Source organism: Fonsecaea monophora (assembly GCF_001642475.1).
Source record: "Fonsecaea monophora strain CBS 269.37 chromosome Unknown Scaff51, whole genome shotgun sequence".
NCBI lineage: Eukaryota > Fungi > Ascomycota > Eurotiomycetes > Chaetothyriales > Herpotrichiellaceae > Fonsecaea > Fonsecaea monophora.
Genome location: NW_019173982.1, coordinates 1 through 66,408, shown reverse-complemented (window position 1 = coordinate 66,408; position 66,408 = coordinate 1). Strand labels below are relative to the sequence as shown.

Below are 66,408 nucleotides of genomic sequence, written 5' to 3'. Positions count from 1 at the left end.
CAAAGATCACGTGAAAGGCAGCCAATGAGAACTGATTGATACCCCCTCCTTTGCCATCGAAGGGTTCGACAACTTTCGTCAATTACTTTTTGACGCAGCACCTCTCGATATTACTTCAGACTCACTCAACAACCTACACACTCTTTTCTTCAACGTCTGATCCTACAATCTACAGCATCCCACGACCGCACAGAACCACACATACCAATTATACGCAGCCGCCATGTCACGAAGAGCTCTCCTTGCCATTCCGCGCGCAATGCGCACCTCGGTCCAAACCTCCGCTGTCCGACCGAGTATCGCCTCCTCATCACCACTCAGATCCGCCGCCGTCTCGCAGCAGCGACGAAGCTATCACGAGAAGGTCCTTGATCATTATTCGAATCCAAGAAATGTTGGCTCGATGGATAAATCTGCGGTGGATGTTGGAACAGGTAGGTCGATTCGAACAAGATTTGTGCACGTTCCGGAGCTCGGCCATTGTGTGGAAAAGAGCGAGCTTCGGTCGAAAACCCATTTCTTCCACAACACAGGCTGACAGATTCGTCACACACAGGCCTCGTCGGAGCGCCCGCTTGCGGCGATGTGATGAAACTGCAGATCAAGGTCGATCCCAACACCCAAACGATCAGCGACGTCAAGTTCAAGACCTTCGGATGCGGTTCGGCGATCGCCTCCTCATCGTACCTCACCGAGCTGGTACGCGGCATGACACTAGAACAGGCAGGAAAGATCCGCAACACAGAGATTGCAAAGGAACTGTGTCTGCCGCCCGTCAAACTACATTGTTCGATGCTCGCGGAGGATGCTATCAAGAGTGCCATTGGCGACTATTACAAGAAAAGTAGGTCCATCTTCCAAAGATGTTTGAGTAATGTGATTAACTGTGTCTTTTCCTAGACCCCAAGGCCAAGGTGACAGACTTGGGTTCCGCCTCGGCGGGCATGCCCAAGATTGAAATTGAGCGAGTCACTGCGACGACCGATACCGGTGCGAGTGCGACGGCTTGAGGAGACTAGGTGAATAGTGGAAAATTCCTGCAGGAGAAGCAGACGAGGGCAGGATCAAACTGTGTCAATAGGCGGATACCCTTCGTTCTTCGCAAACAAACGGCAGGAGTATAGGTCGGTTTGCAAATTGAAAGGCTGATTCAATCCATCTATTAGATTAGTTCCAGGTTTGCCGTTTGGTGTGTACTGCCTCACTCCTCTCAGCGGTTGGATTTGGGCCTTTGCAGGCCTCAGTTGGAGATGAAGCGCAGAGTGGTTCCAGTTCGGATGGTCTGGCTGGGCTTTGGAGTGATGCCAGCCATGAGCCGCGAAGCGATAAGCGACGCTCTGCGCACAGAATATCAAGGGAAGGGTAGGCGAGATAAGCAGCAAGTTTATTGTCTGTCGCTATCATCCCAGGTTTATACGAATATGTACTTACGGACAAAAATATTTCGTATATTGCCATACTGACGTTCTTTTCGTCCTTGATGCTTGATATGAAGTATCCCAGCCCAGTTGGGTGAACTGCCTGAAACCTACTATGTTATCTTGTCAGGTACAGGGCTTCGTGTCGAATTGTCTCTCTACATCTATATATGTGTATGTCTCTTATGGATCTACCGTTCTCCGCACCCCGAAAATACTGTTCTATCCACCATGTCTTTCGTACCTCAACACTCCTCTCGCCCCCCCCCCCCCCCCCCCAGCAGGGCTCTATACTACCACTACCACGGCACCAAATCCCCCGTGTACGTGTAGAACTTTCCCGAGTCCGAGTCTTTTAGGGTGTGCAGGGTCTTGAGCATTCCCTGGTTTTACCAACCGCCGTTAGTGTCGACCGGGAGTGAGAAAAAAGGAGTACCGGGTACGAGATATGTACAAACTCACTGAAATGCTGACGTCGGGTTCGAGAATTGCGCCTTCGCCACCCATTCGTGTCTTGACCCAGCCTGTACAGAATATCCCCAAATTGGTTAGCGTTGTTTGTAGGTTTGTGTAGAGTCTCCCCAGTCGATGTGTAGTATGGACATGGTACTTGTGTGTATGGATATATCCCTCGAAAGGCCAAGCACATACATCCCTCTTTATCAAGGGTGTCGATTTTTTTTAGGAGAGGATAGGGAATGAAGGGGAATAAGGGAGGGAACGTACCGGGATCCATGCAAATGACTTTGATGCCGCGGTACTTCAACTGCTCGCTCTGGTGCACCGTCAACATGTTCAGGGCGGCCTTCGAGATGGAGTACGTAGTGCATTTCGGTCTGTAGATAACACACCACACGCACGTGTGGATATCGTTTGAGTATTTGGTTTTTCTCTCTCTCTCTCTCTCTCTCCAGATCTTGCTTTTTCGGACGAAAACAGGGGCCTCTGAAAGGAGCTGGAAGGGGAGAGGAGGAGGGGAGGTAAGGGAAGCGAAGGGAGACGGGATAGATGGGAGACAAATACACCCACACGGCACAAGTAACCCCAACACAGCACAGAACAGAACAGCAGGGCAGAGGATAAAGAAATGAATCCCCTTACAGTTTCTTCCCACAACTCCCCAACCCACTACTCAAGTTCATCACCGCGCTGCCCTCGCGCAGACACGGCAACAGTACCTTCACCGTCTCCGCCGGCCCCACGACATTGATGTCGATGTGCCTCCGCAGACTCTCGGCCGTCATGTCCAGACTGGTCTCCTCGGGGGTGGCGTTGATGCCGGCGTTGTTGACGAGGTAGTCGACGGGATTTCCGGCGAGGGTGTCCCTGACGGCGTCGCCAAAGGCCTGGATCGATGCGAGGTCGCCCGTGTCGCATTCGAGGATGTGGACTTTGCTCTGTGCTGCGCCAGGTCGAGAGGCGAGTTGTTTGAGGTCGTCCAGCTCGCCTTGTAAGCTCCGGACGGCGGCGATGATGGTGTTGTTGTCGTTGTCCGCGGACAGTTGGCGCACGAACTCGAGACCCAGGCCTCTGTTCGCCCCCGTGATGATGTACGTTGGCATCGTTGCAGGGACTCGCAGGGGTGTTGTCGTTTTCCTCGTTTCTTGGATACTAGGTATAGAGGTAGGGTATATCAACAACACCGTCTATCTATTATACGACGTGAGGTACGGGTAAAATACAGTCCTCCCACCACAAAAGACGAATCTAAATGGCCCACAATACCGAGAAGAGAAATGAAATCAATAATATTGGTATCCTAATATGTATGTACCGCCCAATCTCCCCAGCCAGCCCAGCCAGCCAGCGCGGAGATACAGGAATGGAACAAGGGACCGGGACAAAAAAACACCTCATGCACTAATTAGCCTATTACTACATAAGGTACTGGGTACATATCAATTATTACTATGACATACCGGTACATGTTCCCACCTACTGTCTTCAATTCATCCGCCCCATTTACCCTGGCATCCACGGGTGTCTGCCTGGTCGGGGACAAAAAAGAACAGGCATGTACAAACAATATTCGCCGAGGTTGCGGATTGCTGATACATATTACAATGCTAACCTCGGATTGATAAAGACTTGAGCGGGTTCGGATATGTAGTCTCTTGATGGAAGCACTGACCTTATACAGAACTCCACATACATAGAGTGCGACACCATTTAGGAGGAGGAAGACGCTGTTTGATGTGATGGAGACGGCCATTCTAGGCGGCGAGGAAAAAGGGTGGTGCAGCCTCGCTCAGTCCTCAGGCACTTGGCTCCGCAATCTGAAATCGCTCAGACAATCATAGAGGGATATATTATGTGTTACCTGATGAACTACTTTCACGAGACACAAACTGTCGCTCAGAAGTGCTTGCGCATGAGATCCATCTTCCAGGACATGCGACGATCGCTTGCAAACCCAGTCTCTGTCTCAAAGTTGCCGAAGATTTCAACTCGCTCGGGCCCTCGTGGCCGTCTACAGTCTACTGACGTCGAGTCATGGCGAGCGTCAGGACACAGCCCAATCAATGATATGGGAGTCCTGGATCCCAGATGCAATGCTAGATTTCCTCCATCACGTCCTCATCAACGTCGTCATCCGCTGCTCTCCTCCCACTCCCCTTGCCTCCCTTGTCATCCCTCATCTTCTTGAGCTTCTTCAGGAAGTCAATGTATTCTTTGGAGATTTCCAGTCGATGTTCCGTATCTTGAACGTGTTTGAGGAGGACTTGTAGCTCTCGCGTCTGGGCGACAAGTGCCGACTCAACTTGTGCTTCGGGTCGTACGGATGCTGACGTCGGTAGGAACCGTAGAATCTCGGTGCCGCTTTCACTCCTGGTGACCACCGCACTGAGTTCGCCAGTCACGATCAATGTGTCAATATATGCTTTCGTCTCGGCGAGATTCGACGGATCTGGCGACGTCCGTTTGGCGACTTCCGCTATGGAGAGCGCCGCAAACGTTTTGCTGAGTCTCTGGACTGCAAACTTTCGGAATGCCTCAAAGACCTCGACCGCGAGGCCATAGTTTCCGTCATCTTGCCAAATATGATTGCCCGCCTCGATTTCTGCACGCAACAATTCGACGTTGGATCCCTTGAAAACGTCGGCGACAGCTTCGTACGGTCTGGCAAGCGCCCGAATATGCCGGATTGCATTCTGACCAACAGATTTTGGTACTGGGGGAGTGCTGCCGGTCCGCAAGAGACCGACGAACAGCCATTTCTTATAGGCCTCCACCATGATAGCGCTGGCAACGTTCTGAGTTGCAGGTGCTGTGAGGACAACTTCGAGAAAAAACATAGCCTCCTTGTATCTCCTCAACGCCATGTAACACATGCCACCCATCAGATAGTATTCGAGATATGTCCGACTTGTGATTGGTTGACTCAGACCTGTCACCGGACTCAAAAAGGTCCATGGCTGATCCGAATTCGAGCAGAGACATCTATGTATGCGGAAATCGTGCTTGGAGGGAGGAATGTGATAGATTGGAAGGTCGAGGATACGAACGGCTTCGGCATATGCTTGCGACAGCAGACAGAGGCGGAGAAAGGTGCGGTGTGTGGATGTCAGGGTAGATGAGGTGCTGTCGAGTCGGAGAATGACATGGTGCAGCAGTTGGATAGCAGGGACGTAATTAGCGGTCTGCTCTGCACCTACCGCGACACAATCGACAAGCCGCAGTATTTGGGCACCGCAATATCGTGCTTGGATCGGGTCGAATTCGAGGAGAAGCTGAGTGATGTAAGGCCAGAAGGCACCTTCAGGTAGGGCGGTGGATGGCAGTTGTTTTGGCGCCGCTTTTCCACTGGCTACAGATGTTTCGATGCCTGCGACAAGGACATAGGTGTACAGGATGGTGTGTGCAAAGGGTGAGAGTGCCTGTTATCTGGTCAAACTTCATGTCTGGCTTGCTTGCAATGGACATACATCAAGATCATCTTTCGCGGGTGCGATATCCTGCGCAGAAAGCTTGCTCAATTTGTTCACCAGCGCCTTTGCAGCTTTGTCAAAGCGATCTTCTTCTTGCGGCAGAGAGATTGAGACGAGAGCACTGCTCTCCGCCAGGAGTTTGTCCATAGCCAGCGATCGATGCCGGAATCTGGCTGCGCAAGTTCGTTCACGGACCTGCCATGTGCGAGGGTGCAGAGCGGTGTCAACGCGGCCGATTGTGACTTGGTTGTGGAAGATAGAGTTACAGTAACTCTCCCGTGTTTCAGGCTGAGAAATAACGTAGACTGAAACCCGAGTAGACTGTACCAAGTACAGCGCGGAATGAACGAGACAGTAAATGGGGTGCAGGCTGAAGCATGGCTTGCCTTGGTGGGTTGACTTCCCCATATTAAGTGCGGGACGTAGTGACTCTCCATCAGCCTCGTCTAGTCTTGGCATTACAGCCTCGTCGATACCTTTCCAACTGAAGCCTTCGCCAGTGTATGATATCATGACTACAAATACAGAGCTATGCATGCATTGACTAAGGAGGACTGTTGATGCGATAAATCAACCATGTTCTTGACAAACCAAAAGACTGTGGAAACGAAAACACTGGAACTTTTCAATATGCTTCATGCAAGAACCAGTTTCATTGGCATTAGACTGAGAGCTCGTGGGAAATGTGTTCATAGAATTGTGAAAGACTCACGCAGATGACCCCGTTCATTAGTTCATTCATCGTACCATGCTGTTGGGCACTGCTATCCTGAAGCCACGTCTGCAGTCGCGTTCAAGTAGCCCTGCTTGTCACCACCGTGTCGGCGAGCTACTTCCCGATCCAGTCGTAACTTCAACGTCCTCAAAATCCATATCCCAAGCGTCTATCTCTGCCCACTTGCTTTTTCCAACCGGTCTTGGATTGCTCTGACCCTCCCCACCTGCATCTATGGGTACCTCTTCCATTTCGCCCAGGGTATTCGTGTCGTCGCCTCGAACATGACTAGGTTCATTATCTGAATGAGAATAATGGTTTTCCTTGTCTTGCGTGTGGGTCGTTCCTCGACCTTTGCGGAGGGAGCCACCATACTGCTTTGAATGTCCTACCTGAGATTCCGCGTTGATACTCGATGATTTGTTTGTAGAATGCTGTGATGGAGACTTAGTTTCGCGATTCGAAGTAGATGGCCTCAATATAGGTGAAGTGGTAGTGATGAAAAGGTTCGTACTTGATTTTGACCTTGATTTTGACGACATAGCAGTGTTGTCCTGCTTTCTAGCTTTCCCAGATTTCGCTTTGGTCTGCGTTAGGCCTACCCTGGTCGAAGGTCCTTTCCGTCGTGCTTTATAACTCGTCTTTGAGGGGAGGAAATTCGACACGTCCTCCTCGGAAGCGTCGGAATCTGAAGGTTCAATGTCCGCCGGAATATCAAACTGTTCGCGGCGCTGTTTCCGCTCCCGCTGCGTCCTTCGTTTCTTGGTGGGCATCATGTGAGCCTGGAGCTCCGCTGTGGTCATGACCGGTGCGAGGGTCGCAGGATTCTTTGTTCGTTTTCTAGATGCCGAAGGTACTTTGCGTGCAGGAGACGGCGCTGGCGAGGAACTGCTCTGGGGGAGCGCCATGATGTCGTCTTCGTCGCGAACATTTTCGCGCTGCTTTCGTCCTGATTCACGCAGCACGGATAGCGGCACTGCTGGAAGAGAGGGCTCGGGGGTAGCTTCCAATGTATGCATAACTCCTAAGGGTGATGTGGCTGGCCTTTGCGCCGACTCGATCACAGCGGGCTCAAGAGGATCGGGATGGCCAAATTTTCGTTTCCGTGATGAAGACAGCAGTACGGGTGACGCTGAAGCGGGTGTTGTAGGTTTGGTCGATAGTTTTGAAGCACCAAACGGTGTAGACTCGTCATCGGGGAGAAAGTCATCTCCGTCTCCAAGGTCAAAACTCGACGAATCCTGGTCCAAGTCTTGCAGAATGCTAGGCTGCCTTCGCCTGGGTTTCAACGTCCCGAGAATGGAATCTTCTCTGTTCGAAGTCGGCAGTGTGGCCCGCAAAACAGAGCCAGGGGGTTTCGTAGCTGGCGATATAGCCGTGGGAGGTACCTGATTTGTAGCTGTTGTATTTTGGGAGATGCCATTCATGGTGGGAGGTCCAGATACGGGCTGATGTAGCTCTTTGCTGACTGGGACGGATCCTGCCCTTTTTCGCGTGTCCCGTTGATCGGTCCCTATGATCTCTTTTGTCGTCTTGGTCATATTCTTCCTCCTTTGCGCTCGGGTAGGATAGTTTCCCGGCTTGTCACCAGCAGCCACTGCGCCAGAAGCGTAAATCTCCTGCCTTGGGACATTCCTCCCTCTCCTCCCATTGCCTTTGACAACGAGCCTATCGCTATCATCGCTGTCGGTCGGTCGAGGGCCGATTGGTTTGTGCGCCAACTTCTTCTCTAGTTCCAGTTTAGCGGTGCTGTTGTTGATCTGTTTTGCGCCGCGTAGGTTTGGGCCGTTCCGGTAAAGCTGACGGCGGCGGAGAGGAGCGCGAGGCATGGCTTGACGGCGCCGTAAGGGTGAGCTGCAGAGGCAGCGGTATATTGTTGTTGCGCAGGGTTGTCAAACACAGGCCTCAGCCGACAACATTAATATAGAGCGTCGGAGAGTAGGGCGCATCGCACAACAAGGTGGGTGGTGGATATGTTCGTGCGACGCGGTGGTTTTGCGGCAGTGGTGGGCGTGTTGTTGATGAGGTCACTTGGCGGGCTTTGAATCCACTGGGAGCCATCGGGAACAGGAACGCGGCCACGTGATTGAACACTGCGCTTGCCTACAGAACAAACTATTCTACGAGGTACTACCCTGCCTTTCCTACACATATGTATCTTCATGAATCGAGACCTGTCATTCAAAGATGCCTGCTCAAGCACGCAGCTTCTCTTGCCGCCAGATCCCGAATGTGAGTATATGCAATCTGCCTCTGCTAATCTAGTGTCTTATACGAGGGGAACCCAACTCCAAATCGACCCTATACTCGCAGTTCCTCCAGCTTTCCAATGATTTCCCAAAAGAGCCCAGAGGACTCAAAGTCTTGCTCGCTTGCGGACAAACAACGCGTAACTACATGCTCGTACTGCCCACCGCATCGACCTCGAAGTTCACCCACCCAAACGTTCCTCAGTCTGTCAGTCCATATAGTCGGGTTCTCTGCATATTTTGGCTTCCACAGGTCTTTCAAGCGTCTCCAGAGCCCAATTTCCAGGAGCACGCACCCAAGGCTCCACAAGTCGAATGCTTTACAGTATCTTGGTGCAACTGGTGTGGAGTGGTGCAGAAGAGATGGATGCTGGTACAACAGATGCTTAAGGGATTGTGTCTGGCGGATCTCTGAAGACATGCCTTCGTGGTCTTCCGGCCTGGAGTATGTGAATCCGACAATAAAGGGCTGTGTGAGATCTGCGCTTGAGTTATTTCCAGGTAACGTGCCCAGTAAGATGTTGTGCGATGAGAAATCCTTGTGCAACCATTCCGAACAGTGGAAGGCGAACAGAGTGCGGGCTAGAGTAGACGCCAGCTTGAAGCGGTCCTCAAGCGGAGGTAAGGCCGGCTGACCGGAAATCAAGTCATTCAAATTGGCAGGTTGCAGGAGACCTCCGTAAAGAGGGGTTTGAGGAAGCGGGAACGCGAACCCGAATCTGCCACCGTCGACATCGTCGAAGAATCCCAGACACGAGGGGACGCTTAGAGATGTGGCAGAGAACTTTTCAAGCAGCCGACAGAGTCCTTCTGCACGCAGCGCAATGACAAACGCACGAGATCCGGTTGCGCGGGGGTCATAAGGTTTCCACTCTATCAGCACTGGAACTCCTGTGTCAGTTCCTTTGGGTGTGAAGGATGCGTACGACATGGAGCTGCTGGCGAGGTTGTCGCTATGCTCTGATAATCCATCTGGAGTTTGGAACCTGAACCCGGCCTTGGGTAATTTCACAGATGGATTAGCGTTCCAGGTCGTCTCGCAAGAGTTTGCCTTGAGTCCCAGGAGTTTCAATTCCACGGCGTCACTCAGTTGAGGATCTGCCTGCTCTGAGACTTCCTTCAGTATCTCCAGATCACGAGGCCGATCTTTTGCTGGTAGGATCTCTGCATTCAAGGCCTCGGTCAGAAGCGACTGAGACTTTATGGGGACCAGTGAGTACAGGCCATTGTTGAGCTCCCGCAGGTCGGCTACCAGCTCTTCAAATGAGGACTTGTCGCGTGTGGACCAGCTGATCCTCTTCTTCAGGCTCATGCTACCAGTATAATTTGGCTCCGGCGCTGGTTCCTCACTGGCATCCTCTTCGTTGGCCGATTCCGTCCGAAGAAGGTCGGACAAGCCATACTTCTTCTTCAGGCCGGTAGCGTTACCGAGAATGTTTTCAATTTCGGAGAGGATCTTGGCCACTAACTGCGAAATGGCAACCGGCTCCTTGACTAGCTTCAGGTGGACGTTGGGGGTTGATCGGAAGACGCTCAAGTCGTCGACCAGTCCCCAACTCTTTCCCCAGAGCAGAAATCGCGCCTCTTCGATCTCGCACTTGCATTGGATGCGAAGGGCAGTGGTCGACGCATGCCTCATGGAGGTAATGACTTTATAACCTTCGGTGCACAGGCGATACGACGTTAAAATGCTGAGGGCTAGGCTAGCAGGGTCCATGCTAGCAGGCGTGCCGCGATGCGCCTTCAATTAGTGTCCAGATTCAATGTTTGTTTTCCTGCTGCTTGCGGGAGAGCTCTTGCACGGTTCGATGTAATAGCAAAATACTCTACAAAGTCTATCGGGAACGTAGAGTGAAGCGAGTTGCCTCATATGTTCCCAGTTGGGTGCCGGTGGCTGTGAGTAGGATGAATCAGACTGCCTCCGTCTACTTCTGATCAACGCCTCGTCTCGGTACGTATGTCCCTGCACGAATAATCTATTAGTTCCCTATCTGTCAGCCTAGAACACCCCGTGGCTTTTACTAGCGTCGAGGATGACAGGAAACGCCTCGCAGGGCGTCGATTGTGAACAGTCCAGGCCCTTGGCGTGATATGGGACTCACCCACCCATCACCCCAGAACCCCCGCCGCTTTTATACCCTCCCACCTCGTCATTCAGCCTCGTCACTCAGCCTCTTCTCACCTCAGAATATTCAGGTCGTTCAAGTCGACGTCCAAGACCTAATGTGTCTGATTAGAGCTGTAGGTTCCGACGAGAAGTTGCAGCTAATGTAAAATAACACGGACTAGCGTTGGCTGTCCATATCAACTTGGTAGGACTTGGTAGAACGGGAGGTTCCGGGGCGGAGGGCAAAAATGTCTAGATGCTAGGTATAGATAAGATTCTATAGAAGCTTCATACAGCCAACAGTCGTTTCTGTGAGACGTATCTATCTGACTTGGCTGTTGCCCAAATTCATGCGAGATGTTCGTCTAATTCCCTAATTTGCTTCCAGTGGTGAAAGACAGGTTTGAGGTGATGGAGTTGCTGGGTAGACTCTACATCCCTACCTTCCGTGCAATTTCCAAAGGGGGGAAATGGTCCTAGAAGTTAGGGTCCCCTAGACCGCTGGGTCAGGACTGACTGCAGAAAGTCCCAGGTGGCCGCCGCATGAACCTTTGTTACGTGGAGAAAGTCGTCAATTGTCGTGAATTCGTTCGTCTGGGCCACTGTAAATGCTCCGCGTCAGAATCAGAACTGTAACATGACAGGAGTAGGGGGTGATGAGATTTGAGCATCAAAGAGGATCGGGTGCAGACGTACTAGTTTTAGGGCTGCACCCATAGACGTAGGCCGGAATTCCTCGGTAGCGATAGTGCTTGCAGTCGGTGGCTCCTATCGATGGAATGGGTAGAGGAGGCCGTTCAGATTCCGGGCTTACGAGCTGGGCGTTCCTCGCAAGGAGGTCGACCATGGGGTGATCTAGTGGCGAAAAGCTGGAAGGGTTGCTGTGAGCCTCGTGGACCGACAGGTCAATCTTGGCTTCCTTGTACTTGGAAATGATGCTCCTCATGCGCTCGAGCACCGTCTCCCGTGTGAGACCGGCAGGCAGTCGGATGTCGAACTCGGAAACACACATATCCGGGATCATGTTGACCTTGAGCCCACCTTTGATTGTTCCGATGTTGACGGTCGGACGGCCGAGGATGGTGTGTGTGCCGGCTCCCATTATCTCGTTGGCGACCATTTGGACCTCTTGCTTCTCCAGCTGCTCCAATACCTCCCTGGGCATGTCGACTGACATGCTCTCGACGTCCTCGACTACGTCTTTGATGAAGTAGGCTGAAGTGCGGGCAGCACCCTTGCTGATGTTGGTAAAGGCGCCATGAGCACCCTTGGTCTCGACGGTGCACGTCAGGCGCAACGTCCCTTTTTCAGCAAAACGGATGCTACGGCCAGAAGGCTCGGCACTCAGCATCAAATCACCTCCCCAGCGTGGGCGATCCTGCTCGAGCAGCCATCTGGTGCCCCATTTCCCCCCAGTTTCCTCGTCGGACACCGCGCAGAAGGCGACGCTGCCGCGCAGCGTTTCGCGCCGCTGATAAAGGCTGGCATACGCAAGCAGCAGTGATGCCGTACCTGACTTCATGTCGACGACACCCCGGCCGTAGATTTTGCCGTCTTCAATGTCACCAGACCAGGGGTCTCTGGACCATGCACGGGTGTCGTCGCCCACGGGAAATACGTCGATGTGGCCGTTGAGAACGACTCGCGGGCCTTCTCCTCGGCCACCCTGGAAGTCGCTCACGATATTAGGACAATCGGGCTGCGGAGTCAGGGTCTGATAAGGAATCCCTTGAGACTCGAGATACGAAGTGAGCACTGCAGCAGCTGCCGCGGTCGAGCCCGGCGGGTTCGGTGACGGAGCCCGCACGAATTCTTGCAACATGCGAATGTGAGCCTCTTTGTCGGCATCCAAAGCCTGAAGCAGTTGGCTTTTGGCGTCCATGTCGGCCACATGCATCTCTTTCTATTTCTCGATGATTTCTTGGGGTGTGTTTGGTCGACGCGTATGTGTATCGCGGGAAGCTTGCACGTCTCTACATCGTGTATCTACACTCATCTCCGGGGGGGCTAATTCTCACTTTGCCATGAAATGCGCGTAGATGAATATGAGTCACAAAACTATGGCGTCTTCGAGGATCAGGATTGACGGTTGTGAATTTTGGCTCTCGCGGATGCGGGTCAATCCCGCACAGGGCCGGGGGAGATGCAAGGGCGGCATCACCCTTTTGCCGGATCAGGCAGGAACCCTGAGCCTCTTTCCCTAAGACTTGGCGGCAGATTGGTCGTCGAACTAGTCAGTGGAATACGAGAAGTACCGAGTATTATCATCGATTAAGTACGTTCGCCCCCTTTTTCTGCGGCTGAGCAAGATGAAGTCACGCTATCATCCTGGCTTGGATTGGCGGGTTCTTGGTATTGCACGGGATTCGTTATCGCTGTCCGAATCAACTTGTCTGTCTGGCCAAGTCCTGCTCAATTTGGATTGCTTTACTTACAGGAGGGCAAAGAGACTGTCGTCCAACCTTGACTGATTGGCCGGTAAGTCCCCCGCCAGAGACCAGCCTTGACCAAGGACTCGTATATTCCTTAGTCGACAGAAGCCTTTGCTTGGTGCACGTGGCTACTGCACAAGTACAGACCAAGGGCGTGATGTGGCTGAACAAACTATCATCTCCTTATGCATGGCAAAGGGGCTTTCGCAGTACAAGGTACTGCTCTAGACTTCAGCCTCACGTTGAAGACTCCCTGACCAAGTAAGTGACAGCCGGGCTCTTCCTGATGAAAGTGGTTGCTCTATTCTCTTCAAGGCGCAAGCTGGAGACAATCGGCTCTCCTGCTTTCTCTCCATATATGTCCACGCATAAGGCGTAGCATTACCGAGTGAATGCGGAGCTCTAGCTTCCAGCTGTCTATAATTGGACATGGCTTCGCTGACAAGCACCTCGTCTCTTGCTCCCCATCGGTCAGAGCTTCTGCAAGTCAGTGGCTCCAACGTCCCACTTGTCACCGTCAATACTGTTCGAGATGAAGCATCCAGGTCTCCGGACGTCCAGACAGCCGATGCAGTGTCGCTTCCTTTCCTTGTGACTTCCAGATTTTCGATGGGGGACCCTGCCAGAACAGAATATCACCATCTGGACCCTGGCCAGTTTCCCAAGATCCAGTCTGACCTTGGTTACGGGGCATCCTTCATTGTCCACAAAGCAGTCCTTGGAGACGCCAAAGCACAGAGCCTTGACCCAGCACCAGTCGCACTCAAACGTATTCGTCCCTCAGGATTTCAAACCCGCGAAAGCTTTCGATGTGTCGTCACTGACCTGCTTTGTCTGACACATCCACCTGTCCGCCATCATCCCAACGTGGTGGATCTTCTAGGACTGGGCTGGGAGATCTCTCCTTCCGTCGATGATTATCGCCTCTGGCCTTATCTGATTCTAGAATACACTGCAATAGGCAATCTCGCTGAATTTCAAGAAAGTCATGGCCCTCTTCCTTACCGGCAGAAGGAAACACTCTCCCAAGACGTAGCCTCCGGGCTTCTGGCGGTACATGATTCTAATATTGTACACGGCGACATCAAGTCAGAAAACGTCTTAGTCTTTCCAGACCCAAAGAAGAAGTACATCGCGAAGATTAGCGATTTTGGTTTCGCCATACTCGACGTGGACTTTCCGGGCAGCACCGACAAGAAGATACGCATGGGAGCAGAGAGGACGACCGCCCAAGTCTCCAGCGGTACTCGTCCATGGACTGCGCCCGAAGTTGGCAAGACCGTCTCATGGCAAGATGCATTCAAAGCCGATATCTACTCTTGGGGTCTTCTTGTTTGGCGAGTATTCCTCGACGGTCAGAACCCTTTTGTTGCTTCCCAAGATCAATTTGAAGCCCGTTCCCAAACCTCAAAAGCACGAACAGATGGTCACGTCCAGGCGTGGAAGGAACAAAATCTCGTTCTCCCAGTGGCAGTGTCCTTCGCCCGAAGGGTCCAGCCACAGGGTTCTAGCGATCTGGAAAATGCGTTCAATAATAGTCTTACCGCTGAACCACGAAACAGGGACTTGACAAAGGCCCTTCTGCCTTGGACACATGGACAAAGGTATTTCTCCCTGTTGGACTTTTGGATCAAGCAGCTCACTATATATATCAGTGGTCTCTACACAGGCCTCCGCCGCAAAATGCCTCTGAATAGGGTAAGGCTCTATCAGCCGGTTAGTAATCCTCTCTGATGTTAGCCTGAGCCGTACTGACAAGAAAACCTAGATTGCTCTCTATCAGCTTCAGATGTACCATCCTCGCCTCAGACAACAGTTTCTCCGCGATCTTGATGGCCTTGGAAAACTCTCATCTCCCCTCGTTGAGGACGATGCCATGTTTTGCCCGACTAACATTGCCTCCATGACAGTGGCAGAATACCACATTTGCACCAACAACTTGGGCCTTGCCTATAACCATATGGTTCGGGCGGCGAGGAGAGGTTTGACGCACGCCCAGGCTATAGTTGCCCAGCTCGAGCCATACCACGGCGTCTTCGAATCACCGATTGATATTGGCGACTTTCCTACCGAACTCACCATCAAATCAGGCAAGCCTCCTGCGAGGGCCTTGAAATGGGCCTTCTCGGCCGCTTGTCTCGGTTCGTTGTCGGCGCTTCTGGTATTGAGAGACCACAACCCAGACGACTATGAGGCAGCATTGCGCACAGTGAGATCCTCACGCCTGGGTGGCATACAGGCTCTGTCCCTTTGGACTAGTGCAGATCTCCACTCTTCAAAAGCCAACGGCCGGATGATGGCATCCCCCGAGTCCAAGGAGCAGCTCATGTTCGGAATTCACCTAAGGCTCGACGAGTTGGATGAATGGGTCGTGGCGGGGCCCAGAATCGGTCGGAGAATTTCTGCATTACACGTTGCAAGTGCAAAGGGTCTTCCACAGGCGATCCGGAAGTTGATAGAACGTGGTGAGGATGTCAACAGTCAGATGTGCCCCGAGCGCTGCACACCTCTCCTATTGGCCTGCATCAGTGGTTCGTTTGAGGCGGTCCAAGAGCTCATCAAAAACGGCGCAGATCCCACCATTGGCAATGAGGACGAGGAAACTCCGATGCACTGGCTGAGCTCATTTGACGATGACCAGATCCTGCCGGCTGCGAAGGTGTTGTTTTCGGAAAAGAGCCAATTGTCAGCCCTGGCTGTTGGGGCAGCCATTGTAGCTGAGGGCTTCAACACGGATCTTGCCATGACCTCGGGCACACCACTGCATCGAGCTATCGGAAAGCGAAACATCCACGCAGTGCGCGCACTGCTGGATCTAGGAGCCGATCCGCATTTGCGGAACCGTGACGGGGCCACTGCATTGGGCCTGGCGACAAAACTCCATTTGACCGCCATCATGCAGCTTCTACATTCACGGATGAAGCCGTACAAACCAAACCAAGACCATGGCCCGAACTTGCGGTTGTTCAACTTTGCCATCAATGGTGCTACGCCCTTGGCTCTGTTCCAGATCCACGGGGATCACTGGCTGGACAATGCAAAAGAGACATTGGTCTTACTACTCAGTTTTGGTGAGAGTCTGTACGGGTACGGCGGCGAAGACAATTTCATCAAGAATACCATTAGCACTGGCAACTACCAGATGACCAAAGTGCTGCTTGAAAACGGCGCGACGGAGCACATGGAAAAGAATGAACTCCAATTTGGTGGCACCACAGCCCTGCATGTGGCGTTGGAGCTGGGACAGCAGCATATCTTTATGGAACTCCTCAAGCATGGCGCCATGGTCGAGACGCCGCTCTTGCCCGCAAACCTACAAGTCGCAGGGAGCAAAATCCTTGCAGATATGGTGCAACACAAGTCCAACTACCTTCACTTCTGCGCTGAGACAGGATGCCATGTATTCTTCGTAAGGGAATTCATTCGCCGAGGACTCTCCGTCAACCAGCCTGACTGGGAGTGGCACACGCCGCTGTTTCTGGCCCTCAAGGCAGGGAACCTCGACATCGCCTCGGAACTCTTGAAGCACGGTGCTCGACTGGATGAAGTGCGTGATGGGCTCACCTTGCTAGGCCAGCTAGCCGAACAAGGGTATAGTATCCCGCTAGAACGCTTTCAGTGGCTTCTCGAGCAGCAGACGGACAACGAAGGCGCCAAATTGATCGCCAACCAGCGCCTTCGCCAGTCCATCTTTCATCTCCTCGCCCAGGACAAGCGTATGGTTCGACAACCCCTTGCAGCCAGGAGGCTGGTTGCGTTCTTTCTCGAGCAGGTCCGCGATCACCGGTTGCTCGACCTCCAAGATGTGCACCTGAACACGGCATTGCACCTTGCTGTCCAATGCGAAAACTTGGAAATGGTCAGGGCGCTCTTAGATGCCGGCGTCAAGCTGGGCCTTGTGAACCTCGAGGGGAAAACGCCGACGGGCATCGCGCGGGAAGGTCGCGGACCAAAGGCGAGAGATGTGCTCAAACTCCTAGAGCTCCATGGGGCAAACCCCAAAGAGAAGGGGCTAGATCGAGAGGTGGCGGACACGACGTTGATCAGGTCGTTCTGGAAGGAGCTCGGCTTTCAAGAACAACTCGTGGCGTGGCTCGATACCGCGCTCGTGTTGATTCTGCAAGATCTCCGACAGACGTTCCTCGATCTCTTCCGGTCGGACGGGTTCCTCGTCCAAGAGAACCCCTGGAAAAGCATGACCAAGGCCGTCTGGGATTTTGTGAGTATGCATCCCGCCATCTTCGCCAACGAGCAACGGACAAGACAGTTTGAGTACTCAGTCGGGGAAATGCTGCAAGGGTTCGTGGACGCAGTCACTGTCCAAGTCGATGGCGAGGAACTAAAGATCCACCTCGTCAAACCTCTAGATCGACGAGTGCGACGGTTTCCCCCCAACCTGCTCAATGAGCTCATTACCACCATGGCACTGACCCCGGGAGTCGGACAGACCTCTTTTCACGAGAGAAAGGCGACAGCGACAGCGACAGCGCACGCAACTATCAATTCCCCGCCCCCGAGGCAATTTGAGTTACGAACAAGACTCGGCGAAAGAGACGGGCAGTCTAGAGAGTCTCGAGGTGTACAAATGACCGACAGAACCATCAAAATAGGTCCCCAAGACCAACCGCCCACGTCAACAACCACCGGACCTGTCGAACAGCCATCGCGCAAGTGGATTCGCCTCCGCCGGCTAGCTGAGGCCAGATTCATCATCGAGAAACACGATCTGACCAAGGACGGTCTCAACACTGGGGACGACACGGGGATCATGGTCCTCGGCGACGATAGCGATATGATACGGAGGTGCATAGTGGACAGGTTGATGGAGGAGACCATTATCGAACTGATCGACTCTACCGATGAGAATCTGGTTCATCGAGCCACTTCGGTGGCCGGCCTGGAGACTCTGGCATCGGCCCTCGAGGAGTACAAGCGGTCGGGACCCCTTGTGCCACCACCGTCGTCACCAGCAGAACCTAAGAAGACGTCCTCGAGACCAGGACCATCCAAGCCCTTGTCATCATCATCATCATCAACGGCTCCACGCGGCAGCAGCAGCAGTAGCAGCGCGCCATCTCCAGCTCCAGCTCGCATCCCAACCCCCACCCTCAAAGTCAGCATCCGCACCGACCTCTCCGCGGCGGAAAAGGCGCGTCTCGCAACGTTCCTGAAAGCAGGCCGCCCCCACACCATCACGCACGGCGACGAGCTGGCCGCCTTGCTCTTCGACCGCCCGATTCCCCGGGACGTGTGGATCTACGTGTCGGTCCTTGAGAGCGCCGCCATGGCCATGACCTTCCCCTGCCGGACGGACAACAAGGGGAACCCGGTGAAGCCCATGGACGAGGAGACGGCGATGCTGGCGAAGGAGTTTACGCATTTCTTCCGCATTTGAATCAGAATAAGATCGTGCGGGCAGCGCATGGGGGTGGTGTGAGGATGGGCGAGCGAGGTAGATGACTGTTTGTTTATCCTCTGGATGTAGGGGTCGACTGCCTTCGTTTGTTAGAGATATGCATAGTATATGCACATGTACACATTGGCTAACTTGAGAGTAATTGTTAGGAGTAGGACATGTGTTCTTTATAGCAGAGGATATCAGTAATCAGTGACTTCTCCGATACAAGTACATTGGGTGTGTCTAGGTGGGTAGCTACCTTGTACATATACACGCATATACATACTCTACATACTATATTTGATGAGTGACAGGCTCTACAGACTCTATTGGGTGAGTGAGTGAAAGCTCACAAGTCCCGAAACGAGGAAATGGCATTCAAGACGGCCATGTCAAAGACAAAACTGTCGACGGTGCCGTCCTCGCTGACCTGCTTCATCGACCCGCCCTTGTCTGTGCTGTCCAGCCTGCGGACGCGCTTGAATCCGACGGGCAGCTCGTCTCCGTACAGCGACTCGGTCTGGCCGCGGGCCTTGCGGATCTGCCACACGGCCTCGCACTCGTAGATCGTGGCGCGGGGCTCGTGCGCCACCACGATGCCGTGACGCAGGCGCTCCAGGTCGACGAGTTCCGGATCGGCCCCGACGTCGAGGAGCGTGCGCACCACGGGGCTCCGGAACGACTGCGCCGCCAGGTCGAGAGGGGTGCGGCCCTTGTCGTCCTCGGCGTCCACGTCGACCCAGAGCAGGCTGGCAAGGATACGAATAGCCTCGTGCTGGTCGGCCTTGTGGTCGCCGTCTCGCGCACAGCATAAATGCAGTGGCGTCCGGCCCTCGGCGTCAGTGGCGCGAGCGTCCGCACCGGCGAGAACGAGCTCCTTGATCACTTCGACGTTTCGGGCCGCGCACGCATTCATCAGCGGCGTGTCGCGCGCCGCGTTCTTCTGGTCGATCGGAGACCCAGCCTCAAGCAGCAGCTGCACTATCCGTGGGGCGTCCTTGTTGCGAGCAAACGCCGCTTTGTGCAAAGGGAGGTTCTTCTTCTCGTCTTCCGCGCCGACGTCGGCCCCGTGCGCAAGCAGAAGCTCTACAATCTCAGCCGAGAAACACGCCAGATGGAGAGGCCGCCTCCCCTCATGTTCGCAATTCGCGTCAGCGCCAGATACCAAAAGCAAGCGGGAGGTTGGGGCGTCACTCCCTGCCAGAGCCTTGTGCAGACTTTTGTTCACTTCCGACTTGTCCGCACTGTGCTGGTGGCTGCTCATGATGAATTCGACAACAGCAGTGTGCCCGTTCTTAGCAGCCTTCTGCATGGCCTCGGACTGTAGCGCCTGGTCAAAGGAGACTCCGTTGGCCAGCAGAAGTTTGAGAATGTCGAGAAAGCCCTTAGAGGCTGCTGTGAGGATTGGGTTCTCCTTCGAGAGTCTAAACCCGCCGGACGAAGATACGATGGCACCACGCTTTAGCAGTAGTTCAACCACCTCCGTATGTCCCTTGAGGATGGCATGCTCAAGCGACGTCTCCGCTTGGTAACCAACGAGGCGAGTGGCATCATTGGAAACACTGAAGTTGGGGCTCAGATTCAGACCCAGCAACCCTTCAACAGTTCTTGTGTAGCCAAGTCCGCAGCAGAAAAACACTGCCCAGCATTTGAGAGGGAAGTGGTCGCGAGGGCCAGGCACCCTGGCGAGAAAATACTTGATCCTGTCGAACGATCCGTCCTTGCATATCGTTTGCATTAATGCGGCCTTGTACTTGTCCCTCATCTCGACAAATTTGTGGATTCGCGGACTTGCTAGGAGGAGATGGAAGATAGCCTGGTCGGCGAACGCGGCGGCGATGTGTAAGGGCGAGGATTGCCCTGCATCGACAATGGCAGGATCTGCGCCATGTCTTAGCAGTAGGTCCACCACTTCTTTGTGTTGTTTTGTGGTAGCCTCGTGAAGAGGTGTAGTACCCCGTGGACGACCGTGGTCCAGCTCTAAAGAAGCTGCATTGTCAACCTCTGCTCCGTATTCGAGCAACAATTGGACTGCTTCCAGGAAGCCATGTTCTGCAGCTAGGCACAGCGGACTTGCACTCTTCCACTTGTTGTTGTTGGGTTCGGCCCCAGCCTCTAAAAGAGAACGGATTATCTCAGTGTGGCCTGCTTTGCACGCATATTGGAGCGCTGATGAGTAGTCTCTCCAGCCTGGAAGTACGGCATTTACGTGCGCACCACGGGCGAGAAGCATCTTTACCACTTCCACATGGCCTCGATCCGCTGCGGCAGCTAGTGCAGACATGCCGTTGAAGGGAGCGGCAGCTCCATTGACATCGGCACCGTGCGCTAGCAGTATCTCAACAATTTTCAGATGACCGCCCTCTGCGGCTGCTTGAAGTGGAGTTCGTCCGCCTTCTTCAGCTGGTGGTTCGTTGACCTTTGCACCTCGCTCCAGCAAGTGGAAGACGCGATTCTCAGCTCCTTTTCCACATACGTCGGTGAGTACCGATGTTTGAGCAAGCGCGGATTTCATGGCATCTTCATATGCCACTGTTGGCTTGCTGGGAAGTGTAGGGGGAGTCTCGATGGTCGCTGGTGGTATTCTCGTACTTAAGCGGTTTCTCGAAGACTCTGAAGCGTTCCGAACTTCTGTGCCCAAGCTTGAGGATGTCGATTCTCGAATGGTTGCGCGTATTGTATTTGGAGGGAAGAGGCGAACAGTTGATGTATTCTCCTTCCGGCATGCTGGACAGGTCACCAAGGTTCCGTCGCCCGTGCGATTAAGAATGCATGGCCCACAGAATGCGTGATTGCAAACCGGCAGCCTACACGAGATTAGTTCTGAGCCTGAAAAGGAAGATTCAGCACCGTGTAAGCCTCAACCTACAGTGTATCGCAAAGATTCTCCTCGCAGAGCAAGCAAGCCACTTGTCTCCCGCTCTGAACAACGATTCCAGCCTGGATAACACGCGTCTTGTCAATGGAATGGATCACACCAGCTTCCTGGAAGGTGGACACAGGGATTTTGTGGGTAAAATAGCTGGACAGCTCTATCGGCGTGGACGGACACGCGATTGATGTGATATCTTCAAAGGCTAGGTGGTTCAGGATATGGACGGTGACTAGACCAGAGCAGGTCCAATTCCAAGCTTTTGGATTGTCATCAGCGTGGACGTCCATACCTGCTCTTCCACCAGCAATGAGGCCGACATCCCATCTTGACAAAGACGGCCGGCTCTTACCATAGAGGTTAACCTGCTTTGGCAGACTTTCAATCGTTTCTTTGGTCAGAGTGAGGATCCCCGCAGGGCCGTTGAAGCGGAGGCCTTGTTGGACTATCCTACAGATATCAGGGTCTTCCAGAAGGACGTTTCCATTAATCGCGAGCTTGTTATGATCGAAGGCCGGGCTTTCTTGCGGCAATCGAGATTTGATCCGAGCTCTGAAACTTTGCAAATTGTGGAATGGAGATATATGGATGGTGGTGTTTGGTTTTCCAGAAATACCAAAGGATTGCCAGTCAGCTGATAGCCAAAGACTTCCCACCGAGCTGATGTACCAAGTTCCTTTTGGCTGTTGCAAGTCTTCGCCCGCAGTCAGGCTTTTGAGCTCCCAGATATACGTAGGCCGACAGTGGTCTTTGGGGAAGGGGTATAGATCCTCGTTCTTGAAAAGCTCCAGAGAAGCGGTCCTGTAGGCAGTCTCCTTCAGTCTCCGCTGGCAATGCGGACTTCCACCCATCTTGATTGATGTTCCAACATTGAGCCTTAGTTGGTTTGGAGTTGCGTGAATGTCCAAGCCAGGAGACTTTTTATCGCCCATAATGAAGTTGCAGCCATCTGGATACCTTGGTGCCACTTGGAATCGCAAAATTTTCGTAGGAGCTTGCGATGGAGATCTGCTGTTCGATCCCAGTGGCAGGGAGACGAACTGATTGGTCCCACCGGACTGAGATACACAGCCATCGAGACGTTGTTGGAGGGGAAAGACAACATAATCCTGAACAGAATCCTGGACAGAAGTGTTGTTGGCGAATGACTCGGGGCGGCCGGTAACACAATTTATATGTCCCTCAAATGCTCTGATGGCGAAAGTCGCAGGGGCTTCAGGATCCATCCACCCTGAGATTGTTCGGTCGAAATGAACCACAACCGCCTCCCGCTGATAGAGTGGAAACAAGGCCCAGCCCGTTGCGCTCGTGTCTGGCGGTAGTTTTGTTGACAAGCTTGCCACGGGAAGCATTTTGATCTGCCCGAAATCTGTCGACAGTGGGTAAATCTTGCCATCATCAGGTGCTCGCAGAGTTCGGTGAAACTTGATTTCCAGCCCCTTGGCAGCATCACAATCTCTCGCATCTCGGATGAGGATGCTGTCCGAGCAAACGGTAGACGAAATAGGCGAAGCTGCATAGCGGGGTCCAGACACGAATTGATCATAGAAATCGATAAGAGTCTGGTCCGCGTTGATTTTCAGACCTTTCGAGAGCGAATAGCATGGTTCCCCAGTCACGACCTCAACCGGGAGATCGCAGTCGAGACCGGTGATTGGGCCTACGGATGGGGAGCGGGAAGACACGCCTTGAAAGCCACAGATATCGGTATATCCTGTGAGGCAGTCGGTTTCAGCGCCGATCACGTCAGGTTTTCGTCAACGAGTCGGTACATTCACATACCTCGGCGCTTGAGTATCTCAATGAGTTGATAGACTTCTTCACTCTTTCCAATGAGGATTTCTTCACTCGTCAGATCAGCACATCCAGGTTTCTTAAGACCAGAGACGTTGATTCGGACTTGGTCGTCTGTTGAGGGACGGATGTTCTGTCTAGGGCTGATATGTGTCAGAGCCGCGTATGCCTGTGACGATGCGTGAGATTACCTGGCCTGATTGGAGACATCAAGAGCATGATCATCAGCTTGATAAGATTGTAGGGTTCCCTCATTGGAAGCCTGGCTACCATCTATGCCAATTGTTGTTGGCACATTTGGCATCCTCTCCACAACATTGTCACCCGACCGTGGACGTGACCGCCAGTGGAATTTTTCTCGGAGGCGGCCCAAGGAGTATCTGTTCCTCAAGCGACCCTGGCTAGACATTATGAAGAGGGAAATAGAAATGCGCAATACTTTCCACAGGCGAGCTTGGAGAAGACCACACTCGCAGTCTATCGTATCCAGCTCTTACCCAGAACGTGAGCCGTGCTCCGGGAGGAGCGAGCGGAATATCTTTGTTCGACCAGACAAATCGTTATCCATGGCGAGGTTTTTGACAGAGCCAGGCATTGCTCAAGGGGCAATTAGGGGTGCCTAGTTTCTGTTGATGAGGCTGAGAGTAGACACTTGTTGTTCTGTGGCTGCGTCCAGGCCGGCTTGGCCCAGCCCTTTCCAGCCTAATCAATCACCCATTTGCAGTCATGGCTTGCATCGACCACTTACATTTTGGGCTTGGTCACGAGGGGGAAATGAGGTTCGAGTCTGGGCAGGTACGAGAGGCTGTTGCGTGACAGGACGATAAACTGAACGAAGTAGGTGTATCCGTTGTAAGTGTGAGAGGCCATAAACTGGGAGACTGGCTTGTCCAAGGTTAGACCTTACCGCACTCTTGCCCGCTTGACACTGGGTCCATCAACGAAGCAATCGGACACCGCTGTGTTAGCATTTGAGCAAGCCATGGTGCACATATTCAAGAGGGTATGATGTGATGAACATCGAGTACCTCAAAAGGGCGCGGCGATTCAATGGAGACTGAATCATCAGCTAATAGCAGCGTGATACACGTTCTCAGAAGAGGTACAGCCTTGGCGAGTTTGTGCTGTTGTCTTAGAGCAGCAGCACCCCTTTTCCTTGAATTGCAATCCCGCTACTTCTACCTTGACCTCCAGGACCGCTCTCGCTCACTCATCATCGTCACTGTCAGATCGCTTGTATCGCAAGAACCTTTTCGTATCTGGTCGAACAACGGGCCACGTCAAGCCTCTGCTAAGCGAAAGAAAGCACCCGTTATTTCAAAGCACACGCTGAGACCCTGTTGCTGTTATCAACTCAATCATTGGTTATGTCAAGCATGATATATTGGTTGTGATCTAGATGCCATCAGGTGGAACACCAGATTTACGACCGCCATTCTCACCGACCATCAATTCAAAGACTTTTTCAAAGACGTCCGATGTTGAAACTCAACAACCTTTGCCTCCGCACCCTCGGAGAGCTGGAACAGACAGAGATGAAAGGTGAATTTGTAGATCTGACGTCTCGCATCTATGGCGCCGGCTGCCCATCGTCTGCCTTATCACCGTACACTTCTGCTTCCTCACCCTCCAATGCTTGATCTGCTCTGGTTCATGGCGACTTGATAACGTACGAGGTCCTTCCCCCGCCAGCAGTCTCGATTAAGACACCACCATAGCTGCCCCTCCCAGTGAAACACTGATCCAACAGCTTCTGGAAGTCACTGACCACTTCACCACAACTGGGTGGTGTGGCGACCGTATTCAAGGTATTCTGGAAGATGATTGTTCCCGATGGGTCATCGACTGACACTCCCTCTAAGGGGTTGAGCGAGATGGGTGCGTTCGGGTTGGATTGGCAGACAATGCGGTTAAACTCGTTGACGAGGTCGGTGGCTTGTTGGGCGGTGACCAATCCGCTCCCATACTCAAAGCAGGTGATCTGGTCCGTGTCTTCCGAAGACTGGGGCGCTGCCACCGGGTTTGGTAAGGGTGACGCGAGACCCAAAGCTGGGACGAGGAGCAGTGCTGGGAGAAGCTTTTTGAAGAACCACATGGCGGCAGCGAGCTCTCGAGGGGTTTCGAATATGGGAACGAGTGCTGGTATGAGAAAAAGTGAATTGCTTGCCCGCTTGCTAGCTACATCAGAGGTGAGTCCTGCGTCGGGCTCAGTTTATATACTTGATGCCCACCCAGCCCATGCCTATGGTTACCCAATGCGATTGTCAAAGCCAGCCTGCCAGTGGTCTTTCCTCGAAGCCTCACGTCAGCCACTCACAAAACTTCAAAACTTTGGAGGTGCAACTTCATTTTCTACCGGTGGAAAATTAGCGGTTTGTCTGAGATGTCGAATCGAGAACCAATCTGCAGCACACAAAAACCCAGGCTCGTCCACATTGACCAGTGCGGCACACTGTGTTTGATATATTTAGTCTTGGGCTTCGTGATGTTTCAGAGACACAGAGAGCGCAATAAAGCATTACTGCCTCGCAGCCGTGTCTGGAGAACGCCGCGGCTAAAGGCCGAAAGCATGCTGAGTCTACCCATCTTCCATTCGTCATCTGGGAGTACTTGGGACTGCCGCGACGTCCCTTTGAGAGGAGATTCCACACACGTCTCTTGTCCTTTAGAGGCACCAACGTTCCGAAGGTGGTGTTCTACTCGGCAGGTTTTGCTGCTCCTGCCGCTCCTGCTCCCGGTCGACCAAATCTTGATGCGAACCTATTCAGAGCACTCCGTCTTGAATATTCTAATTCGTTGTCGACCTGGAATCAAGGGTGGTGATGAGGCTTCTTACTTGCTATTTACTGCTAGGAAATGCCTTCTGCCCCGGACAGAGTATATGGTTGCATCCCTCACAGGGCCAGCTCCCAACACCAGTTGCACAAGATCCAGGCCGTTGCTGACAGCCACTTGGCCACGACGAAGAGCTTCAAACTTGTTCCAAGCTCGTGTCATCAAGACGGACGAACAGTTGTGGGTGCCTGCGGCCGCATCTCCCGAAATGGAGGCGCCGCGAGGCTTTTGCCATGTTCGGTATCGGGGTTTTCCATCCTATCCCAATTGATTTCTGTGTATGTCGGCGAGCTCTCGTGGTCCCTAGGAGATGGTAACGAGAGAGAGGCGGCTAGGATTCTTTGTTTCCAGTGTTCGAGAACAAACATCTGCATCCAGTTTACTACAGTATTATCGAACTGGCTTCATCGGCCCCAGCACCACACGCAAGGCTGCGTTTGTGCCATCATATGCAGGTATCTACTGAGCATTCTACGCGATCTACAATACCCACTCTATCTAAGCATCCTCTAAACATCTTTCACCTTCAGTCTAATTCCCTTTTGTAGGCCAGAGAAGGTCACCGGCTGCGTGTCTTTTCCTCTCCTCTCTTCCCCACCCAGTTCTCATCCAACCATTTCCAGAGGTTTACAGACACGCAGGCGGCCTCATCGGCCTTTTCACGCCTTGTTACCAGCGTATTCGTTGCTCGGATCCCTTGCGGTCTCATTGGACGCATCGCACGATCTTCTAGCAGGCAGACGCCCGTTTTGAAAGGGAGTGCTTGGCTCTTCCTCTCACAGAAGCATACTATATGCCTGACATACCTAGGTATGTAGATATAGATATAGATATGTAGGTGGTTCCCAATTTCGGGTTTTGCTCTTGTTTTTATTTTCCTCGGGTCTTTTTCGCGAACCTTGTATCGCCGGCATCAGTTTGTTCTCGCTCTTCACCTGGTCCTGAAGAAAAAACGGCACAGCGAATGACGTTTTATGGAGGAGCGGTTTCGACCTGGTGCCTGTCCAAACCGATATCGCCTACAACTAAGAGCGCCACCAGACCACGCACCCACGCATCAACGACAGCGCGATCCCATTTGAGAGAACCAAGACGAAAAAGACAATGTCGTCCACCGGATCGACATCACCACCACTCCGTCGCCACCTCTCGCCCGCGTCAGAGACCCGCACCACGTTGCTCTTGATCGACATCCAACGCGGCCTGAACACCCACAACGGCTACTTTGGCAGTGAGCGGTCGACACCCGATTTTGAGAAGAATGTCTCAGCCCTGCTCGCCGCGGCCAGGGAATATAATTCCAGCGCACAAGTACGAGTACGAGTAAGCAGGTCGCACGGACAGGTGGAAGATCATTCTACTTCACCCCCACCCGTGCATTCGGCCTCAAACGGAGCCCCGAACGTCGAGGAGGGAGCCGATAACGACTCCAAAAGGGAGCCCTACGCGGTGGAAATCGTGCATGTATACCACAAATCGACGAACCCTTTGTCACCGCTGCACGTCTCGGGCACGACGCAGATTGACGGGATAAAGTTCATGCCGTGCGCGGAGCCAGTGACGGCGATGGAGTCGAGCGAATCTGCCACTCTCCCCCGTGAACACGTCCTCCCCAAATCGACAAACACGGCGTTCGGCAACGCCGAGCTGAAAGAGATCCTCGAACGGGGGCGTATCGAGCAGCTCGTCGTGGCTGGGATAGCGACGGACCACTGCGTGACGACGAGCGTGCGGTGGGCAAAGGATTTGGGTGTGGTCAAGAAGAGGCCCGGGCAGGGCGAGCGACGGGAAGATGAAAGAGGTGAAAATGGCACGATCGTCATCCTCAGCGATGCGACCGCCTGTTTCAACAAAGGAGGGTTTGATGCCGAGACTGTGCAAAAGGTCCATCTCGCTAGTCTGGAGGGCGAGTTTGCCACGGTCATGACTACAAACGATGTTCTTGCCCAGCTGTTCGGATAAACACCTCGCTCTGCTGCGGCGACATCTTACACAAGGAGCGTGGTTGCAGGGCGAAGGGGAGTCTGCAGAAACGGAATGGACAAAGGCAGCTGTCATTAATAGTCCACCTGCTGTTGCCCAAGGCGAGGCATACTCGCATATACTATACAGTATTTTAATACAGCCACCACCTGGTGGATCATTTCATATCATCATCTTGACCACTATATCCGGCTGTTGGATCTGCTGTTGTCATGAGGATAGCCTCTGTGCTCATGCGAAACGGCCACTTCTCATAAGCCAACCCGATCTCCACGAACATGTCTGTTGGCAAGACTCTCACTCTCAAGGTGGTCAGATCATACCACCCTCCCTTGGTAGGATCATGAATCCCTGGGATGGTCTTAACAAACTCGTCTAGCCCTTCATGTACCAGAGCCCTCAACGCTTCAGCGACACTCCTGGAGAGGTATAGAGAGAGAGTGGTGACAATATGGCGGAAGCATACCATCTTATCATAAGTGTTGACTTTGAGGATTAAATCTCCTCGTGGAATCACATCCAGCAGAGCCATTTGGCGGTTCGGAGCATCGAATTCGCCATTGTAAACGGTCAAAGGATGAGCTTCCCGACGATTCCAGGCTAGAATAGGTGGTGACATATCCCAAGCTCTACAGTCGTCGATAGCCTTTTCCGCAAAGATTCTGTTCGTCCGGTTCAATGCCTTTAGCTTCTCCTTGATGGTTTCAGCACGCTTCTGAAGCGATAGCTCGGTGTCGGGATCGATGGGTTTGCCCTGGGCATTGGATATCTCACGTTTCCAATCCGATACCAATTTTCTTTCTTGGTTAACCAATTCGACAGCTTTCATATGGGTCTTGTGTGTAGTATTTGCCCGCCGGAGAAGCTCCCCCCATTCTTTCTGAAGGGGTGTCTTCAGGCCCAGTTTGCGAATCGACTGTCCCAAAGCATATTTTCGATACCAATGCGGATACTTCTTCTTTATGTGGCTGTCTAATTCGAGTAGTCTGGGCACCCACTCTGCGTCCGAGGTGAAGTCCGCTTTCCGCAAATTTCGAGGAGTAGGCTCAATACTGAGTAACTCCCGCGGTGGAGGCGCGTCAAGCCTCGACTTTGGCATCTTATACCCCGAATCTTTGGCTCTGGCGTTGATTACCGCTATTTCTTCCAACTCAAGATCAGGCCATTTCCTGTACCTGGTTGACTTTGTTGCTGCTGACGCACCAGCTACCTCGGCAATCTCGGTGGTTGCTTCAAGCATGATGGTCTGCTTGTGGCGCGCGTGCACGGTCCGGGGAATATAAGAATCTTTCTCGTGATCAGGAATCCATGCCAAAACCCGGATCAGACCATAGCGAAAGAAGCCATTATGAGGACTGGCAAGCACCGACAGATAGAGCTCATCAAAGAATTTTCGGCTCAGTGATCCCATATACCCGCCAATGCTGACCTTTGCCCCCGAGAGATTGACCGTCATCAACAAACATCTGTTGTATTCGGTTTGCTTCCCGACAGAAGCAGCTTTTTCGACCTCATTTTGAGTCAATAGTTGTTTTGTTGGGTCAAACACGTCCTCAAGAACGGTCGAATGCCGATATGCTGAGCTCTGGCTCGTCAACAAGGGTTGGAGATGCTCCGCGTATTTTTCCAGATTGGACTCGACAAGGACATGGCGTCTAGGTTGAATGATACGGTGCAAGCTCTTGGACCATATGCCTTGTCCGGGGTTGATATCGATAATGTCGCAAGTGTTTGGAGCAGGAAGGCTGGTACGCAGTCGATCGAGGATATCGTCTGCAGAATGTGAGCAAGGATGCAGGGACCACAGGTGTCACCAGCCTTACCACATAGTTGCTGGCTGGTTATTTCATTACGACCAGAGCCACGGCTCAAAGTCTTCTTGGCAACTGTTGATGCGCAACGTGCGAAGGAGCGTAGGACCATGCGCAAAAGAAAGCGAGTGGGAGCAGGGACCTTAGTGCCCGGAAACAAGGAACGCGATAGAAGAAAAGGTGGGATCGCAGTGAGAGAAACGATGATGGCAACAGCCGCAGATTGAGCAAGATGGGGAAATGGAGACCCTTGGAAGGTCATTGGTGGTCTGGCTGCAGGTCTTTGGGGGTTCATTTTAACTACGAGTACGGGGACTTCGATGGGCAGCGACTTAGGTTCGGCAACCTCTAGGGACCCCTGCCTCCGCCCAGGTGCCTCTCGGCCCCCAATCACGCCACCCCCGCACCGCTAAAAGCTTCCATTCACCCCTCGAGACGACACAGGTCAGTGACAGGGACATTCGAAGAGTTTCGTCATGGCTCCTTGCTCAGCACCGCACTATCTCAACCCCAGAGCCCTTGTCTTCGCCCACAAGCCAGGCTTATATTAAAGCATATTTAGCAGATCTCCAGATCCCCAAGTCAATTATACCGCATTGTTGATTTCCTCCGCCAATTCCCCTGGTATCAGCCTCAACCACCACCATGGAGCCTCAAAACCAAGCACGCCAGGTTGCCGAGCCTCTCGGCGAGCTCTCCCATCAACAGCGTTTCTTCAACTTTTTCCAGCATGAAATAACCGGTACATTGCGTCCTCTACGCTGCCAAAGAGACCGTGGCTGACGAAAGGAACCATGCGACAGCTCTCCAGGATGAAATGGATCGTCTCTCCGAGACTGCGCTCATAGGCGGCGAGCGCTCCGATGCTATGGACCATTGCCTTGCGGGCATCACGCGACTCTCTGGCGAGGTCAAGGACGCCTCAGGATACATTCCTCCTTACGACCAGAGAACATATGGCGAGGCTATCAAGGCACTGCAAGAGAAGCTGGATGAAACACGGAAATCCCACGCTCCCAAACCCAAGTTCTCTTTCAAGTCCAAATCTCCCTCCGCCTTGTCACTCAGCGATGCTGCAGAGCTTGCGGCAGAGAAACGTCGCAATGTACCAGGCTATCTATCGCCTTCCTCGAATCCCTCGTTTGTCAATACCCCTAGCTATGTCAACACCCCTGCCAATGAGAGAGCACAAGACGAACAGGAGTCGATACCTGGGGAACATGATGGAGCTGCCGCACAAGACAAAGACGCCATCACAATCAACACTGAAACGAAAGCACAGTCACCCCCAGCCGACCCTGCCCAAGGGAGTGACCGCCCGTCTCTGTCCACAACAGCAACATCGACCTCAATCTCGAATCAATCCAACACACACATTATCTTGCCCTCTTCGGCCCCAAACACGCAAACACCTTGTTCGCTATCAAAGCTCAGTGGTTGCGTGGTTGATCTATCTATACCGACAACCGCCACAGCACCCTTTGCGAGCATAACTATCACCACTGTCTCCTCATCTCTGATCCTCTGTGGTTCAGTGGCCGGCCCTGCGCACATTACAGGCGTAAAGAACAGCGTGCTTGTACTCAAGTGCCGCCAATTCCGTATGCATGACTGTGAGAACGTGGATGTCTACCTGCACTGCACGAGCCGGCCGATCATCGAGGATTGCAAGGGCATAAGGTTCGCTGTCTTGCCAAAGTTCCACGTACGTCGAGTACTCTGCCGACACTTGGCTCCCTTCCCCCATCCCCGTTGCTAGACTTAGTGCTAACTGAGTTGGGAACAGAGTGACCTGATCTCCGCTTCTCAAGAAGATCCTTCGGCCGTGCCAAACCAATGGAACCAGATCGACGACTTCAAGTGGCTTTCCCACGATAAACCCAGTCCGAATTGGTCATTGCTGCCAGCTGAAGACATTGTACCGGACGAGACCTGGCGAGAGGTTGTCCCAGGTGGACCTGGCTGGAGCGTGAGCGATATCCTCAAGGCGGTGGGCGTGGGCGGCACAGCGGGCAGTACTTGAGATGACAAACATGATGGAGTGGAGAGAAGCGAGGAGTTATGGTGTGGGTATAGATTCATTCGATGGACATGAGAAGACGAAAGGAGATTGGCAGATTGACCAAAGACAAGACAGTTTTGAACGGCCTGATGAGCAACGACGACCTACCTATTTACCTTTCGAAACGAACAGAACAAAACAGCCCCAACACGACGACCTACGATATACGACCTTACAACAGCGCAGAGCTTTTGCAGCTATCAGCACGAACGCATTTCTCCGCCTCCTTCCCTCACTTACCAGAAGCCATCCATCCCTTTCTGCGAAACCACGCAACCCCTTGATCGGTCAATTGCTAGCTACGGCGGGCGCGTAATCAGACATGCAGGCTATTTGGCTCTTGTTGGGACCAAAAGAGAGGGAAGAGGAGAGAAAGCAGATCGCCTAAGATAATTATACAGAAGAAAGAAGAAACAGGAGAATTACCGAACAGACATCGGGTGGGAGGAGATGGACCAGGACAGGAAAAATTGGAACGAGACGAGACAGACGCAGGCGCAGAAGTCATGGGAATGGGGATGCGAGAATGATCTTCTTAACTGAGAGCAGAGCTCGAGTAGAAGGGCAGGAGTAGAGGATAGAGAGCACAGAATGGAAAGAGCACGAGTACTCGGTAGAGTAGATTGATTGTCACACGGTTGTATGGACGTTGAACTACATACTCAGCAGTGCCCAGCGGTACGATATAGTACAGCACCTGGCGTTGGCTCGGGCCCCAAGAACACATATTCCAATCACTACATATACTCGGTACAGATGCACTGACTAATTTTCATGTACTCGATAGGTGGACAAATGAATTGGTTGGTAGTAGTGGTTAATGGCGGTGGTGGTGGTGATAGTGGTACAAAACAAGGCAGGAAAATCTCTATCTACACTTACACACAGCTCGACCCCTCGAGCCATGCCATGACTTCGTGACAACACGGTGTGATCAAAATTTCCCCAAGCGTTTGTTGGTCAGATCCAGGTTCCTCCATCCTTCCCTGCTCATTCCCACGAGATATCCCTTTGGCAAGGTTGTCTCTCTCGTCCACACTTTCCTCCTATGCTTGCCTCCCATCAGACATTACGCTCGCGATAAGATTTTGGGGACGAAACACTCTGAGGTATTTCGGCCTTGCTCATGCAAATATTAGTAGGTGGGTTACCTCTTTGGCACCCTTTCCATCTCGCGCGACCATGCCACAGCCACTTGTCAGGCATCATCAATAGTAATGCAAGCACGGGTCTGCTAGTCTTGAGCAGTCACCTTCTGACTCCCAAATCTCGTCCGTCTCCGACCTCCCCTCAGCCCTCCCCAGAAGCAGGAAACATTCCCTCAGTGCACTCAAACAAACCACCGACGCCAAAGCTATGCCATTGACCACTGGAAACTGGGTCTAGAATCTAAAATAAACAGCAAACGAGAGTAAGAAACTGGATGGTGCTGTTGGGTAAGGATCGTTATCATTTCAATGGTATTGCTGAAATGCAGGAGCGGATGTGGTCAAGGCGGATGTGTTAGGATCGTGGTATTCAGTCATCAGTAGGCGTGTAATTCGAGTATTGATGGTCTTGGGGTTTCCGGCCATTTCAACGTAAGACGAAAGGACCCGTAGCAGAGTGACGGTGTATGCTGGTCTTCAAACAAGTCTTCCCATCTCCGTGCCATTGTGTACAATCCGCATTGCCTCGTATCACAGCGAGAGAACAGCGTCGGCCATTTTCTACTACGCCATAGCAGATGACTTTGATTCTCGATCCGGATTCCGCACCTAGGAAGCATTAGCTGTTTTATCTAGCTGTTATCAGAGTCGAACAGACATACCTGTAATATCCTTCTCGAGAAGTCTCGCTCATCAGCGATGCTGCCAATGCTTTGTCGGCGATGTGAGTAGATTGAGGGATCAAGGCGCTGGTCTGTGGACGACTTGTCTGATTTGCCTGAACTGACGAATGAATTCACGGCCGCATTACGACGGTGCTCTTCTTCAATTTCTCGGTTCCTCCTGCGTCTCAAGAACAAGAGCACACCTCCTATGATGGCAGAGAGACCAACAACGCCGACAACAACCCCAACAGCGATGGCAACTTTGTTGTTGGTGCCGCCGGAGGATGATTTATCAGGACTAGCGGTTGCTGAAGCTGTCACGACGATAGTCTCGCCCGGTTTGGTGACGACTGCGGGTTGGGAGGTTCCCGAGCCACCAGACTGGGTAGGGGTTGAGCTGCTTGAACTGCTGGTACTGTTCGGAGCTGTCTCGACATCTGCAGTCAACCCAGTAAGGTAAATCTGCCAGTACCCAATGCCACCGCACGTCTGCTGAGAATAGCCATTGCAGGGTGAGTCGCATTTGTCCGGGTCAACTTCCAAGTCCAAACCTGGGAGTTCGTCACCACAATAACAGGTCGATCCTCCAGTTATGGCCATCACAGGTTTGTCCAATTGCACACATACTCCTTGGCAATATCCTGATGTTTGAAATGTGTAGTCTCCCTGTGAAGTCAAAGGGTCTGGATGGCTGTAGCAACCTAGGGTTGTGATAGCTTTGGGTGCGGAGGTGGACGTCTGAGCTGATACTGGGGACGTAAACAGAACGAGGACCGAAGTCAGAGCGGCGGCTTGTAGGAGTGACTTCGCCATGGTGTTCGATGTTCTTGGGGTGAGGCAGTTCTGAAAAATGACGCGGCTCAACTCGATAGGGACGTGTGTAGGATGAAGAGATTCGAGATGGTCAGCGGTGAGGTCGAAGTCGTTCAAAGACCGGTCAGGTGGTTGCCCTGTCGTGTAACCAGATCAAATCCAGGTGAAGGCCAGTCACTTGGAAAGGCACAGCCAACACGAATTTCTTTGTTCTCCTTCACAGCAGTGACCCGCACTGCTATTTTTTCTCTCCCGTGCTCTTTTGTTAACCTTCAGCACCCAGGTCTGCGAATATACATCAAAGCGTCGAGCAGGACGGAGGTGTTTACAGCTCTCTCAGGAGGTCTGTCTTGTTCGAATCGCTGGAAGGTAAAGGGGAGCTTGGCTGGGAATGCAAGTTGTGTTTCAGACTTGATACACCGGAGGGCCCCTGAGAAGTCGATCAAAGTAGTAATTGAAGTTGAACGAGCGTGAGAAGGGGTCACAGTTGAGACGCGACGAGGCGTCTAGACGGTGTAGAATGTGCTGTTGCACGCTGCCTCGATGGCGAAGTGATGAGGTTGTTGTGTTGGATGAGAAAGGAATGTGGTGGTCTGGTTCTGCGGTTGGTGCAGGTTGGAGAGAGGAAGAGTCACAAGACTTGGAAGGGAAAGGAATCGAGGTCGATGGAGCACTGACCGGCGACGGGCAATTGTGGTGCCTTACGAGTACGCGACCAGGTGAAAGAGGAGACGTTGCGTGACACTAGGGAGCGGCCTTGGATGTTTCAATTGGGCCTCTAGGCAATATCGAGCTAAATGACAAAAGGGCCTTCGGTAGCACGTAAGGGTATTGGCAGGAGAGAAAATGGGGGGCAAGCAACTGTGGAAGGTGAAGAAAGGCCCTGCGGAAAGAAGAAACAGCGGCAGCAGAAAATGGCTCCCCTCGGAAATTGGTTGTCAAACGCCTATCGACGCATTAGGCATGGTGAAGCCCCCGAGAAACCCCATTACTAGCCCCTTTAGGTGAGAGTGGCTCCCCCGGCTCAGCTTAGCCAGGTACCATCAACTTCCAGGTCCAATCCCCTGCAAGCCACTTGTCAAAGACACCCTCGCCCACGTTATCTTGACTTCTCTGGTAGCTTGGTATCTTCATCTCGAATCTCGACAAAGTGGATTGGAGTCTTGAACGCTTCAAATTCTATTTTGGTCGGCCGAGATGAATTATCTGCTACAATGTGTCTACCATGATAGTGCTTGATATCGAAAGATGAGTATCCCCTTCTCTTCTTTTAAACGAACTTCCATGGATACTGCCGAGGCACCAGGCGACGCACATGTTCCTGCATTGGTGTGGATGGCCTTACATATCAAAGCTGACTCTTATTTGCTCAAATCCGCAGTTAGGACTTCCGGAAGCCCCAGTTCACTCTGTCGCTGAGTGGCGTTCGGGTATGGCGCATTTAATGGCGTGGAGGCTTTCAGGAGGGGCTTTGGACTAAGACCACGACGAGACGCCTCGACTGCTTCAAACTTCTTTGCCAGGAGAGCGCGTCGTATCTCGGTCATCAGCTTTATCCAATTGGCAGCCAATGACAATATTTGTTGAGGTACTGGTGCGCGTCTCTTCCAAGCAGCATCAGAGCGGTGGCGTTTGGTGGCTTGTCCGCGGCTTGATTTCGCTTGATAACTGAGTTCACATACCCATGTCCAAAATGCACAACGATGGTTTGCAGGAGGTGGAAGAAAGTGAAAATGGACATGTGCAAGGCAGAATCTGCCTTGGCTAGGATATGAATCCGGTGGTATCCGTGAAGCCTTTGCGCCATGGCTTGCAATCGAGTTGGTATTTCTGGAACATATAACATGGGCTTCCGGATAATACGTCCTCCAGCCCAAAACTGCACAAAAATCCATTTCTTCATCTCCGTGACAATCATTCAGCGCTCCAGATGGCGTGCATCGATGCCAATATCCGGCCAAGAAGATATGGTCAATTTGGCACCAGCACCTTGCCACCTCGCTCGTGCAGTTGTCGATTGTGATAATCCCATGTTCCATACCTGGCTTGCTCAAATAATAGACCCATCTACGGCCACCTATTTAGGCACAAGTTCGCGAGCCAGGTTGGCCTCCATCCGCAGATGGTAGGGTCACTTATCTCGAAGATCCACCACCTCGAATTCCATCCCTCTTGCCTCCACGACGTGTCCTGGTCGGAGCGCGTCAGTGTAGATATTATCAACATCGTGCGGGTGGAAGATCCCTGGCTGTTCGCAGCTGAGAATGGTCTTCTTGCCAGGAGGATCGGTTAGACGATATACTCCCCAGTCTCCACCGTGGGTTGTGTCTCCTTTGCTCGGAGCACACACAATTGCCACACTCTCTGCTAGCATCATCTGATATCCCGCATGTGTATGCAAGTCTCGACTGCTCATAAAACACGTCTGGGTTGGATGAGTGTGTATCCAGCCAAGTATCATAAGATCCTCCGAGTCCACATAGTCAAAGAGCTGTGATTCATTGGTCATCTCACATGTATCCGATGTTGCCGTTTGCGAAGGAATAATGAGCCGGCTAATGAAAAAGGCGTTGGCGATCAGCGTCCCACCTAGGAAACCACACGTCTCCAAATTAGCCAACGTGTTTTTGTGAGCCAGTCGCAGAAATGTTGTCCGCAGAGTTGGCGGAAGGAACACAGTCCGCAATGGCGTTCCATTTTCGAGGTAGGCTGCAGGAGCAAAAATATGCACTGGTTCGGGTGTTTGTGATCTGGCTGCAGGCTGCTGATCCGTTACTTTTCCCGGACGAGGCGGCACTGCCACCACATTGCTGCCAGGTTTCGGTGGTAACGCTGGAGGTGAGACTGGAATATCTCGTTGTATGCTAGGAGGTAATACACGAGGTAAGGGAGAACTCAGCACTGGTTGATTGTGGTGTGTAGGGATGCTCGGATACTGATAAGTGACGTTGCTGCCGACAGACGCAGGTAGCCGGCTCTCTGTACCCTGCAAAATGGGACCTGACCTCCCTTCGACACGGGCTCGAATTTCCTGCAGACTTCGGGACAGATCTTCCGCATCGTTCCTAGACGTTTGCGTTGCCTGTCGACTTGCAGCTCTCCTAGAGATCTCCTTCTGCAAGAGTCTGACTGCTAGCTCTTTGTTTTCGTGTGCTTGGAGTTGTTGTGTCCTAGGTGCCTGCCCTGGTTGGGGACTTGGAGGGTCAGTGGTGTACTGGTTGTGGGCTTGCGCGCTCCGCCTGGCCTCCCTCTCCTTTATGAGCTTGACGTATCGCTCATACCGCTCGTTGATTCGGGGTTTCAGCAAATCCAGGACCTTGAAGTTGTCATTGACCTCTTTCTCCGCCTGTTTTAGTAATAGTTTATTTGCTTTGTCCCTGGCTTGCGGGTGAGCCGGCAACTGCGACAAAATAAGGTGGGCATGTCGGAAAAGGAGAAGATATGTCGTCTCTTCGTCACCTTCGCGGATATATACCTCTGCCTGTGCAAAAGTCAGTGTTCATTTCCCAGAGATGTCACAAGAAACCACCGACCTCTTTCAGCATCGCTTGAGCAGACCGCAGCCAGTACCGTAGAGGGATTTGGGCGTCATATTCGTAGTCTTGAGCAGCTTTGGTGATTTGCTGGACACTCCGAGGGGGGTGCAGTGAGCCCATGCTCACCCTGAGAGCCGACATTTGTGCAAGTTCATCGACCAGCCTTGGAGGGGTGACGATCCATGTGGGGTATATTCAGAGCCACTTAACCAGGCTTAACACTGTCGGAACTCTGAGCGGACAGTCCGGCAAGCGAATTGCACTCGCCTAGATTCAAGTAGCACAGACGCAAGATTGCGCGATGCAGAAAAGTGGTTGTACATCTCATCGTGTTGAGGGTTGGGCAATTGCGAGTGGGAGTAAGTGACGCCGCAGTCAGGCGTCACTCATTTTAGCAGACCTCCGACAAACTCCGGGAAAGTCTGCCGAGAAACTGTCCAGTGTACAACCCTTCACACCGATATCATTGACGATGCATTGATCTCGGACAGCTATTCGTCCAACCACTTGATCCTCCCTTAAGGGCTTTGTTGTTGAATCACAGCACCTGTCTGGCGTAAATAGCAAGCACCCCAACTGAGACTGGCACCCCATGTACTTTGCAAGTCCCCGCACAAGATTGCCTTCTTCCCTCTGACTCGTCGCTTTATCGCCTCGTTGTATTCCAGGGCTACAGAGGGACGATCCTTATACGCGGTTCAAAGCTACCTCTAGCTGACAAAGCGTGATTGTGAAATCCATTCCACCCCGATCTCTATCGCGAATGCTTGCAAACAGCACACCTTCTACATCATCTATCCATAGCGGCGGCGGGACCACAGCAGGTAGCCTTTCTGGGGTCTCTGACTAGTGGGTGCGTATTGCGGAACCGAGTAAGTCCCTTGTACGGAGTAAAGGATATCAGAAGGTAGGAAGGGTGAAATCAAGGCTATCGTGATGATCATAGAGATCAGGGATGGCCTAATAATTCGTCTATAAAAACGCCAGCTAGGACATCATAACATCAAAGTCAATCCAAAGCAAACAAGCCTCACATTACTAGAATTCAGTTGATTGTCAATATCCACAAAACTATCTGCTGAATATGGCGTCTTCCATTCAGCCTTACAAAATCACCGTCTCTGGTACCCGCATCCAAGAGCTTAATTCCAAGCTCGACAGTGCCACACATCCAGATGAGCTGGACTCTGCAGGGTGGGACATGGGTGTCCCTTTGTCCGACATCCAACGACTCACAAAATACTGGCGCCATGAGTTCAGCTGGCGAAGAGCTGAGGAGAAGCTCAATGAACTACCTCATTTTGTCACCACAATCGCGTGTGAAGGTTACGAGCCTCTGAATATCCATTTCCTGCACAAGAGAAGTTTGGCCAAGGGAGCAATCCCACTGCTCTTCGTGCATGGATGGCCTGGGAATTTCCTAGAGGTCACCAAAATCATTGATGGTCTCTCTACCCCGACCCAAGGTCAAGTATCCTTCCATGTCGTCGCACCCTCGCTGCCCAACTTCGGATTTTCAGAAGGCACGAGAAGACGCGGATTTTCAGTCGAGCAGCATGCAGAGACGTTGCATAAGCTGATGGAGAGGCTTGGATATGATCAATATGTCACCCAAGGTGGTAAGTCGAACCGTATAGAATCTACATAAGCTTAACACCTGGATTTGTGAAAAGCAACAGACATGGGATTGACTGCTAGGCAGGTGATTGGGGTTACTACATCACTCGGGCTATTTCGGCTCTCTACCCAAGCCATTGCAGAGCCACACACTTCAATATGGACGTGGGCACTCGACCTACGCTCTTCACGCATCCACTCCTCTTCGTGACCTCCCTCTTTCGACATCTTTCTAACAGAGAGCAACAAGGTGTATCCCGCACTGAATGGTTTGACAAAGAAGGGTTCGGGTACAACCTGCTCCAATCCACGAAGCCGCAGACGATAGGCTACGCACTGGCTGACAGTCCTGTGGCTTTGCTGGCGTGGATCTACGAGAAACTGCACGACTGGGCAGACGCGTACCCTTGGAGTATGCCTTGCCCGTTTCCCCGATGATTGTCTTACCCTCAATCGCACCCCCTTCCTCTTTTCATTTTACCCCCGAATCCCTTTGATAACGACGGAAATGACTAACGCCCTCATGCTCATTTTCACAGCCGACGAAGAAATCTGCACCTGGCTGAGCATATACTACTTCAGCACCGCCGGCCCCGCCGCCTCGTGCCGGATATACTACGAAATGGGCCGTTCGGGCCCCTGGGGTCATCGCTTCACCCTGGACGAACTCAGGCTTACCAGGCCAACGGGGTCAAGATTGGGATCAGCCATTTCCCGCGAGATATCAATGTGTTGCCGAGTTCGTGGACGAGGACCGTCGGCGAGGTCGTGTTTGAGAAGGAGCATGACAAGGGGGGACACTTCGCGGCGTGGGAACGTCCCGAAGACATTGTGCGCGACGTAAGGGAGATGTTTGGACGGGGCGGTGGTGCTTACGGGGTTGTGGAAGGGAGGGATGGGTATTGAGATGAATCGCCTGGGACTTATTGCAGGTTCAAGTCTTATGGCCATTCTTGTGGTCTACTTCAGCTCCTCAATCCGCGGGGTACCACCCGTCATGCCCTGTGTTCCGCTGGGTCCAGCCTGATTGTCATCGTCATCGCTATCATCTGGCTCATCCTTCGGCATTCGCAAACCCATTAGTCCCATGAGATTGCTACCAGGTCCCGCATTGCCAGCCTGCGCCTTGAGGCTCTCCAAGAGGTTCCTCGCCAGGTTGACGTCGATTTCGTTGTCGATGTCGTCGTCAGAGGATAACTCGTAGACTTCATCTTCGTCACCCTTCTGCTTCCCAGCTTTGAGTGTTGGCTCTGTGATCGCTCTCTGCTTGGTGGTAGATGAGGAGGACCCGAGGTCTAGGGCGCCGTGCCCTCGAAGCTCTGCCTCCATCTCTTTCATGAACGCGTGCAAGTCCGCGCCACTTTCTGCCTCGTCATCATTGATCCCGTCCCAAGCTTGAGCAGAGCCTGTCTCTGTCGCAGGCGGCCTCAGTGCGGATCGATTGGCCGGATCATGAGCCCCTGGGCCAAGTTCTCCCGACATGATCTCCCTCATGACCTCTGGCGGCATGCCCATCATCTCCTGCATCATTTTGCTAAATTCGTCTTCGCCAAAACTGGCCTCTTTATCCTCGCCTTCGTCGTCCTCGGATTCATCATCATCGTCGGGCTCGTCATCATCACTGTCATCACCAAACAACCCCGCGCCGTCTGGGCCGGCTTTGTCGTCATTCAAAAATTCCTCAAATTGTTTAACGATTCTTTGTAGATTCTCTTGCGCCGCCTTGTCACCAAAGCCAGTCTTCTTGCCTGTTCCCCCTGGTTGCCCTTTCCGCCCACCGAGCTCGTCCTCAAGATCATCGAAGCTGATGTCGAGCCACTTTTCATCATCCTCTTGCTGACTCCAAGTTGCTATGTCGGAGTCTGATGGTAGGGCCTCGTCCCCTGAATTCAGATCATCCAGGAGCATTTTCATTTCGCGCACAGCCGGTCGATCTTGGTATTGAGAATCCGAGATCAGTATTTCAAATCCACACGTGACTTTCATCCCTATTTCAGCGCGAACATGCGCCTTTGGATCCGTCCCTGATGGCATCGCATCGACGAAGGCGGCAGGGGGCGGGAACTCTTGAGACTTGACTTGCGCGAATGCCACACGAGGAAATTTGACGCTCACTGTGACCAAGTCTTCGGGGGCGAAGACCAGCTTGCCCTTGTTGTCTTTGTTTTGCAAAGGTTTGAGCGCGATTGGATCCCTGAGGTAGAATGCCTCTACGGCCGGTGCAATGTAGGCCGGCTTCTGATGAAGTAAGTATGCAAGTTTCCGCGGGATCGTTATTAACGCATGATGCATGTTTTCTGAAATTTGAGCGGGATAATTGCGCAGCCGAAAGAATGCCTCCTCTTCCATGCTTATCGAGTGCATCAACCTCCTAGGCTCATTCAAGATGATTTCCCTGGCTTGCGAAAGGGACAACTTCTCCTCTGTCCGCTTCGAACTTCTTGAAGCGCTGGCCGGCTTAATAATTTTCAACTGCCCATCATGGATCCAGACACGGTTCTCGGCGACATCTGGCTCAAGCCACGAGGGTAAAGTCCCAGAGGCTTCGATGAGGAGGAACTCGCCATCGCTGTCTTTGACTTTGACCCATAGATCGTTGAATTTTTTGGTCAGCTCCCTCAGGAGCCAGACTATGACCCATTCGTCTTCTACAGAGTCGCCATATTCGGTCTGTCCACGCAAGAAACTTAATCCTACTCCAGTGTCAGTTGATTCTCGACTTCTCTGTCCCATTCGTACAGACCTCACCATCCTCTTTATTCAGCTCAAGGGAGAACCCTTGGCGCTGCCAGATATAGTCTTTCAGGTGCTGTCGATGGATGTCCGTTGCATACTTCTGTACCTCCCGCAGCCGCAGTCGCAATTCAGAGTCATGGCTTGGGTCTAGTGAGGGCGAGATTATGTACAGGGAATACTCGATGCAGTCATCTGGTAAGGCAGGTCTCGGGATGGGATGAAATGTGGAGCGAAACCAAGCAATCTCTTCCTCTGTGGCAGGCATACCCAAATGGCTTTGCAGGAGAATATGATTAGGCAGGTTGGACAAGGACTGCGTAGATGGCGAGGGGAAACTACTTGTAGGGTGCAGTGCGTAAAGGCTCATGCTTTGCTGCCCGCTGATCCCGCCAATGAGATCATCCCGCAGGTGCCAAGCCCCGCGGCACCGACCATTCCTCTTTTGACTAAACAACAACAAGCAACAACCGCGAGATGCTTTGGGCGTTGTAAAAAGCATCACTGCTCCAAAGACCACAGCAGAGTATGGTTACTTGTTTGCCTTAATATTACACAATTGAAGTCAGAGGTGACTGCCTGTCTTATTGGGTGTTGAATTGTCTCCGCCCGTCATGGCGAACTACATCAACACACCGCAGGCGACCGACGCCTCATATATCACCAATGGGCTGGATCGTCTAGGAGAGATCTCGCCCGAGAAGTCCTTTGCGGCACCCCCAGAAAACCGAGACTTGATCAGCCAGATGAGAAATGCGAAATCTCAGGGCCTCAACCTCCGAACCCCTCGAGCTGGACTACGAGATCCATTGCGCCTGCTACCGAATGGCAACCAAGGTCGATCCGAGTTTACACCTCTCATGCAAAGCGCCACGAAGAAGAACATTGCACGTCGCCTTTCGAGCAAGAAGCCCGGCGTTCAAGCGACTCCTTCCTACCTCAAAGGTGGCTACACACCTGGGGCTCCAAGACTCAGCGATATATCACAGTTTGCGAGCGAACACACTTCAAGTTCGGCTGGAAATGCAATGGACAGCACTCCCATGCCTCAACAGATCAGTAGCAGTGCCCAAAGTACACCGCTTGTACCACTGCCAGGACGAGATGCCGCCGGACTTGTGAATGATGGAAACATGATGACCTTACGCGAGCAAGAAAGCATCATTGACAAGGTTGAGAAGGAGAATTTTGGCCTGAAAATGAAGATACATTTCTTGGAGGAGGCTCTATCGAAGCGCGGCAATGAATTCAACCAAGCTGCGTTGAAGGAGAATACCGATTTGAAGGTCAATAGGATCACCATGCAGCGCGAATTGCACAAGTTCAAGAAGAATATTGCCCAGGCTGAGAAGGATGCGGAGGTCTATCGATTACAGCTCGAAGAATTCAAAGAACGAATCAGACGAAAACAAGTGGACGAAAGTGTCCGTGTCGAGCTCGAAACCCTCCGAACTGAGGTCAAAGCAAAAGACAAGCAGATCAAAGCATTAGAAACCGAGAGAGATTCTGCAAAAGATCAAGGAAAATCAACTGTCGAGAAGCTCAAAGATGAGATTGAAGACCTTCAAGCTGAACTGCGAGAGAAGGATCGGAAGATTGATGAGAGAGATGACCAGATTGATGCTCTCAAGGCAAAGGCAAGCAAGGAATCAAATGATGTCGCTGAAATTGAGGATGAGCTGGAGTCTGCCCGACAAGAAATTGAAGACCTCAAGCAGGACCTCGAACGCGCAAAAGCAGCTGCATCAGAAGCAAAAGAAGTCCAAGAAGAGGCTCTCGAAGAAAAACGCAAAGCCGAAGAAGATCTAGAAGAGCTGCGCGATGAGATGGCCAACAAGTCCTTCACAACCAAAGGACTGAGTCGACAGCTTGAAGAGAAAACGAATAAACTCGAGGACGATTTAGATGACTTGCAGGAACGACACAATGCCTTGCAGGTCGAACTTGCAGAGAAGACAGACTCAGAGCGGCAACTGCGCGAGAAAGTTCGAGAGTTGGAGCGCGAAGGAGGATCAGAACTTCGAAAGTTGCAGCAAGATCTTGAGCAATCTCAGCAACAACGTGATACATTCGAACGCAAACTGAACAGCATGGCTAAACAACTCGAGACTGTCGAGAAAGATTTGCAAGTCAAAGTTGAAGAGAAAGATCTCTTGCAAACACGACATGATGCATTGACCAAGGAATCCGCAGAACTTCAGAAAGACCTCTCCAAGGCGCAGAAATCAATCCGGGACCTCGAACTTGCTCTGGACGAGGAAAGACAACACTCGGCACAGAACGAAAACCTCTTGAGATCGCAGCATAAGCAAGAAGTCGACCTTCTAAACGAACAAATCGACGGGTTGCACCGTGAAGTGCATTCGAAAGAGCGAGACCATGCAGCAGATCTAGAAGAATGGGAGGCACAGAAACGGACGCTTGAAGCCGCGTCGCAGAAGGCAGAAGAGAAAGCCAACGGCCTTCAACGCACGGTGGATAAATTCCAAGATGCGCAAGGAACAATCAATGGCCGTGAAATGAAGCTACAAGCAGCGCTCGAAAGCGAGAAACAGCGACATCATCAAGAAGAAAAAGTGCTTCTCAAACAGATAGAAGAGCTCCAGCAAGATCTCGCCAACAAACGCACAGCATCTGATGAAAACAGACTCGAGCTGAACAACGCCAAAGAAGAGCTGCGTATCTCGATCAGAGACCAAGCGGCGCTGAGAGAAAAGGTGGCTGAATTGGAGGAGGAGATCGAGGTACTCCAGGCAGATATTGAGCAAGAGCACGACTTCGCGGAAAAACAACAGCAGAAATTCTCTAGCCATGCGGATGCACAGATCCAGCAGATGCAAGAAGAGAGGCAGTCCTTGCAGAAGGAGCTTGTAAAACGTAACAGCGACCTACAGGACGCACGCATGGCTCTCAAAAAGGCTGAGGAAGAACGTGACGCTCTCGAGTCCAAACTTCAGAATGCTTCCAAGTCGAACGACGAAACATTCGGCATGGATCAAGAAAAGCGAGAGCTGAAGCGTCTCAAAGTCAAGCTCGAGAAAGACATTGCCCGATTGACAACGGAGCGCGACAATCTCCATGAAGCCAACCAAGCGTTGGAAGATGAGATCAATGCCGAGCTCGAGCGAGCAGGCAATGAAGAGGCTCGTTTGAGTGCGGAAATAGACTCTCTCCGGAACCAGAAGGCTTTCAATGCAGACAACAGGGATCGAGAATTGACTTCTGCAAAGAACAAGGTCGCTCGTTTGGAGACTCGTATCAAAGAGTTGGAGGAGATGCTCGACAACCCTTCGAAGACGGTGGCTTCTCAAGCTGGAGATCTGTCTGGTCTCAGACACGACTTGGTAGAAGCAAGAAACAACGAAACGGCAGCGACCAAAAGAGAAGCAGATCTGAAAGCAAACAACCGCGACTTGAAGATGCAGGTCAACAACCTCGAACGCGAGCTGCATGAGGCCAAACTTGCACAATACAAAGCCAAATCGCCATCAGTCTCGCCGCCTCCATCACACTCGAAGGAAGTTGCCAGGCTCCGACAAGAGCTGGTCGATATTCGAGCCGAAGTTCAGGTGTTGAACTCGGAGAATCGCGTGTTGAAACGTGCCATCCGTCGAGCTTCTACTGATGAAGATCAACTGGTCATGCTACAGACGCAGATCAAATCTCGTACTGCAGAGGTGGAATCATTGAGTGCCAAAATTGCAGAGCAGAATGACCTGGTCAATGAACTGCAGGAGGAACTCAATGATCTTCGGGAGAAGGATGGTGAGGCACAACACCTCTCTTCAAGCATTCGCAAACGTGATAGACAGATCCATGATCTGAAGGCGCAACTCAAACGCCTGCGGGATGAGCAGGAAGGAACCAATGACTTGTCCATGAGACTGTCGAGTCGCGATAATGAAGCGAGGGAGATGAAGCATCAACTCCGACGTCTTCGGGAAGAGCGCAGCGTGGCGAACCAAAAAGCTGAAGCGGTGGAGAACGAGCTCGAGGCGCTGCAGACCAAGTATGAAGGTATCCTTGAGCGTCTCACATCTGGCAAGTCAAGCAGAGATGAGGTTCGAGCAAAGGAAATGAAAGGCCTGATCAAAGAGATTATGTGGTTGAAAGCCAAATGCAGACGGGAAGAGCGCCTGCGAAAGGACCTGGCATGGAGCAAAGCTTTCCTCGAACAGGGCGAGGCTGTGAGAGTCGAGTGGTACGTTCTCTTTTCCAGTCCGGTTTTATTGTCTGGTATACTGACAGATTCGACAGCAATCAGGTTGATCTCCACATTCTGGGAGAAATGGGCGTGTCTCTTGACAAACGCAAGTATGAGGTCAAGCTGAAGCCAGTGCAGAAGCTGCGTGCCGGTGTGTTCGCTGTAATCGCCGCCATTCGCATGAGCAACATGGAAGAACAGTGGAGGGATGCGAAACTGCTCGGTGAAGAGCTCAAGTTGATCCGGACCAAGCAATCGAGGCAGCGTTCGATAAGGCGTGTTTTGGAGGTTTGAGAGATGTACGTGCTACATGGGCTTCTCATGGCGTTATTTAACAGTGTGAGCGTTGTCTGTTTGCATCAGGGGATGAATGGTTGGATGTTGCATTGGTTTGGCGTCTTTCTTCGCGATCACGACGATATGACCCTTTTCTGGTTTGAATGAGGGACTCAACAGAGATGCTTCCCCCTTAATCATCATCATCATCATCCTCCATCCTCCAAGTGGTCTTTCTTTGTCTGGTTCTATCATCTCAATAGCCCATGAAAAGCGGAGAAGAGCGTCGATCCCGCCGTTGATTCTTGTCGTGTTGCATCATCGAACTTGTCTTCTTCCCCTCTATGCCATATTTCAGCCGTGCGGGTGGTGCTAGACTTGACAGGGCTCGTGGCTTAACAGATCTTCAGTCTTGATATCCGTTGTCGACCAAAGAGGCGCTAGGGAACTCGCTTCTTATATATCAATTTCTCAAGACAATTCAGGCTCAACGACCCCCCGCCTGAATTCCCCCCACCATCGATCCCACAATGAACGGGCCAAACTACGACGCGACAGGCGTCGAGTTCTACTCGATCGATGACCTCTCCTTCTCGAGTGGCACAACGCTGCACGATGTCCGGGTGGCGTACCGGAGCTACAACCCAACCTCGACGGCCGGGGTGGTGCTGATCCCGACGTGCTATTCGGGCCTCATCAACACGACCCTGACGTTCACGTCGGCCCCGTACGACGCGCTGGCTCGGTACCACGTGGTGGTGGTGGCGATGCTGGGCAACGGCGAGAGCGCGAGCCCGTCCAACAAGGCCTTCTTCCCGGAGACGGGCGAGCTGCGCTACGAGGACGTGGTGCGGGCGCAGCACGCACTGGTGACGGCGCACTTGGGGGCGTCAGCGCTCGAGGCCGTCGTGGGCTTCTCCATGGGCGGCCAGCAGGCGTACCACTGGGCGGTCATGTACCCGGAATTCGTGAAGCGGATCGTGGTCATCTGCTCGGCGGCGCGGACGTCGCTGCACAACTACGCGTTTCTCGAGGGCCCCATCGCCGCGCTGACCAGCTCCATCGACTACGTCGCCTGGAGGGCCATGAAGGACAAGATGGCCCGCGGCGAGGCCGTCGGCGTCAACCTCAAGGAGGTCGTGCCCAAGCGCGGCCTCAGGGCCTTTGCCCGCGCCTACGGCGCCTGGTTGACTAGCACGGCGTGGTTCCGCGAACGCCGCTTCACCCAGATGGAGGGCCACCCGAGCAGCGTCGAGGAGTGGATGCGCATGCGCGAGGAGGGCTACCTGGGCTGGGACGCCGAGGACCTGCTCGTGCTGGCGCGCATGTGGCAGATTGGCGATGTCGGGACCGTCATTCCGTCAGGAGGAAGCAGCAACAAGCTCCTCAGCGAACTCGGCGGCAAGATCCCCGACGACGACCTCTACCGCGCCGCCCTCGCCAGCATCCAGGCCAAGGTCCTCCTCATGCCCTGCCGCACCGACCAGTACTTCCCGCCCGAGGACTCGGAGATTGAGATGAAACACCTCAAGCACGGCCGTCTGGCCGTCATCGAGAGTGTCTGGGGCCATGTCGCCGGCGGCGGCTTGAATCCTCCAGACACGGAGTTTATGAATGCGCGGATCGCAGAGTTGATGAAGGAAGAGTGACTGAGTGAGTGATGGACTGGTTCATGGCCTTTTGCTCCATCTGTTCCATAGCCCCCACCCCCGCGAGATTTTTCAGAGAACTCGGGGGGCAAGGGAGAACGGAAGAAAGGAGGAGAAGCAGTCTCTATTAAAGTCGGGCTTCCTTGTCTATACACATACATACCTAGTAACATAGTGACCTAGTATGCATGCATGCAACGCGACATTGAACTACCTACGTACATTACATAGACTTTCAATTCTCCCAGGAATGGACATGGTCTTCCTCACACGAAAGCCCAAGGTGCCAACAAGGCAGGCAGGACAGGATAAGGACAGAACAGAACGAAGACCTCTAGATGCACGTATGTAGATCGAACGAAAACAACAATAGAGCTCAGTCTAAATGTCCTTGCATGCATACATGCCTACAAGTGTTTGATCTGTTTGCTTAATATGTCCTATTCGAAACGTCAGGCATACAGGCAGACAGTAATCCCTCAATGCCATGCATCAACCACGACACATTGCCGTCGTCCTTCCCTTAGAAGGGACTGCGGTAGTAGAAGGGAGTCGTCCGTCCACGGGAGGGGGGCGTATCGTCAAGTCCCGATCCCGGATCAAATATCGGGCCCTTTCTCTCCCTCTTGTCATCCAGGAACTCGAAGGCCCGGGTCCCTCAAGATGCTCCGTGGTGGGCGAGAATCTTTCCGGATCCATCGCAGCAAGAAGAAGAACAAAAGCCAATAAGAAAAGGACCAACAACGCATCGTGCTTCTTGTATGCTTTTCCCATCTAGGTCTGGAATTCTGTTATTCCAGACCCAGGAACAAACAACAGTCCCCAGGTGGAGGGAGTGCGCCATGTACATTTTATGTCGTAACCCGCAACAAAAATCCCAAAATCGCCCATATATATTGCATCAAAACATCCTGGCTCCCAAATTCCCACAAGACCACATCGCATAACATCACATCACATGCGCATTATAATAAGAGGCTTCAATCACACACAAAGGAAAAGACATGGCTTGATCCTCCCCGCCCCGTCTTCGTTTCTCTCATCTTCAATCGTAGTTCTGCACCTGCCAACTCAGGATCATCATCCACAGAAACAAAACGGCCAGTATTATGCTCCACGCAAAACTGGCCTTCCAACACGCGCAGATGTTGCTCTGCGTGAGCCACGCCAGCGTCTCTATTGAGACGCCGTGATATTCTTGGTTCTGGACAAAGTTGTTACAATTGCCGTTGACGTTGCCGTCGCCGTACAGTTGAATGGCCGTCTCTATTAGAGTGGTCACCCATAGCACGAAGAGCACGAAGCTGCCCAGGAGGATGATGCCCGGGATGAGTAACCGGCGTGCCGCGAGGATGAGGATGATGATGAGGAAGACAATCGTGAGGGAGCCGCAGATGACGGCAAAGGGGAATAACCTGTTCAGGCCCCAGTCATTCAGGTGTCAGCAGGTGTCCAACGACCATTTGCGCATAGGAGAAGCATACCAAGGAATTCCAACCTGCAATTGATCCTGCACGGCGATGAACCACGCATTGATGCCCAATACTGTAGATGACCCGGCCAACACGATGAATATCCACAGATTCAGTTGTACTTCGGGCCAGATATACCGCCGGCGCGACGACTCGCGCACAATGACTTCTGTCGCCATCTTCTTTCTGGGCGAGATGAGGCGGGGGAGGGCGTGCAAGGGCACCGAGCGCGGGCCACGCTGCGCTTAGAATAGGGCGCGCCCGCCGAAGAGAATTTGTGGTACTGGAGTGGGAGTCGAGAAATCTGAGCAGGGCCGGCGTAGTAGGGCTCAAGCGTGCCGTTCGACGCAAGAGGTTTGCCTTTTCTTCTTCTGATCGTTGGCGGGTTTCAACACGTTTTCAGACGAGGTCCGTCCCCCATGGAGGCCGTGGGCGCGCTCTTAAAAATGTTGCAGGATGTCGCAGGCATATGCTGGTATGTTCGGGTGAGTCAGTTCGAGTAGTTTTTGGGCTGCAAGACGGAGCAGGTACCCGAGCGAGCACAGAAGGACGTGGCTGCAGCGTGTGGTTCATGAAGCATCGTTAAGCAAGCTCGGTGAATGGGGATCGGCCACGACGCGGCGGGCATGTTGGTGTTTGGTGTTTGGTGGATGATGCATGCGGTGGAGACGAGAAACTGCGGGCGGCGGGTGGCTTGGGGCAACCGGACCAGGGCGGGTGGATGAGACTCGGTAAACAAACATGGCATCACACAAAGCACAAGGCCCCAGAGGTATGTAGTAAGATGATGAGATGATGAGATGGCACCCTGGGCTGTACCTATGTTAGGCATATACATTCTCGGTACTGGGTGCTCCGTACTCGGTAATGATCCTGATTCTCCCACGTATCTCTGTAAACACAAGTCTCCCCGTCCCTCATTCTTCATTCTAAACTCTTCAGGCATAATTGTACAGTCATGTGCCCCCCCATAACGCCGGCCCTCTTTCCATAGTAGTCATGCACCATGCGTTTGCAACCCTGACAATAATAACCACCCACCCCTTCGTTGATTCCCAACCATTCGTTCCCTTATGTCGTAGGCGATTAGGCTCAATATGCACGCGTACATACAGCACATGGAGATGGTGATGTGGTGACTTGTCCTTCTCTCACCCAAGTGTCACTCCTGAGAAAAGGCACTTTTGCACTTCTCACATGGTGTGTCACAAAGCCCTGGAACATGCAAACGAGCAGCGCCGATCCTTGAGCCCTCTGAAAGCCTCAGGCAAATCCGAGAATCTGTCAAGTATGGCACTGATCCCCTAGTGATAGCCGTAATATACTCCTCCTAGAATATTTGCAAGCCGGTGAAACCCCAAGTCTTCCTCTGTAATGCTCTAGACTTTCCAAACGGACAGACTCGTGTTGGTTACTCCTCGACGGTGGCATCCTGTTTCACCGTCAGTTAGTATCTCCCAGAAGGAGAGTTGAATTGAAAACCCACCTCATCCGGGTCTCGCACAGATGATGCTCCTCGTCGCCGGACAGAACTTCTCCGATCCACCTCTATGGTCTCCTCGACGATAGTCCCCTCTCGCCTGCTGCTGCTGCGTGGCCCGCGCCGACGAATGACTTCCTCCTCGACCACTCCACGCCGAAGACCAAACACATTCCCGTAATTGAGAGCCGCCCAAATAACATATATGATAAGCAGGAACCCGCCGATTGAGCCCAGCACGATGGCAGCGACGGTCCCTGGTTTTGGTCCAGCGTTGAGGCCGAGGTATGTCGTGGGTATAGCGAGAATCGCCTGCTGCCGTTTTGTCAGAGACGAGGCGCCCGAACCGCCGCCGGGCTCGTAGACCTGAAAACTATCCATGGTGGGTGAGTCGAAGATGGGCGCCAGGGTGAGTTGATCAGTGTCTGTGCAGGCTTTGTATCAAAGAACTTCGCGATGTGTGTGACACAGCACGAGACACTTTGAAACGCAATGGTGTCCCATGGGCACTATGAAAGGTGTTGCTCCTATTGTTTTGAGACTGGGGTGGCCCATGATCGAGTACATGTATCTCCAGAGTAATACGTGGGCTGACGCGACCAGACTAAACACCCACCAACCTCTTCCGTATCAGTTTAGCATGTGTTTCTGGGCGAGGAGCCGACGAATCTCCACCCGGACACAAGTGGGAAAACACCTGGCGTGGATTGATATGCCCCTCATCCTTCGAGCTATTCCGATCTCTACAAAGTTGCTCTGTTGGGCAGTTCTTCCCAGTCGCAACTGGTGGTCGAGCTCTTGAGAAAACACCGTTGGACTACCAACGTTGTGCTGCGTCTATTGGGACTTACCTTTGTAACGGCCCGGAAGTATATCCAATGTGTTGTTGTTGTTGGGGAAAATGGTGTCGCCCCGGTGAGCATCCTTGGATCGGCCGACAAGCGAGGCCAGAAAGCTGAAGCTAAAGTCTCCCCACAGCCTGCGATGATGCCTAGGATGGTGAGCAGGCATGCTAATTTACTCGCCCGGTTGCCGGTTGCTCTAGGCAAATCCGCAGCGCCTAGGGCTGCTGCTAAGCGAGGAACGAGCACCCAGGCTGGGGAGGATCAATATACTGCATGCACTTGTGGCTGCTTAAGCATCCCTACGCTGAAGGATTTAGGTGCCACTGAGAACGAGATATAAGTCTGCGACCAGAAGCATGAAGATGCTCGACCTTATTCGAGGATAACATATGAGATCTCCGTACAAAGATTCCCTCTGCTCAACATTACAACTCATTTTGCTCGTGAAGGCTGCGACGTGCACAATCAGTGCCCCTTCCCCGTCTCTTTCTGGAAAGTATGACCTTGTACACTTCGAGCAGATATAGGGCATCTGAGAGGATTAGAGATTGGCAGCACAATCCATGCAAGAAGATGTCTGGGTGCTGCTGCGGTATGGCTTAGGAGGCTGACACTCTGTCTGCAGACTTGACGCAACTCTGGTGGGATTTCTAAGGCTTCACTGACATGTTGAAGCTGACTGGCGAGCTTATAGCGAGTGATGAACGTAGATAACCAACTCTCTCAATCGTGACGATATATCGAATGATTGTGTTCCTCCGAGTCTGTAGCAGGAGGAAATGTGGGCGCTGGACAAGGCTGAGTGCGTTGCCCCCCGCAACAACCCAAATGGTCGTCTTCGTAGTTACTCGGCCCTCCAAGCACAGCTGAGGACCACGACCTTGTATTTGCACCCGCAGAACCTCATCCTTCAACGTCTATAAATTGCAAAGCTCAAGATGAGCGTGCGTGTTGTCGCCCGTATTCGACCACTTCTGAAAACCGAAATCGAAAGGGACCAGATCGTGAGCAGCCACCCTGGTCCGGATGGGAAGCCGACGATTGTCAAGATTCCCAACCCCAAGAACTTTGCCGAAGAGTACAGTTTCCAGTTCAACAGCGTCTATGAGCAAGATGCAACGCAGCAGGAGATATTCGACGCCGAGGGTAAGCTTCTCGTCTGGTCGCAAAAGCTGGTATTCGCCTGACTGACTTCTGTGGCCGCAGTTGCACCCACAGTAAAACATCTCCTGCTCGGTTACGATGTCACCATCTTCGCCTATGGCTCGACGGGGACGGGAAAGACTCATACAATGCGTGGCGGAAAGTCGCTGGCTGACCGTGGCATGATCCCGAGATTGCTTAGCAGTATCTACAGAAAGAGTCGGGCGATTGAAAAGAGCAGTAGTGGAGAAACCACGGTCGAAGTGTCCATGAGCTACTACGAGATCTACAACGACCGCGTCTTTGATCTTTTCGAGGCTCCCGAGAAGCGAACGGCCACTGGACTGCCCATCAGAGAAGCTGAAGGTGGAAAGACGGTGGTCGTTGGTCTGACCGAAATGCCTTGCGCCTCTTTGAAGGATTTCGAGGTGTTGTACGACAAGGCCAATGCCAATCGAAGTACCGGTGCCACCAAACTCAATGCCCATTCCTCACGGTCCCATGCCATTCTTTGCGTCAAGGTGGCCATCACCACTCCGACGGAAACGAGAATTAGCACAGCTTCTGCCATCGACCTGGCGGGTTCGGAAGACAATCGAAGAACGGGGAATGGAAAGGATAGAATGGTCGAGTCCGCGAGCATCAATAAGTCCTTGTTTGTCCTGGCGCAGTGCGTGGAAGCCATCAGCAAGAAACAGCAACGCATCCCGTATCGCGAATCCAAGATGACCAGGATTCTCTCGCTGGGACAAAACAATGGCTTCACAGTCATGATCCTCAACCTGGCGCCTGTCAAGGCCTACCATCTTGACACGCTCAGCTCCCTGAACTTTGCAAACCGGACCAAGAAGATTGAGGTTCGCGAGGTGGAGAATGAACCCATCTTTAAGGGTCCTCCGCGCCAGGTCCCAGGCGCACCAGTCGGCGGGTCGACGATGCAGCGGCAACCACTTCGCCCTCTAACCAATGTCGTCAATGTAAACCTCACTGCAAATCGGGACACAACCGCGAAAAATGACAAACCACCAAAAGCCTTTGCGGTCTACTCGGACAAAACCAAGACGGCGACTAGTGCCAAACTTATGCCTCAGAAATCGTCTCCACTGAAACGCACGGCCGAGACGTCGTTCCTGGCATCTGCTCGCCCACCCAAAATCGCGCGCCCAACACCCAGCTTCATCCGGCGTGTCCCAGAATCTCAAGCTCTGGGCATGGATAAATCCTCGATCGAGAATCTGGTGGAGAAGAAAGTCTCCGAGATTCTTGCAGCCCGGGCTCTCAACGCACCCGACCCAGCTCCACAAAAGTCCATATCTGAAGAAGTTCAACGACGGCTGGACAGTATTGAGAAGAGGCTGGAAGGGCAAGACGGTGAGAGGGCGGAAGGCTTAAGTTATTTGTTCATGGCCAAGCAGCATCAAGCCCGTGGGGAGTTTGGGAGCGCCCTGAAGATGTATGAGCTGGCTAGGCCGTATTTCCCCGACAACGAGAAGTTGAAGGGTAAGATTGAACGGCTGAGAGAGAAGCTTGCAGCGAAAAAGGAGTCGAGCGATACAGTGGGAGATTCAGACGAGAGGCTGGATCTATCAAGCAGATCGGAAAAGCGGAAGACGTCCCGTGGGAATGATGAGGGTGATGAAAGCTACCAGGATGAGGATAACGAGGGCTCAGCCTACCACGATAGCGACCAAGACGAAGCCTCTCGGTCACGGCAGAGAAAACAAGCCAAGTCGCAGAAACGCAGAGCAAGAGCATCATCGCCGGATCCCCTCACGCAACAAGGACCGATAGAGCCGAGTGCTGCGGTAACACCTCGAACACAATACCTCCTAAAAGTCATCAACACCCGGGATATCATGAAAATCAAGACATTGAACGGACTTGGTGCAAAGCGTGCCGAGGGGATCGTGGACTACCTGAATGAGCAAGAGGGTGAAGGAGTCGAGGATGTCTTTGTCCGAAGCTGGAATGATCTGGCCAAGTTAAGGGGGATTGGAAAGAAGACGCTAGAGACCATGAGGGAGGGTGTTCAGGTGGTCCTGTGAGTGAGGAAGCGAGCCAGGTTCAATGGCGTTGTGTATATACTGTTGTTCAGAATTGAGTACGCATTGGTTGGTTGTAATGAATAACGGATGGTCTGGGGGACGGGGCTGTGGTGGCGAGGCTGTCGTCCAAAATTGCTGATTGGCTTTTCGCATCTTTGACACTTTGAGGCTGTTGCATCTCGATTCAGTCCTTTGGACTTGTAGACAACAGCTGTCTATATCAGTTACGACTTCTTTTTCCTCATTCGCGGCTGCCTGAAAGACTGACTAACCATAGGCCACGTCGTCTTTACACTACGCTTTTTCAATGGGACCACATTCCGCACCGTCTGCGAAGTCGCATCACCATGCAAACATTACCATACGATCGACAAATCATCCAGCGACTCTCTGGCCCCCAAGCCGCGCCTCCACCTCCACCTTTCAGCACTTCATTGGCTATCTTTTCAAGCCTCCCTCAGCCAGCCTCAACTCGACACAGTCCGACACCAAATTCTTTCTGCGCACCTCAAGATCCTGAAAGCCTGCTAGCGCTATCGGATCAGAGGAACTGTCTAACAGAGCATCAGCGAAATTGAGGACCAAGGGCGGTTTGGCACAGATGAATATGAGAAGCAATGGCGGAAGTGCAGGTTGATCTGGCAGTAATACATTGTTGTTTGTCTTCAATGATCACGGCGTCACGGAACAGCTCGACAGAAAGGCTTGCAATGTGATATGTGACATGCATAAAAAAAGGGAAGCATGCCTGTCAACCCTGGGCTGGATGCGCCGTACGATAACGGCAGAATACTCCCCAGGAATGTGCCTTGCCGGGATCAGGCCGTCACCCCTGCTCATTTGGTGGGTGTAGCAAGTCTGTCGTACTTCGACTCGCATCCAACCAACTCAGCCTTGTACCCTGCCTTGTTGGCTTTTGCGCATTCGTCCTGCAGATGCTGGGCGGCTCGGTTGCTTCGCCTCCGCCAACACATCCTCGGGCTTTCCACCCAAACACCCACCCATCGCCAGCCTGATATTGTCGAAGCTGGCTCTCGAATTTTTTTTCTTAGCCAGCGGAGGACAGACTTCCCTATCACAGAGTCTGCTTCCCATTCTTGTTGGCTCCAGAATTCGAGATGGTCGACCCTCTTACGACTTTCGCGGCCGCGGGCAACGCCCTCCAGTTCGTCAGCCTTGGGATCGACTTGGTCCGCAAAACCATCGACTACGCGAATGGTGGCGGGAACAATTACTTTGAGTCATTGAAAGACTGCGTGCAACGTCTGTCGGTCTCAAGTGCCCATCTCCAGACGTCGATGGAGTCCATCGCCTCCCAATCGCTGCCGCCAGGACCTGCCCGTGGTCTGCATCGTGCAAACCTCGAGTGCTTGAGAGTGTCTCAGGAGTTCACAGCGATGCTGGAAAAGCTGGGTCTCAATAGGCGACACAGCCTGTGGAAAAGTGGTGAGTCTGTTGACCCTAGAATCCTTGATTTCAAGATATGCTCCATGGCACTTTCTGGCTATCCTATACAGCGTATGCTAACCATTTCAACATGGTAGTCAAACTGGCTTTGAAAAGTCACGCTGAAAAATCGTGCATTGATACCTTATCGCGGAATCTGGATCATGCGAGGGCGAACTTGATGCTCTCCCTCATGGTTTACCTCCACGACCAGTCTGCTGTGGACCGCCAGAATATGAGCGAGGAAATGCGTATTATCGCAGACCAAGCTCTAAGGGCTACCAAGTCGTCTGCTGATATTAAAGCTGATATTGCCAAACTGAGTTCTAGCCTTTCCTCGCTAGCTATCGACGATACCACCATATCTCTCGATGTTGAAGATGCATTGGAACGCAGCGGCACCTATCTTACAAATGAGATCAAGGGGCTCTCTACACGCCTGGAGCGGTTGGATGATAACCTCAAAGCTTTACTAGACGAGGTGCACCGGCTCCTTCCCACAATGAAAAGCGAATTGGCCGCTCGACGTTCGATCGTGGAAAGCCTATGGTTTTCACAGATCAACAACAGACGCAATAACATAGGTCGGGCCTTCACTAACACATATCAGTGGATATTCAAGCAAAAAGACAATCAAGTAATTGTATGGGACGACTTCGTTGAGTGGTTGCATTCGAGTAGGCACCCTATATACTGGGTGTCTGGAAAACCCGGATCTGGAAAGAGCACTCTGATAAGAGAACTTGACGAGCGCGCACACAACATGTTGTCTCTGTCAGCATCAGGTAACGATACAGTCCTCAAGGCTTCGTTCTATTTTTGGTATGCTGGCACCAACGACGAAAAATCGATGTCTGGCTTGCTCCGAACACTCATCCATCAACTGCTGTTGCCACATCTTGATCTTGTAGACCAAGTGGTTTCAGCCAGCAAGTGGGAGGCGAGCCTCAGTGGATGTTCGCGACTTCACGCGTGGGAAGAAAACGAGTTGGTTGAAGTCCTATGCAGGACTATACAACACCTCGGAAGCAGCAAACAGATTTTGCTATTTATCGACGGGTTGGACGAACACGCTGGTTCAGATGACCAACAACAAGAAGCTCTGGATTTGATACACAGACTCGCTCTAAGCCAGAACGTCAAGGCGTGTGTCGCAAGCCGGCCCTATAACATATTTCGAGATGAGTTCCAGGAATGCCCGCAACTCCGGCTCGAGCATCTGACCCGAAACGACATGCAACTCTATGTTCATGGCAAGCTGGGCCAGAACTTGCACTTTCAGCGACAACTACAGAGAGAGCCGCAGCTACTTGACAATCTAACCACAGAAATTATAAGTCGTGCTAGAGGGGTATTTCTGTGGGTGCACTTAGTTGTGCGTGATCTTCTGAGAGTCCTGAGGGACGGAGGTCGCGGTAAGCACTTGTTCAGAGAGTTGGAGAGCATTCCCCTTGACCTGGATGATTACTTCCAACGCATATTTGAGTCGGTGCCAGTGCCATACAGAAAAGATGCATCCATCATCCTCCAGACAGCATTGTCCTGCAGCAGCGAGGACGCAGTGGACGTCCGTGGTGTTACAGACTTTCAATTTCGTCTTATGCATCTCTATTTTCTGGATCAAAGTGAAGACTTGTGCTTTGGTTCAAATTCACAACTTTATGATGTTAACTTTGCTCATCCGCAAGAAGGAAGAGAACTCCTCCAGTTGCTGGAGCGAATGCTGATGAGCAGATGTATGGGATTGTTAGAGACTGGTTCGAACACCAACGAGAATGGCTACTATGGTTACAGCAAAACCATGAACCCCGGAACGCGCATCGAGTTTCTGCATCGAACAGTACGAGATTACTTTGCAGGTCGTGCTGCAGTAGATCTGCTTCACCGCCACACCGACTCACCATTCGATGCTCACATGTTCCAATGCAACCTCATGGCCATCGATATCAGAACCTTCGGCCGTTATGGAACGACCCTTGGTACGGGGCTGTTTGACGTAGAAAAATTTCTCCGGCACATTATAGAGCGACCAGATGAAGAGGAGACTGCATTTGTGCTATTTGAAAAGGTGGTGGAACTGTTCGACGGGATTGAAATGGCAACATCTAACTACTACAATCACCTAAACATCCGATCTAGGACTATCAACCAAATATTGCAGAGTTGGTCGGCGCACCGAAGCAATTCCATGTCACTCAGCATACAGCTTGGTTGGAAGTCGTATGTCAAGGCACGACTAACAGAGGCAAAAGTTCGAGAGAAAGAGGGGAGACCGCTGCTTCACTATGCTCTTGTACCAGTCGCTGATAGCTGGACATCGCCTGATCCCAGCATCTTGAGCGACCTCCTGAGACTCGGCGCCAATCCAGACGAACTTGTTAGTACACAGCATCTTAGTGTTCCTATATGGGTCTCCTTCTTAGCGGCGATACCCTACATCGAGGGCCTTGACTACACGAGATGTCTAGAGATTGTCAAAATGCTCGTATTACACGGTACTCGGCCAGTGATGATAGCTACCGACTTCAAAAGCGCTTTGGACCAAGTTTGGCACCACTGTATACACAGTTCGGCATCATATTCCGACATGTTCAGCGGTGTAAGGATGTCCCGTCGAACTAACCTTCAGCAAAAGGATGATGCCGAGACATTTTGCTCATTCCTAGACGTTGCGGAGAGTCTTGTGCAGCAGTCATTCGACAGTTCGGAATCCCCCGTCTTCACTGAGGAGGACATCGTGACCTTGAGGGAACTGGAGCTCTCCCGATATGGGAAAGGCCCGGACTATCGTCCGTCTCTCAAGCAGCCAGTGTTGGGTGCAAAACGGGCCAGAGAGTCGTCTCCCTCACAGCCGGATGATGTACAGCTCGAATCCAACGGACGTGGCCGTGACTCTGATGGTGAGGAGCAGCCACTCCAGAAGAAGACCCGAAGGTAAGGGTTTCTGGATGTGGTGCTTGATATGCACAGTCCACTTTTCGGTGTGGACAGTTGCCTCAGGTAGAGTCGCTCCTTGACATGCTGGACAATGATCGCTATACTGTTCGATACCGCGAATTAGTGGCCACCATGGACGGTTTCACGACACTTGACTGAAGGAGAATCGGACATATTGCAAAATGGAGCCCACTGGGGAGATTGTTCACACGGTAGTTTGAATCTTCTGGAGTGATATCACCGCTTACCTGCTTGGTGCGTTTCATTACACATACATATCACGATTTCCCAAACGGGCCCTTTTACTTAGGTATCATATTGATCCGACATGACGCTTGCCACGCTTCCATCTTCCCGCCCAAACGATGACAACTCTGACCAAAGTCGATCTTCAGGAAAACCTTGGAGAATCGTTGTTGTCCAAAGGAATGAATCTCTTCTTCCTTTTCGGCGATTTCCACCGGTCTGTCTCTCGCAAGACTTGGCTCTGCGTGGTTTTCTCAGGCAGGTCATCCGTGATCATTAGCCACTCGCTCTGCCATGGCCGTGTATGCGACCTGGGTCCGCAGAGCGGCGTTGTTGTCCCTTGGGGATCTCATCATTGCGAATCCCGGCAACTGCAGAGTCGTCCTTCTTCCCGGGCGGCTCAATGCCTCATCTTCGACAAGGCTGTACCTCGAAGAAAGAGGAGACGACGAGGTAGAACCAGCCTTCTTGTGCGGCGATCCCTCCTCCGGTGATTCTAGAGGTGGCGGCAGCGGCGGGACCGGCAAGACGACCAACCTAGCCCGTTTAGCCCAGCGCTTCGTGCTCGCCGCGGGGGCGATCTCGTTCGGCCCACCGCGCAGCATGACCTGTGTGACGGCCCTGCCCATGCTGGTCTGCTTGGTGTAGTGGTTGAGTGCGGCCCAAACGCGGGGCTGGACGCAGCAGATGAGAAGCGACGCGAGCAGGGTGACGACGAAGACGGTGCCAACCACGAACGCCGGGATCGCGTACCGCAGGTCCGCGTACGCGATGGACCGCTCGTACCGGTACGCCTGGCGCAGTCCGAGCGCGTTGGCATTGGCATTGCCATCGGTGCCGTGCTGCGTCACCGACCCCATGGACCCCATCCCTTCAAACCCCGTCCGCGTGCCCACGATGGCGAAGCCGATCAGGTCCGTCCAGATCAGGTTCATCAGCGTCTCGGCGCCACCGGTCGATTGGGACATGAGCTGGCGCCACTTGAGCGTCAGCCCGTAGTTGGATTTGCCGCTGTAGCTGTTGGTGGTAGGGAATCATGCATGCGTCAGTCATGTGTCTTGGATATGTACGAGGTATATATTGCTTCCCCCTCGCACACGAGAAGAAGGAACAAAGCAAATAGAAGGGGGTAACCATGTGTATGTGTGTGTGTGTGTGTCTAAGGGAGGAGTCCCGGACGTACTTTGGAATAGAATTCTCATTCACATCACTCAACGCCGCCGCGTACGAGTAGATGCTGTTCCACGCGGCGGTGAAGACGCCCCCGGCCGCGAACGAGTCGTACATGTGATTCCCCAGGGTCGTGCCGCGCACCGCGGCGGGGAGATAGATTTTCGCTGCGCGGTGGACGTCGACGTCCTCGTTCCTTTGGTGTGATTCATCCACGAGGCCCCAGAACTTGTACACGTCCCAGACCTTGTACGCGGCCGGGTCGACTTTCTCGATCCCCCACCGCGGCAAACTCTCAGGATCCGTGTAATTCTTGTCCCGCACCCCGACGACCTGCAGCGCGTCGAGTGCGACGCTCCCGTTCGCGCGGAACGTCACCTCCTTGACCGTCGCGGCCACGGCGCTGGCGCACGTGTACAGGTTCTGCGTCCAGGGGGAGCCCGGGTCCGGGCGCCAGGATTGCCCCGTCCCGAGGACGTTCTCCGGCTGCGGGATGCTGTACAGGTAGCCGCACTGCATGAAGGCTTTGGCGGGGACGCTGGGGTCGTCGTCGTAGTAGCCGCTGCAGCGGGTTCCTGGAATATCCGAAAAGGTTAATAACTTTGTCACTCTGGTGGATGAATGGAATAGAGGGAGCATGGCATGGCGCATAGCATAGAATAGCACAGGAACCCGATCTCTCTGATCGGTCTATTGTGTATATAGAGGTGGATAGATCGAGATCGTAATACATATGCATGTACATACAGTAGGTAGGGAGGGAGGGAGGCAGAGGTACCATGTAAACTTGGAGGGGGAAAAAAAAGGAAAGGAAACCGACAGATGTATGTACTGTACTGTACGTACCGTAATCTTTAAACTTGGACTCCAGCGTCGCCTGCCTCTTGTAATAGATATCGTCGAGGAACATGCCGTCCATGCTACTGATCTTGATGGCGCCGGGCTCGCTGAGATAGCCAAACGTGTTGAATTGACCGGCGTACACGTCCCCGCGTTCCGAGGCGGTGATGTTGAGCACCTGCGCGACGAACTGGTTGTTCCACCAGGCGAGAATGTCGGCGCTGCGCTTCAGCTGCGGCGTGGCCCCGACGTCCTTCCACTTGTCATCCGGGTCGTTCCAGCGCGGCGAGGGGATCGAGGCGGGAATGTTGGCGAACCCGCCGTCGTCCCGTAAAAAGCCGTCGTCGCCGGACATGGAGTTAGAGGCGTTGGCGTTGACGGAGAAGTGCAGGCTCAGGTTCGTGTTGGTGCACCGCGTCTCCGGGACGATCCAGAGAATGTCCTCCGTCCAGGTCGCGCCGAGCTCGAGCCCGCCGGGCACGGTGTGGTTGCGGATGCCGACGCCGCCGCTGAACGCGTCGATGATCAGCCCGTTGACCAGGTGGTAGCCCTCGTTGAGGATCATGGACGGGAGCACCTCGAGACGCCCCACCGCCCGGCTGGCGTTGTTGTCCACGTACCAGTTGTTGACGAGGTTGTAGGCGCGGAACTCGATGTCGAGAAGGTTGGCGACGGTGCCGATCTTGGTCCTGCTGGTGAAGAGATCTCGCGTCACGTCGGGAATCGTCGAGTTGATCACCGTGTGGTTGGGGTATTGGTTCCTGACCGCCGGGTCGTCGTAGATGGAGTGCGGGCAGTCCATCCATTTCTGCCAGCCACACCGTCTATTGACGCCCTGTCGGTCCAGCGTCGCCATGCCGTAGTACGAGGGGTCTATGAAACTATATTAGCAACGACGCACAACAAGGTAGGGGAAATTCGTCAAAACTTCACGCACTCGGGACGTAAAAGAACTCGACGTCATGCAGCCCGCGAGACGGATTGATCTTCTCCAAGAGCGGCTTCGGGGTGAGAAAGTTTGCGACGACAAGACACACGGTCGCCAGAGTCACGGCTATAGAGATGCCAAAGACGCGCCAGCGGACCATCTTGCCCGTAAAGTTGCCCGCGGCGCCATCGCTCTGCAGCAGCAACGGCCACCACGAACTCTGGAGGAGATGGCTGATCGAGGACCATGTGACGGCGTCGAAGGAGCGGTCGCGGACGATGCCGACCAAGACAAACGCAAAGAGCAGGGGGATCAATATGTGGACTATTCGGAGGTGGTTAAATCAGAGCAACAGCGGTAGTTGGCAGGGGGGTTATGAGCCTTACGCAGTGAGATGCACCCAGAGATAAGACCTGCGACTTCTCCGACGGTGAGATTAACTTCGAACATTCTTGACGAGGGGTATGTTCAAAACGGATGAACGGGTGAGGAAGAAGATGGTTTCTTGGACAAGCCACAGCTTCATGGGGGAAGAAATCGACGGTAGAAAGTCCAATGATGATTGCAATGAATCATAAAACCACTCTCCCACCTTTCTACCATTGTCTTCTAATTCTAGCTGAGCAGAGAGGACGACCCAGACTCGCTGGCAAAGTCGAGGGAGAAGGGACTTTTGGAGTGGTGCACAAGTGAGTGAGGGTGAAAGGGAGTGGGCCAGAGACCCAGAAGCCAGCGATGCCACCAATGAAATAGAAGGAAACAAGCCCATTTTGGGCAATACGAACAGACTAGCCGGTTTGGGAAGCCTTCGCAGTGGCTCGCTCCGCCACGCGCGGTGGATTGGGACTCGGGGAGACTTTGTATTAACTTTGTGGACAACCACCACCGCTTCTAGGTCCCCAACCGCATGGCAGTGTGCTCGGTGTGGCGCCATGGACTTCCATACTGGGGTGAGATATTTTTTTGGAGGTGGAAACTAGTATGTGACTCGCATTGCAGCCTGATGGCTCGAGTCGCCTGTTCTGGACTGACTTGTGCAACAGTGGTTTCAGTCCGGATCTGACACCGGTAGAGTGGTTCTCTATCAGTGGCCTGGCCAGATTTCCGCATATGTGTATCTTATACCCTGGGTTTTCATCAGTGACGACTTGGTCAAGTGCAAGCACGTATATTCACAGCGTACCGATGCCCGACATGTTGCGTGCACTCTTGTTGGTCCTCGAGACATGTTCCCTCTCCATCTTGATCAGGGGCAGTGTAGCGGCCGACATCAGCGACCATGAACTCGGCATCATTCTCGAAAAACGACAAAACTACACCTGCAGCAACCAAGGGCTCCAGGACGTCTGCGAAACAAACTCTGCAGACTGCATAGCTGCTATGTGCGAGTCATGCTCTGGCTATGTCTTTATCGCCAATTGCTGTGCCCTGGCCAGCTACACGGCGATGTTGCAATGCCTTCTCGAGGTGCAGAGTGACCCCTCTGAGATCACCATGACCGTCGGGTCGACAGCGACGAGCAACAGTCCCGACACGAGTACCAACACGGCACCATCCAGTGCGGCACCCTCTCTCGGCATCAGCGGGTCGGACGCGTGTTCTGCTTTTGAAGAGATTGTGCTTGGGTGCGAAAACGCGACGCCGGGCTTCTCGACCGAGGCGTTCAGCCGACAGACAAGCTGCCTGTGCTACAGCAATGGCACGTATCAGCCTGACCTTTACGACGGCATGTTCGCAGGCTGTCTCGCCTATCTTTCCACGGCCACGCCCGCAGAGTACTCGAGTATCGCCACTGGATCTGTTGATTTCGCACCGTGCAAGAATGCAGCAACCACCACCCAAACGCACTCGTCTTCTAGCACCCATTACATTGGGTACACGACGACCAGCACGTCGGCAGCTGCGTCTACCTCGGCCACACCAAGCAGCGCAACACCCACAGGACCCACGCAGACACCAGAGCCGGATAGCAATGGAAGCGCGGGCCTAGCCTTGGTAAGTCGGACCCAGAACCCTCGCCTATTCTTTCCCACCCGTTACTTGAAGAAATTCAGCTGAGTCCAGCAAAAACAGAATCGCCGGAATTCACTAGGTTGGTTGAGTTGGTGTTTGGGGGGTTGTGTGGTAGCCGCATTATTGTAAAGTATGGATTTTGAACCTAGCCAGGTTTAGCGATCGATGCATTTGTGAACCAACATTACAAATGTTGTAGATGGAGACATTTTTCGACAAGGATGTAACCCACATTGAGTGTGAGGGGACAATTCAGCCTCTGAAGACTTAAAAACTGCGCCAAACCATCTTTGGCTCCTTGGGTCCTTGGGAACGGGGTTAAAGTGCGACAAGAAGCCCAAGCATGCACAAGACATGGAATCTGGACTGGGCAGGCCGAAGCCTAAAAGTGACTTCTTCTCGTATTCGCGTCGTTTCGGTGTTAGCTGCACCACCAACGCAAGTGGTTGGCGTGGTTGGGTAGCTTTGTAAGTAACTAACGCCTCTGTTGGGGGAACCGAGCCGTTTGAACAGTCTGTGAGTAAGTCAGGTTGAAGAGTGTTCTTTTTTTGGACCCAGCGCCACGACTGTGTCACGACATAGATTGTCACCAGGGATTTGTATCTCGGATTCGGGTTGATGCAGGAACAAGCATCCCTCAAGGCAGACCATGGTCAGTTTGGGAGTGAGAGAACAAACCTATTTGACATGCTTGACATGCCACCCCTCATCACAATGAGGCTGAGAATGAAAAGCTAAGCAGCGGGGTCCCTGTTCGGTTGCAAAGATGAGCTTCGTTCGGTCTAGTCAGTCCTGCAAGGGCATGGTCGGGTGCAGAGTTTCCTGGCCGCGAAAGCCTCTACAGGTGTGGTCTGATCATTGGTTGCACAGACTTGGAGCTGGCTTTCGCAGACGAGGTAGGTAGGGAGGCGGGCTGTACCTCGTACTTGGTCACCGGTGACTGTACTCGGTACTCAAAAGGTAGAAGCCGCCTTTTACCGGTGTTCTGATCGGCTCCCCCCTTGTGCCTCTTCTGGTTCTCGGCGCAGGGAGATGGCTTGGTTAGTTCGAGAAGCCCTGTTGTTGGCAGCCTGATCGAACAGTGAAGATGGATGAGCCGTTGCGTTACAAGTAGACGGGCGAGACGGACAAGTCCTAGTTGAGGAGGGGCAGGTGACAGCATCCAGCATAACGAGTACATCATCAAAGGTCTGATCAGGTTTCTCTCATGGGGGCTAGAACGTCTTTCCTGGTGACTTGCTTGCTTGCCTCGGACTGTCTGTCCTCGGATCTGTTCTGGTACAAGTTACTGACTGTGCACTGTGCTACAAGTTGAGTTGTCACATTGTCTTTAGCAGCACCGCCCCGTCCCGCATCTCCATTTCTTTTTCTACAAAGTATGTTAAAACGAAGCAACATACAAGACTTTGAGCAAGCACGGCAAGCTCTCTTGTCACCTTTTACCGACCAAGGGCACCCCCCTTGCCCCCGAACCCTTTAACCATCTTCCCCAAATCACATAGTCTCTCAGACACATGTCTCTTCTACACACCTCACCATGCCCCCCGTCCACACAACATATTACCCCGTTGGCCACCAGACCCGACACCAACACCAA

At 52.7% G+C, this 66,408-nt stretch overlaps 23 protein-coding genes across 23 annotated transcripts; 9 read left to right on the top strand and 14 right to left on the bottom strand.

Moving 5' to 3' along the window:
* Positions 1-223: 223 nt before the first annotated feature.
* AYO21_06969 (iron sulfur cluster assembly protein 2, mitochondrial) lies at positions 224-1,010 on the top strand (the record flags this gene model as incomplete). Its single annotated transcript, XM_022656927.1, has 3 exons — positions 224-434; positions 557-844; positions 901-1,010. The coding sequence occupies 3 exons, from the start codon at positions 224-226 to the stop codon at positions 1,008-1,010; spliced, it is 609 nt and encodes a 202-aa protein (XP_022510726.1).
* A 1,505-nt stretch (positions 1,011-2,515) lies between these two features.
* Positions 2,516-2,980, bottom strand: AYO21_06968 (hypothetical protein; the record flags this gene model as incomplete). The annotated part of the gene is made up of 1 exon (XM_022656926.1): positions 2,516-2,980. One exon carries the CDS (start codon positions 2,978-2,980, stop codon positions 2,516-2,518), a length of 465 nt encoding a protein of 154 aa, XP_022510725.1.
* Positions 2,981-3,973: 993 nt separating this feature from the next.
* AYO21_06967 (hypothetical protein) lies at positions 3,974-5,494 on the bottom strand (the record flags this gene model as incomplete). The annotated part of the gene is made up of 2 exons (XM_022656925.1): positions 3,974-5,296; positions 5,345-5,494. The coding sequence occupies 2 exons, from the start codon at positions 5,492-5,494 to the stop codon at positions 3,974-3,976; spliced, it is 1,473 nt and encodes a 490-aa protein (XP_022510724.1).
* A 663-nt stretch (positions 5,495-6,157) lies between these two features.
* Positions 6,158-7,891, bottom strand: AYO21_06966 (hypothetical protein; the record flags this gene model as incomplete). The annotated part of the gene is made up of 1 exon (XM_022656924.1): positions 6,158-7,891. One exon carries the CDS (start codon positions 7,889-7,891, stop codon positions 6,158-6,160), a length of 1,734 nt encoding a protein of 577 aa, XP_022510723.1.
* Positions 7,892-8,363: 472 nt separating this feature from the next.
* AYO21_06965 (hypothetical protein) lies at positions 8,364-10,028 on the bottom strand (the record flags this gene model as incomplete). The annotated part of the gene is made up of 1 exon (XM_022656923.1): positions 8,364-10,028. One exon carries the CDS (start codon positions 10,026-10,028, stop codon positions 8,364-8,366), a length of 1,665 nt encoding a protein of 554 aa, XP_022510722.1.
* A 961-nt stretch (positions 10,029-10,989) lies between these two features.
* On the bottom strand, positions 10,990-12,300 carry AYO21_06964 (hypothetical protein; the record flags this gene model as incomplete). Its single annotated transcript, XM_022656922.1, has 2 exons — positions 10,990-11,048; positions 11,115-12,300. The coding sequence occupies 2 exons, from the start codon at positions 12,298-12,300 to the stop codon at positions 10,990-10,992; spliced, it is 1,245 nt and encodes a 414-aa protein (XP_022510721.1).
* A 979-nt stretch (positions 12,301-13,279) lies between these two features.
* Positions 13,280-18,245, top strand: AYO21_06963 (hypothetical protein; the record flags this gene model as incomplete). The annotated part of the gene is made up of 2 exons (XM_022656921.1): positions 13,280-14,548; positions 14,619-18,245. 2 exons carry the CDS (start codon positions 13,280-13,282, stop codon positions 18,243-18,245), a joined length of 4,896 nt encoding a protein of 1,631 aa, XP_022510720.1.
* A 352-nt stretch (positions 18,246-18,597) lies between these two features.
* Positions 18,598-23,323, bottom strand: AYO21_06962 (hypothetical protein; the record flags this gene model as incomplete). Its single annotated transcript, XM_022656920.1, has 4 exons — positions 18,598-21,055; positions 21,118-22,834; positions 22,903-23,051; positions 23,106-23,323. The coding sequence occupies 4 exons, from the start codon at positions 23,321-23,323 to the stop codon at positions 18,598-18,600; spliced, it is 4,542 nt and encodes a 1,513-aa protein (XP_022510719.1).
* Positions 23,324-24,565: 1,242 nt separating this feature from the next.
* Positions 24,566-25,009, bottom strand: AYO21_06961 (hypothetical protein; the record flags this gene model as incomplete). The annotated part of the gene is made up of 1 exon (XM_022656919.1): positions 24,566-25,009. One exon carries the CDS (start codon positions 25,007-25,009, stop codon positions 24,566-24,568), a length of 444 nt encoding a protein of 147 aa, XP_022510718.1.
* Positions 25,010-26,853: 1,844 nt separating this feature from the next.
* Positions 26,854-27,711, top strand: AYO21_06960 (hypothetical protein; the record flags this gene model as incomplete). The annotated part of the gene is made up of 1 exon (XM_022656918.1): positions 26,854-27,711. The coding sequence occupies one exon, from the start codon at positions 26,854-26,856 to the stop codon at positions 27,709-27,711; it is 858 nt and encodes a 285-aa protein (XP_022510717.1).
* Positions 27,712-27,889: 178 nt separating this feature from the next.
* On the bottom strand, positions 27,890-29,655 carry AYO21_06959 (hypothetical protein; the record flags this gene model as incomplete). Its single annotated transcript, XM_022656917.1, has 2 exons — positions 27,890-29,505; positions 29,556-29,655. 2 exons carry the CDS (start codon positions 29,653-29,655, stop codon positions 27,890-27,892), a joined length of 1,716 nt encoding a protein of 571 aa, XP_022510716.1.
* Positions 29,656-30,188: 533 nt separating this feature from the next.
* AYO21_06958 (hypothetical protein) lies at positions 30,189-31,566 on the top strand (the record flags this gene model as incomplete). The annotated part of the gene is made up of 3 exons (XM_022656916.1): positions 30,189-30,285; positions 30,347-31,248; positions 31,330-31,566. The coding sequence occupies 3 exons, from the start codon at positions 30,189-30,191 to the stop codon at positions 31,564-31,566; spliced, it is 1,236 nt and encodes a 411-aa protein (XP_022510715.1).
* A 1,751-nt stretch (positions 31,567-33,317) lies between these two features.
* Positions 33,318-34,231, bottom strand: AYO21_06957 (hypothetical protein; the record flags this gene model as incomplete). The annotated part of the gene is made up of 2 exons (XM_022656915.1): positions 33,318-33,362; positions 33,416-34,231. 2 exons carry the CDS (start codon positions 34,229-34,231, stop codon positions 33,318-33,320), a joined length of 861 nt encoding a protein of 286 aa, XP_022510714.1.
* Positions 34,232-36,362: 2,131 nt separating this feature from the next.
* Positions 36,363-37,908, bottom strand: AYO21_06956 (hypothetical protein; the record flags this gene model as incomplete). The annotated part of the gene is made up of 2 exons (XM_022656914.1): positions 36,363-37,712; positions 37,765-37,908. 2 exons carry the CDS (start codon positions 37,906-37,908, stop codon positions 36,363-36,365), a joined length of 1,494 nt encoding a protein of 497 aa, XP_022510713.1.
* A 943-nt stretch (positions 37,909-38,851) lies between these two features.
* Positions 38,852-40,290, top strand: AYO21_06955 (hypothetical protein; the record flags this gene model as incomplete). Its single annotated transcript, XM_022656913.1, has 3 exons — positions 38,852-39,386; positions 39,470-39,785; positions 39,924-40,290. The coding sequence occupies 3 exons, from the start codon at positions 38,852-38,854 to the stop codon at positions 40,288-40,290; spliced, it is 1,218 nt and encodes a 405-aa protein (XP_022510712.1).
* Positions 40,291-40,344: 54 nt separating this feature from the next.
* AYO21_06954 (hypothetical protein) lies at positions 40,345-42,385 on the bottom strand (the record flags this gene model as incomplete). Its single annotated transcript, XM_022656912.1, has 2 exons — positions 40,345-42,077; positions 42,133-42,385. The coding sequence occupies 2 exons, from the start codon at positions 42,383-42,385 to the stop codon at positions 40,345-40,347; spliced, it is 1,986 nt and encodes a 661-aa protein (XP_022510711.1).
* Positions 42,386-42,731: 346 nt separating this feature from the next.
* AYO21_06953 (hypothetical protein) lies at positions 42,732-46,615 on the top strand (the record flags this gene model as incomplete). The annotated part of the gene is made up of 2 exons (XM_022656911.1): positions 42,732-46,318; positions 46,375-46,615. The coding sequence occupies 2 exons, from the start codon at positions 42,732-42,734 to the stop codon at positions 46,613-46,615; spliced, it is 3,828 nt and encodes a 1,275-aa protein (XP_022510710.1).
* A 512-nt stretch (positions 46,616-47,127) lies between these two features.
* Positions 47,128-48,246, top strand: AYO21_06952 (hypothetical protein; the record flags this gene model as incomplete). Its single annotated transcript, XM_022656910.1, has 1 exon — positions 47,128-48,246. One exon carries the CDS (start codon positions 47,128-47,130, stop codon positions 48,244-48,246), a length of 1,119 nt encoding a protein of 372 aa, XP_022510709.1.
* Positions 48,247-49,291: 1,045 nt separating this feature from the next.
* On the bottom strand, positions 49,292-49,897 carry AYO21_06951 (hypothetical protein; the record flags this gene model as incomplete). Its single annotated transcript, XM_022656909.1, has 2 exons — positions 49,292-49,661; positions 49,731-49,897. 2 exons carry the CDS (start codon positions 49,895-49,897, stop codon positions 49,292-49,294), a joined length of 537 nt encoding a protein of 178 aa, XP_022510708.1.
* Positions 49,898-51,129: 1,232 nt separating this feature from the next.
* AYO21_06950 (hypothetical protein) lies at positions 51,130-51,579 on the bottom strand (the record flags this gene model as incomplete). Its single annotated transcript, XM_022656908.1, has 2 exons — positions 51,130-51,150; positions 51,205-51,579. The coding sequence occupies 2 exons, from the start codon at positions 51,577-51,579 to the stop codon at positions 51,130-51,132; spliced, it is 396 nt and encodes a 131-aa protein (XP_022510707.1).
* A 1,402-nt stretch (positions 51,580-52,981) lies between these two features.
* On the top strand, positions 52,982-55,231 carry AYO21_06949 (hypothetical protein; the record flags this gene model as incomplete). Its single annotated transcript, XM_022656907.1, has 2 exons — positions 52,982-53,189; positions 53,250-55,231. 2 exons carry the CDS (start codon positions 52,982-52,984, stop codon positions 55,229-55,231), a joined length of 2,190 nt encoding a protein of 729 aa, XP_022510706.1.
* Positions 55,232-56,349: 1,118 nt separating this feature from the next.
* AYO21_06948 (hypothetical protein) lies at positions 56,350-59,615 on the top strand (the record flags this gene model as incomplete). Its single annotated transcript, XM_022656906.1, has 2 exons — positions 56,350-56,677; positions 56,749-59,615. The coding sequence occupies 2 exons, from the start codon at positions 56,350-56,352 to the stop codon at positions 59,613-59,615; spliced, it is 3,195 nt and encodes a 1,064-aa protein (XP_022510705.1).
* Positions 59,616-60,123: 508 nt separating this feature from the next.
* AYO21_06947 (hypothetical protein) lies at positions 60,124-63,248 on the bottom strand (the record flags this gene model as incomplete). The annotated part of the gene is made up of 5 exons (XM_022656905.1): positions 60,124-60,877; positions 61,044-61,605; positions 61,877-62,743; positions 62,808-63,122; positions 63,185-63,248. The coding sequence occupies 5 exons, from the start codon at positions 63,246-63,248 to the stop codon at positions 60,124-60,126; spliced, it is 2,562 nt and encodes an 853-aa protein (XP_022510704.1).
* Between the last annotated feature and the right edge of the window lie 3,160 nt (positions 63,249-66,408).